Below are 72,089 nucleotides of genomic sequence, written 5' to 3' on the forward strand. Positions count from 1 at the left end.
TGAGTAAATTGCCTGTACTATTGTTAGAAAAAGTTTGACTTTATTGAATATTGGTTTAGAACTTTGGGGAGTCTCAATTTCCAAAAAAAATATGTTACATTTTTCTGCATTGTGAGTAATATATTTGAAAAACTTGTGGAAATCACATGGAGCATTTCTTAAAAGCTCTTTTATTTAAGTACCGTATATTCTGGCGTATAAGACGACTTTCCAATGCCCGAAAATCTTCTCCAAAGTCGGGGGTCGTCTTATATGGTGGTTACCGCCCCGCTGGTCTGTGAACTGAGCTGCCCGCTTGGCAAGTCCACCGCGCGCTGCACTAAACCAGCGCTCGACGAGTCCCCAAAATCACAGAGGAAATGGAGATCGAGAAACAGCGAGGTTTGACAGCGAGCCGGGGAGGAGGAAGAGGAGCAGCTTTGCCAGTGCTGCTGCTGGGGGGTGGGGACCGCTTTGCCGGGAGGGAGACAGACGGAGGAGCCACTTTACAGCGAGCTGAGGAGGGAGGGAGAGGAGTAGCTTGGTCGGTGCTGTTGTTCACGAGCTGCTGGCTTGCCAGATAGTCAGCCAGGGCTTGTCCACGGCTGCAAGTACATAAAATATAGAGTATGTCCCAAACCCTATATTTTAACTTGAAAAGTGGGGGGCCGTCTTATACACCCAGTTGCCTTATATGCTGGAATTTACAGTAATTCATTTAAGCTTGCAAAAGTTTCAAAGTGCATACTGAGTGAACTGTGTACAGTACACAGTGGGTGGTGCTGCGGTCTAAACCACGAGTCTCTTGGGCTTGCCGATCGGAAAGTCGCCGGTTCGAATCCACGTGATGGGGTGAGCTCCTATTGCTCTGTCCCAGTTCCTGCCAACCTAGGAGAGTGACAGTGTGCAAAAGTGTTTTCAAACTCCTCTAAGTTTCCAAAGTGGTACCTCTCATGTTGGGTGTCCCTCTGCTGCTCAAGCAAAAAAATCCACAGTGGCCTTGACTGTATGGAAGTGATCATACAATTCTTTGAACTCTAGCAATTATTTTTAGAGACCATAAGCTCGACATCTCTAAACATTTAAACCAGCCCTAACAAGTTTTGATCAACAAGTTTTAATCAGCCCTAACAAGTTTTGATCAACCAAATAAGCAGCACAGCCTGTTAATGGATATATTATGTCCTAACATTTTCTTAGGTACTGGAACTCAACTTGCCACTGAAACATATTGCAATCAGAATTTCTGAATGTCTGTTCTATATATATATATATATGGCATCATATCATATATATCACAGAACTTATAATGCCTGTTTCTGCTAACTGTTCTCTAGAAGTGATAAAATTAACTTGAAACTCAATTACTTTCCTTGTTGAAAGATAGAAGGATGGAACATGAATATTTGCATATAGATTAACTAAATGCCATTGGAAGTCTCCTGAAAAAGGCAGAGGTGACTGATTTGCCTCTTAGCATTTGGATACTTCAACAACATGATGGTCGGCAGCTTCACAGCTCAGACTCCTGACAACTGTAGATAGTATGATGAATATAATCTTTGTTGTGAAAGAGCCATTTTTTGGCTTTTAAAGCCTCAGGCAACTTAGTGTGGAAGAGCCTCATAGATGTAAAAAGGACTTGTACAGAGAAAATCGATTGGAAAATAAATAATTCCACATATCCAACCCAGAAAATATATTGAAATAGTGGGGAGATGGGTTTAACAGTATTCAGAAGTCACGTGGAGTTAAGCAGCCATCCTATATGCACTTCCTCAGGAGTAAAACACTCCACTAAAGGCACTTTCTTCTGAGTAAGCATGCACAAGATTGTCCTGCACATCTCTTGTCATTGTAGTGCCAGAACAGGAAAACTGAAGCTCTGTTAGAAAATTTGAGAAAGACATGGTGAGCAAATCCCCTTTAGGAAAGAGATTGTCTAATTTATACATCTAATCTGTGTGTCTAATTAAGTAATTAAAGTTGATGGTAACTTTTAACAATCAGAACTGTTACAGCATAAGTCTTCCCCTGGGATCCAAATTATTCCTCTCTCGTTGTACATCTCTTTCCCATCTCTTTGATAATCAAACCTTTTCTCTTGTGTATCAATGGTTTTGTACGGGACTTTTCACTCACACTTTCTCAGGTATTTCCCCACAGATTTGTTATATCACAGGAGCTTTCAGGAGACCTGTACACAAAAATATGATTACATGGCAAAACGCTCTCCAAAGTTCAGGAATGTATGGTTCATTTGTAATAAACGTTGTTTCCAAACAAGACGGCAGAGTGGAAAATAATTATTTGTTTTTTCTCCACTTTGAAGTCACATCGTGAATTCACCTACTTGTCAAGCGATGAAAGAAATGATCTAGTTCTAGTCTCATGGTGACTAGAAATTCGGGGCAGGATTTCCCAGGTGTTGCAACTCAGGTCAAGAGACTGTTTCACTCAACAAGTGGGCAATTCCACCAGGCCAGATTGATCAAAATGCTGTTTTACAGGATTCCTAACCAGGTGTTATATCTCCATAGAGCAACAAGGGAGCTGGAGGGCGTCAAGGAGCCTCGCCTTGGCAATAGCATAGATAGCTTAAAGATTCACAGTAACTGAGTTTTGGCATGTACAGTATAGCAGGAAGCACAATGTCTTCCACGCAACCTGTATTCCTGATCACACTGCATTCTCAAACACATTGAAGCCTCTGGGTATTTTAGGTGAAATTCTTTACACGAATCTGAACGTTGGGAGAAATATGTGCAGAAACGAATACAAAAAAAATACATAGGGTGTTTTTTTTTAATGGCACAATGTTGCAAACCGGGAAAACAAGAAACCGAGAAACCGAAACTGACCGATTATCCTGTTCCTTTGGAGATTTCATGGGAGGATTTTCTTCCAGCACCAGCTAAATGTCTTGGGTAGTTTCTGCTTTTGTTTTCATGTTCACATTTAAAGTCCCGTCCCACCCCTCTCTCCCTCTCTGTCTGTGTAGTATAGGTTTTAAAGTTTCCCTCAGGGATTGAGCCAAACTTATTTTAGGACACACTCCAGCAACATAAATACATTAGTGAAATAAATATGACTTTGGTTCCATGAGGTTCTCTTGCCGCCCGTCTGGGCTTTGATGTATACCTCCAAGGCAAGGGAGAGAACTCTCTAAATATTGTTTTGTTCCATGGACTTTATCTCCAAACATATACAGTCCAAACTTCCTTCTCACATCCATTCCTTAGTGTTCCACTGGTGTTTGATATTTGCAGTATCTGCACTTATTTGATAACCTGTGGCTTTAATACGCTTCCTATCTGGCATTGGTTTTGTTGATTTCTGCCATATGTTGGCTTATATCACATGCTCAGCTCCTGCCAGCATTTTGTTTGGAGCAGCAGAATGTTAACCTTGAAGCTGATAGACTGAGGGCTTTCATAAATGTGCTTTCTTTTACTTTTAGCGACTTTGGTCTCTGCTTTCCTTTCCTTCACGGCTTCCAGCAACGCTAAACCGGCATCTAGAAATCCCCCGTATTCAGGACAATATTTCAACATCCTTAATGCAAAATGGGCTTGAATTGATGCACAGTATAACTTGCCCAAAGCTAAAACATTTGCATACCGACTCCAAAACAATGGTAGGAAAGCAGATGCGCTGGAATTATGTCATTGAGAAGTTTTGGAGGTTTAAAGTTACATTTTGACGCTTCCCCGGGATGGGATGCCCTCGACATACGGTTGGACTTGGACGCTCATTAGCTCTGCCCAGAGAGGGCCTAGGGGAGCCACACCTGTCGGCCACCTAAGATTCCCCACCCCTGATATAAAGGTAAAGGGACTTCTGACCATTAGGTCCAGTCATGACCATTAGGCTCACCCCATCACAGGGATTCAAACCGCCGACCTTCTGATCAGCAAGCCCTAGGCTCAGTGGTTTAACCCACAGCGCCACCTGGGTCACCTGATATAGGGGTCCGCATATGACACCTGACATAATTAGATAATTCTTTATACACCTTTCAGCCCCAGGCAAAAACGTTCCTTTTTAACCAGGCCTTTGGTTGACCTGATTGACATCCTATACCACGGGTGTCAAACACAAGGCCCGGGGGCCAAATCCGGCCCGCCAGACCTCGTCATGTGGCCCGCCGAGCGACCCAGCCAGCGGGACCCAGCAGCGGGACCTTGCTGCTGAAGCGCCGCACCGACAAAACACTGACAAACAGCTGGGGCCTGGGGAGGGGGTAGAAAGGCGGCTGGAGCAGCGCTGCGTGGAGCGCCCCGAGCCACAGCAGGAGAAGGAGGAGGCAGCTTGCCGGGTCAGCGCCCAGCAGCGCCGCACAGAGAGTCCCGAGCCTCTGCAACGCAGCAGTGCTCTGTAGCACTTTGAATCCTCCTCCTCCTGCCACGGCTCGGCGCCTGGAAACGGCTGCTGCTGCTGCTGCTGAAGCACAGACAAATCACCCAGCAGCGCCGCGTGGAGGAGGAGGAGGATTCAAAGTGCTACAGAGCACTGCTGTGTCCCAGAGGCTCGGGACTCTCCGCATGGCGCTGCCAGGCACCGACCCGGCAAGCCTCCGCCTCCTCTTGCCTCTCCTCCTCCTCCTCCTCCTCCTGCTCATGAACGTGAGCTCAGCAGCGGCTCAGCCTCACGAATGTGCAACTTTGAGGCTTTACGCACTTCTCCTAAAACGGACACCCGCTGCCTCACGCTGCACGGGAAATGCTTTTTGCCCCTGGGTCCCTTCGTGTTCTTTTCTGGCGCTGAATCAAGGCAGCGACCCCCCCCTTCCCTTTCTTCCTCTCTCTCGTTCTTATTCTTTCTTTCCCTCTCCTTCCTTCCTTCTTTATCTCTGTCTTCTCTCCATCTTTCTTTTTCTTTCCTTCTTTATTCCTTCTTTCCTACTCTTCTTTCTCTCACCTCTTTCCTTCCTCTCTCCCTCCCTCCCACTCCCTCTTTTCTTCCTTCCTTCCTTCCTTCCTTCCTTCCTTCCTTCCTTCCTTCCTTCCTTCCGTCCTTCCCATCATTCTTCCTCTCCCTCATTCTTATTCTTTCTTTCCCTCTACTTCCTTCCTTCTTTCTCCCTTTCCGTCTTCTCTCCCTCTTTCTTTTTCTTTCCTTCTTTATTCCCTTCCTTATTTCCTACTCTTCTTTCTCTCCCCTCTTTCCTTCCTTCCTTCCTCCCTCCCTCCCACTCCCTCTTTTCTTCCTTCCTTCCTTCCTTCCTTCCTTCCTTCCTTCCTTCCTCCCCTCCCCTCCCCTCCCCTCCCTCTCCCTCTCCTTGCAAACATAGGATGCTGCTTTATACTTCTGGCCCTTAAACCCTGGAACCAGGAGAGCAGCTCCAGTGAGTCAACCTCAGCCAGTCCCTTTGGTGAAGGGTGGTGGCTCACTGGCAGAACATCTGTCCTGCATGCAGAAGGACCCCAGCATCTCCAGGTACTAGTAGCTCTGCAAAGGTCCTGCATGAAACCCTAGCGAGCCTCCACCACCCAGTGCAGTTACCAAAAATCATTTTTCAATAAATTGTACAATAATTGTACATTTGAATATCTACTTGCCATTATTCTGACCATGTTTCTGCTTTCAGAGCTAGTTATTACTTACAAAAACAGTAATAATTGAATGCAGTGACAATAATTTATGATAATAAAGAGTGGACACATAGTCCTACAGATACAACTGGCCCTTTGAGGGTGACCAAACTGCTGATGCGGCCCCCGATGAATTTGAGTTTGACACCCCTGTCCTATACCCTTTTAAAACGTGGCTCTTTTGTGGGGGAGTGTTATTGGGTTATTGCTTTTATTTAGATTTTATATATTGTGATCTTTTCTGTGAACCGCCCTGAGACCTCCAGGTATAGGGCGGTATATAAATTCAATAAATAATAATAATAGAAAATGAATTCCTTTCAGATAAAGTGAGTAGTGCAGGGCAACATGGTTGGAAAAAGCCATTTCGATCTGGCTTTTCCATTCAAAATTCCATTTTGTCACCTTGTTGATATTGCTGGCTACTCTATTTCCTCAAATTTACACGCTTCTGTTGCCATATCCTTTACCTTTTGGCATCATGACATGAGACATAAGTCTAACATTTCTAATTTCATCATTTATTAAAGGAACAGGTTGAGTCAGCACTAAATCTTTCCTCATGATGAGAGGTTCTAGGAGAAGCATCATACTGATTTATGCTATGTATGCCAGCAGAAGGTGGTGGTTATTTTTTAAAGGGATATTTTAAAATTAAATAGTTAGAATAGCATATTTGATAGATTAATCTCTAGGCTGCCTAAGCAGTTGACTTCAAAGTATCTGGTACAGGTCACACAAATATTAAAAAATTATAGGTCACCTTTACTCTTTTCAAGCGGCATAATATTTATACAGTTTGAAATATAGATTTCCCACAAATCTTGAATGAAAAAGGTAGCCATTTATTTGTGTAAGGTTTATTTATAATCACCGCTTTTTAAAGTTGCCACTTCACATTATTCAAATATTGATTTCTCCTTCCCATTGAATATTATATCAGTTTATTCAGACACCTAATAACATATGTCACTGCATAAGGTAGCCATTCTTTTCAGGCTCTAATGTAATATTAAAAAAATTCACATGGGCCCCAAACCACAGACCCTTATGCCCATGCTTAACATTTAACTAATGCTTGATATAGACTGTGGCTCAGTTCATGGCACGAGTCCACTCAATAGATCACATGATTGTAAGGGAAAGCATGTATACAGACTACATATATGAGCTTAAGAATCTGCTTTATACTATGTCAGACTATTGGCCCATCCAGCTCAGTGTTGTCTGGCAGGGGCTCTCTACGTTTTCGGGTGGGAGAATTTCAGCTTATTAATAATAATATTAATAAAAATAATTTATTTATACCCCACCCATTTGACTGGGTTTCCCCAGCCACTCTGGGCAGCTCCTAACAGAATATTAAAAATATGATAGAACATCAGGCATTAAAAAACTTCCCTAAACAGGGTTGCCTTCAGATGTCTTCTAAAAGTCAGATAGTTGTTTATTTCCTTGACATCTGATGGGAGGGCATTCCACAGAGCAGGCGCCACTACCGAGAAGGCCCTCTGCCTGGTTCCCTGTAAAACACTTCTCACAGGGAGGGAACCGCCAGAAGGCCCTCGGAGCTGGACCTCAGTGTCCGGGCTGAATGATGGGGGTGGAGTATCCTTCAGGTATACTGGGCCAAGGCTGTTTAGGACTTTAAAGGTCAGCACCAACACTTTTCACTGTGCGCAGAAATGTACTGGGAGCCAATGTAGGTCTTTCAGGAAAGGTGTTATATGGTCTCTGTGGCCACTCCCAGTCACTGATCTAGCTGCCACATTCTGGATTAGGGATTGAGGAAGGGACCTCCTGCATGCAAAGCAGATGCTCTTTCCATTGAGCTATGTCCTTCTCCATCATTTGTGAACAAGTGTCCACATCACTGTGGGATGATCTCATGGGAATCTATGAACAGTGGCACCTTCCATGTCCACAAATATATAAATGAGTCTTCAAGAAAGATATCATGCATTTTTATATACACTTTTTTTTCCTTCTCAGAGATGTTACCCAACTAGAAAAATAATCTAGAGTTTTAAAAAAAGCCATTTCCAACACATGTTGATCAATTCCAACAAAACCTGTACAGGTGTCAGGAATGTGGCCCCCCAGAGCACAGCGGAAGAGTCAGCCTCAGAAATTGAGCCAAGCGAGCAAGGGGCCGACTCTGCAGATGAGAGCTAGTTGTCAGAGTCTAGAAAGGGCAGCCCGTCCCCACTCCTTCCCAGGGAAGGTGCTGTTAGCTCCCAAGGACAGGAAGAGTTGGAAGGCAGCCAGAGCGTTGCCAGGCAGCCAGCAGATAAGACAGAGTCTGAGGCTATGTCTTCTGGGAGTGGAGAGGAGATAGGCCAGCCATTCATTCTCCGTACTAGGAGACTGGAGAAGCTCCGAGAACAATGGAAGGGAAGGAGAAGATGTTGAGATTTTGACGTTCTTCCTGTTGGGGGAAGGACGATGATTCAGACTGATCAACTGCTGTTAATGCAAGCAAGCGGGAAGCCTTTCTCTGGATGTGTTTTTCTTGTAAATAAACATACGCAAAACTGACGGAGAGTCATTGCTGCTTATCAGGCTGCTTGCCTGCCAGAGATCATTTTAGCACCATTACATGCTTAGAACTAGGAACAAAGAAAACAGTCCTTAACTAAATCATTCAATTCACCTATATGGTTTTGTCTTGTAGGCTTGCTGCACAAGAGTACTTTTAATTTACATTTTAAAACATATATCACCAGAATATGGTAACTGAGTTGTTGCACATGGTAACAAATTCAGAAGTCTATGTTATGCAGGTAAATCTCTATTTGTGTACTTCGGCATGGGGGGGCATTGAGTTTCTAAGAAATCTATTCACGTGCTTAAATGTCTTTAAATATACCTTACATTTTCCTGGCTTGTTTCAGGACTAACTCCATTCATTAAATCAGCAACTTCTCAGTTTCATTCACAAAACTCCACATTGCAGAACCTACATTAGGAAGCCAAATGTTTGCCTATTTCGTGAAGCTGGGAGCAGCTTTGGGTTTGTCAGCTCTTGCAACCAAACAAAGGCCTCCTTTGAGCCAAGGCTCTCTTTTTCTAGATCGGCTATACTGTGTCTGTGTGCTGTTTGCTGGGAACTATTCAGATAAATTGCTGAGTGGCCTGTTTGAAAGCACTTGTGTTATTTTCTGGTTTCACCACCAATTTTGTGTGGCTTTGATTGAGTTTAGTTCTGGTCTACCTAACCTCATGAGTTAGCAGCTCAAACATACATCAGAAACGGACCCCGTAAGTCACTCAGCCATGATATAATTTAGCCTTGCTAAGAACCACTGCCATACGAAAATCAAATCCCTCTGATGGTCAAGCTATCCGTCTAGAAGGTAGAAAGAGTACTTATCCAGTTCAGTGATAAAAGGTCAGAGATAATCATCTGCTTCTATATTCTTAATGGAAAAATGTTCCTCAAACGGTATAGGGTTGCAATCCAGAAGGTTTTATCATACTGGGCATGTTACTCATACCACATCGCTTATGGAATTCTTTATACCAGACACAGGCATCTGCTGTGCTTTGTAAAATAATCTCACACCCTGCCTTCTGTATACTGTGCTGGTTTTTATGATTATTAAATTGTGTGGAACACATTGCCACCCCCAAGGAATGCCTTTATTATGCTGCTTAAAAACATCTTAATAAACTAGATGAGAACTCTTCCTAAAGAGAAAGAGGTGGATTTATTTTTTAAGTAAATATGGAACAAATTGAGTATTAGTATACAGGGAGAAAGTAAGATTGATGATCTGACAAAACATTAATTAAAAAAAGAATGTTGCCAAGACTTACTTGTATAATTCAACTGCACATAATTCAAAGGCAAAATTAATTTACTTTTCCATAGTTGACAACAGAGCAACTTTCTATTGATTGGGCTTTTCTTTTGCTTTTTCACCAGTACAAATAAGATATATTTAAACTGTCCAGTAATAAACAGTGTTGTTGAAGTTCTGTGCTTGGAATTTAAATTCCAAGAGCTCTGCAGAGATGGCTGAAAAATTGACTCTTGGTTGAAACCATTTTGTAGTGGATTGGTGTACCGGTTTGCAAACACTGTGTCTGAATCGCCTTAATTAAAGGAAATAAAATAATTGGCATAGCTTTGTTCTGAGCAATTTGCAATGTCCCTATGCCCAATACACACTGCATATTTTATTTTAAATGATTTATTGCAATACGTACTTCTGTCAGAGAATATTTTGTGTTACATTTACTTGTTAATTGTAAGCAATTTTGAAGATGAAATATTATTACATCTTCAAATGCCAAGTGTATACACACAATTCCTGCAAACTCTTTGATAATTACATTATATACTGCCTGTAGAGTGCACAGTATGTTTACGCAGAAATCTTTTGCTTGTACTTGTTTGTGAATGGTCTAGTAATCTTTAAATCTGCCTTGAAGATAACACATTTTCCTCTCTAGGCAATAAGAAACTGTAAATACAGCTCTGGGTAATTTCTGCAAGATAAATTAGTACTATGCAAACAATAGCAATGCTTGCAAGCTCACGGCCCAAGAAGAGTACAGTAAGGTTTTGATCTGCATGTTTTGACATGTGAGATCCTTGTGTACACCACCAAAGTTTCCCAGCTTTTTTCCTTTTCAGAAGGCTGAACTGCCAAATTATGCTTTTGTTCTTCTGATCCAAAAACCTTTAGAGTGAGGTTTGCATTGAGGAAGTGGTTGTAGCAGCAGCAGCAGCTATGCTAAACTACAGTCCAATGGTATATCTATAATAGAGTTTAGACCAGGGGTCAGCAAACTTCTTTTGGACGGGGCCGGTTCACCCTCCCCCAGACCTAGTGGTGGGCCAGACTGCGTGCGTGGGAGCTTGCGCATACGTACGTGCATGCTCCGGAGGGGGCTTCTCTCTCCCCCCTCCCCCTCCCCCTCCCCCTGCCTACTTCCTCTGCTGTTCTGCCTGTGGTTGGGAGCCAGCGGCGGCAGTGGCACCTCTCCTTTTCAAGCCAGCTTTCCAGGGCGCCAGGTGCAGGGCCAGCAGGTGCACCAAGCTCCAGGCCACAGCGCGGCCATGGGGGGAGGGTGGCGGCCAGCCGGCAAGGCTTCCTATCAAAGCCCAACCCCCTTCCTCTGCAGGGTGGGGAGGGAGGGAAGAGGGAGGAGGCGCCGCCGCAATGAGGGAGGGGGGAAATGGCAAGAAATGGTGCCTGAAAATGTTTTGGAGAAAAATGGCGATCACGCCAATCCAAGTGGCGATTGCAGAGCCGGATCCAGAGGGCAATTGGGCCGGATCCGGCCTGCAGACCATAGTTTGCCAACCCCTGGTTTAGACAGCCATTAGACTCACAAAGGGGCAGGGATCATATGGGGGGCTGCTGATTGTATTAAATTGAGTGTGTACATGAAGTTAAATGTATATAGTAGCCATGGAAAGAGCTGGTGCAATCACACAGATTATGGCTTTACTGGGAGACCCCAAGTGAAGGCTCCAGTTCATACAACCAGTAGTTCTATTTTATTCCCACTAGGGGGCCAGGTCTCTATCATCCCTAAATCTGAGAGTAAAAAAATATGAGGCTTCGTGATGTCACTAAGGCTGCCGACCCTTGAAAGGATAACATCTGATATCTGGGTTTGGTTTGGGACTATGGCTCAGTGGTACATTGGTGGAGCTAGAAATGGGAAGGCCAAGAAAAATATAAGATGGGGGAAAAATATTTTCCCTTGTGCCCTCCTCCCTTTTTTGAAAAACAAACAAACAAAACCAATAGCTTTTCTCCAGCAATGTGAGCAATAAAAGAGGGCAATCTTCTGTTCCTGTGCCCTGCTTATTTATATAACTGTGCTGCATGGGAAAGTTCTGCAATAGTTTTACAGGCTCCCCTGACAAAACTCTGCTCTCCAGTGGGCTGGACGAGTGGGTGACCCTGAGATTTAGCTTGCTACCCTAAAACCCTTCTAATCTAACCTCCTAATCTAAGCTTTAGCACAAAAGCTTCAGATTTGGCTACCCTAAATACTCACTGGATTGTAATCCTACCATCACCAACACACATTTAAGGAATTGGGGTTAGGGGGCTGCTAACAATATGAATTCTGCTCAGGTCCCCTATCCAGACTCTAACTCTGGTTTAAATAGGCACCTCTATTCAGTTTGACGACAGCTTTTTCATAGAATCATAGAACTGGACACTCACATAACCAACATTTTCCTGATGAAAATAGAGGTGTCCTATTTCTTCTTCTTCTTCTTCTTCTTCTTCTTCTTCTTCTTCTTCTTCTTCTTCTTCTTCTTCTTCTTCTTCTTCTTCTTCATACCCCACCCATCTGATTGGGTTGCCCCAGCCACTCTGGGTGGCTTCCAACAGATATAAAAATGTAATAAAGCATTAAACATTTAAAAACTGCCCTATACAGAGCTGCCTTCAGATGTCTTCTGAAGGCTGTTTAGTTAGTTATCTCCTTGGCATACGAGTTGCAGAACTCCATACCCTCCGATGGAAATAGGGAGATGGTACCATACACTCCAACATTTCTCCAATGAAAATAGGGACGTCTTAGGGGAAAGCGGGACATTCCGGGATCAAATCAGAAATTGGCATGGATTCTGCAAATCTGGGACTTTCATTGGCGGGTCTGCACTCCCACTGTCAGGTAGGAATTGGAATTGTAGGCCAGGTACTGTGGGAGAAGCTGGTCAGCTTGCTTTTAACTTCTGACTTTTATTGATAATATTAACGTGTATTTTATATTTTATGTAAACTGCTAAGAGGTTTTTTGTTTACTTTTTAAATGCTTTATTGTTCGTTTTTTCATATATGTACAACATATAATCACAGTCATTTCTATTAATCCAATAAAGATATTGATGATCACAAAAGATGCATACAGTTTCAACTATGTATTTTCTTCACGAACCTATGACTTCCCATCCTCTCCATATTTTTTCCATTTTAATAAGCATATTGCACAATTTTATTCTTTGCTAAAAGGTTTTTATGATACGGTAAGGGGCAGGGAATACAGAGAGCCCCCTCCCATCATAAAGAGCAGTTCTTCCACCAGCAGCAATGCCAGCGGGGACGGGGAAGAGTCAAGTGAGGAAGGAGGAAGGAGGATGCAGGGCTCTGGCAACACAGGAGAGCCCCTGCTACACATGTGGGAGGAAGTAAGAGAGGGGGAAAAGGGGGAGAAGGAAAACATGGAGAGGAGGCCCTTTTCCCCTCCGGTTCTGGAACTACGCAGGAGAAGGCGGGGAAGACGGTTTGGTGTTCCTAGACTCTTATGCTGGAAGAGGACGAGGAGCGCGCCATTCCTGGATTCTGCCTCGGAGTGAGAAGACATGTTCTGTACAGCCACTTCACTGTAAATAGACTGCATCTAATAAAACTGTCTAAAGACAAGCATGTGGAGAGCCGTTACTCTAGAGTAGTCGCAACAACAGCCTGTGACAGATACAAACTCCGTTAAATAAATACATAAATAAATAAAAAGGTAAAGGGACCCCTGACCATTAGGTCCAGTTGTGACCGACTCTGGGGTTGCGCGCTCATCTCGCATTATTGGCTGAGGGAGCCGACGTATAGCTTCCAGGTCATGTGGCCAGCATGACAAAGACGCTTCTGGCAAACCAGAGCAGCACATGGAAACGCCGTTTACCTTCCCGCTGTAGTGGTTCCTATTTATCTACTCACATTTTGACATGATTTCGAACTGCTACCCTGTTTCTCATATTTTAAGACATACCCATAAAATAAGCCATAGCAGGATTTTTAAGCATTCAAGGAATATAAGCCATACCCCGAAAATAAGACATAGTGATAGGCACAGCAGCAATGCCGGCCGCGGCAGGAGGAGGAGGAAAAAAATAAGACATCCCTTGAAAATAGGCCATAGTGTGTTTTTTTGAGGAAAAAATAAATATAAGACATGTCTTATAATATGAGAAACACGGTAGGTTGGCAGGAGCTGGGACCAAGCAATGGGAGCTCACCCCGTCACAGGGATTCAAACCGCCAACCTTCTGATCAGCAAGCCCTAGGCTCAGTGGTTTAACCACAGCGCCACCTGGGTCCCATACATAAATAAATAGTTCAGGCCATTTATTACATTTTCTGAGCTAAGCCCAAGATCCATGTTAGGAAATGAAGAGACTATATATGTTTAGATAGTTATTTGACACAATCGGATAACTGGAATATCTTTTCTCTGTATTTACTGCTGACACACCCAAAAACTTGGAAGTCGTATGCGTCTAAACCATTAACACAAAGACACTCACTGTTGTTAAGTGATGCCATACAAACGCTGTCGCTACCTCCTCGAACCTGAGAATTGGCACTAAGATTTTTGGCCATTAAAGTGTCGAGATAAAGTGCTTGATGAAGGAACATCAGGGAAGATAAAAGCATATGGAATATACCAAGAACATGACAGACTCAGCTGAAATGTGACTTTCGCTCTTTTCGTTGAGGTGTTGGCCACATGATTTCTCTTCCTTTCTTACTCTACAACTATTACTCAGAGGTCTTTGGAGTGTGTGTGTTTGTGTGTGAATTCTTAGGTTTCATTTTTAAAAATGGAACCAGGGCCTGTTTAATGCTTCCAGTGGACCATCTCTGACCAAAATCCCGAGTAAAAAAGAAGAAGCAGGCCAAGCAACCACATGTTTTCAAGCAACCTGCCGATCGTGCTGACTGTTCAAAGAGATAATGCATTTAGAGACTTGGCCTGGCTGCAGCCACATTTTCTATGGCCTTTCTACTGCCAGACATTTTCCAGCTTTAACTCTATCAACTAAGTCCTGTAAAACGCATGTCTTTGATTTATCTCCTCTCCCCCCCACCTCCTGGCCGCCGCTTATAGGTGCATATTTTCATGTACTGGTTAACAGGGAGGTCATCGGGCAGAGGGGGGGGGGAGTTATATAGAAGCATGAGATAGTTAAGAGGCATTAAAGCAAGATGAAACATATGGACCTAAAAGCAGATCAGGCTGTGAGAAGATCATTAAATTAGACCTTGGGTGATCTAGGAAAGACCTCACATTCAAGAAGATATCTACATTCAGTTCTGGACAGGCAGGTGACAATATCATAGCTCTGACATGTACCAAAAAGGAATATGTGTTAAGATTTAAATATATGACAGGATGTTATTATGCTCTTAAGATTAAAATTATATTATGAGGTTTTGGAAATTTTTGAATGAAAAGGGATTGAGAGTAATATTTAGATTAGATAATTAAGAAATAGAATGGTATTAAGATTTAGAAAGTGCTAAGTAAGTAATATATAGAAACGTAAAAGGGAGGGAAAGGAGGAAGTCAATAAAGATATGGAATATAAGATTGAGTGATGTATTTTTATGTTTTTATTTTTGTTGTTTTTTATCTATGTTTTGTTATTATAAAAAATTAATAAATATATTTAAAAACAAACAAACAAAAAGGAATAAAAGACGCCAGTAAAATACTGGAATGTATTAGAAAAGCAGCTGAGGTGCAGGGACTAAGGTGTTGGTGTGGCTCTCCAAGGTGTTGCTGAACTACAATTCCTATCATCCACAGCTAGCCTGGCCAATGGTTAGAGATGGTGGGGATTGTACTTCATGAACATCTGGAGTGACACAGGTTAACTACCCCATGTCTAGATCTGGGATAGGGAACCTGGGGCTCTCCAGATGTTGTACTGCAGCTTTCATCATCCTTGGCCATTGGTTGATGCTGATGTTCATTACTCTGAGTTATGGAGACCCATTACAAAATTCTGGCCAGGTTTCAAGAGAAGAGAGGACTGTTCTTGTGGCCTTGTCAGCTTGCCTTTGATTACTCTGTTTACATGTTAGCTGTAAGGGGATCCATTTACTGAGGTACCATGCATACCTGCCAAGTTCCTGCCTGAAAAATAAGGGATCGGACCGGAAGTAGCAGACCGGAAGTAGTGCTGCCGCCATTTTGGAACTGGGTGGAGTATGCTCAGAAGTGACTTTTGATGCTGCTGTGCCCAGTTCCAAAATGGCCGCCACACCAGAAGTCGCGCTGCAGCCATTTTGGAACTGGGCAGAGCAGCATCAAAAGTCGCTTCGGAGTATGCTCCGCCCAGTTCGAAAATGGCCTCCGCGCCAGAATAAACCGGGGGAAAACAAAAAAAATCCATTTTTTCGGCTGGGGACAGCTGGAAAAATGGGGGTTTCCTGGGGAATACAGGAGACTTGGCAGCTATGGTACCATGCCACTGCCATATGTGTTCTCATCCATGACTCAATTAAGTGAGGGCAATTTATGGCACTTTTCTATTCACCGGTGCATGCCCTCCCAATTGATCAACGCTGGGTAGAAAGAAGTGGTGTGTTTGTTCCTAGCCACTGGTTCCATGTACTCCAGGTGTGGGGGACCTTTAGCCCTCCTGATGTTGCTCAACTACAACTCTCATCAGCCAATGTCTAGGGCAGAGGTTGTCGACTTGGTCCCTACCGCCCACTAGTGGGCATTTCAGGATTCTAGGTGGGTGGTAGGGGGTTCTACGGCATAAGCTGAATCCTCCTTCCATCGAGCACTGGTGGGAAGTAAGGAAATTTTACCATCAAGCATTAGTGGGTGGTAGGTATAAAAAGGTTGACTACCCCTGGTCTAAGGGATGATGGGGCTATAGCTAGGGTTGCCATATTCCAGGGATCAAAAATCTGGACCCCCCCACCATTGGGGCACCCCACCACCACCCCACCTCCCTTGCTCTCCCCCTCCCTGCCGCTAACCCCTTCCTCGCCCACCTGCTCTCCCCTTCTTCCCTCCCTTCTCTTACCTTTGCTGCCTTTGGCCTCCTGCTCATGGTGGGAGGCTGAGCGGCCCCGGGAAAGCCATGCAAGGCTTGGCAGCCACAGCAGCCAAGAACAACACCAGGCCTACCGAGACTCCTGGCAGGCTGCTGCAGGCCACCCGATGCCTGCTTCCCGTTCCAGGGCACAGCGCCTTCTGAGCATGTGCATGCCCCACAAAAAAACCAAAACCAAACAAACGAACATAAAAATAAAAAATAAAAGCATTTGATCCAAAATGCAAAATTCTGCCCAGATGGTGGTGCTGGTCCCCAAAAACCAGATGTGTCCGGGAAATCCCTGACATATGGCAACCCTAGTCATAGCTCAGCAACCTCTTTTGGACCAATGATTCCTCATGCCTGCTGCATTCAGATGTGCATTCTTTCCCACAGAAAGCAGCTTCAATGGTGCTAGCAGTATATGGGAATGAGCCATGTGTCTTCTTATTTGAGCAATTCCTCACACCCTTTTGTGCTGTCATTTTTGTATTTTTAGTTATGAACCACACTGTGGACTTTTGGACAGTATACAAACTAAACAAACGAATAAACCCTTCTCCCTAATTAGTCCTCTTCATGCGTTACTCATGTGTGGAGGGCAAGCATGGTAAAAATGTGGGGTGGGGTGTTTAACTCACCTCCACTGATTCGTTGAGCTTAATGTCTGCAACAGGGAACTATATTCATGCATAATCTAGATCTAATCCATTCTGCTCTTCCTGCCTCTCGTCACCATGCTAAACAAAATGTCTGCACTGGGGGAGGTGTCTCTATACATTGAGGTTCCTCATATGTTTAGAACCCTGATTGCCCAGGGTTCTAGATCAGGCATCCCCAAACTTCGGCCCTCCAGATGTTTTGGACTACAATTCCCATCTTCCCTGACCACTGGTCCTGTTAGCTAGGGATCATGGGAGTTGTAGGCCAAAACATCTGGAGGGCCCAAGTTTGGGGATGCCTGATCTAGAACCCTGGGCAATCAGGGTTCTAAACATATGAGGAACCTCAATGTATAGAGACACCTCCCCCAGTGCAGACATTTTGTTTAGCATGGTGACGAGAGGCAGGAAGAGCAGAATGGCTTTCTCTCTTTCGCAGCACTTGCCCTCTGCGAGCAAGTAACACGTGAATAAGCCTGTATCTTTTGTAGATGGGGCCTGTTAGCTCTATAGTCTTAGCATGCCACCAAAATAAATATTTCCTGGCAACGCTTCTGGATAAATACCCACCAAGGACTATCACTAGTGGTGGAACTTACTACTTCATGTCAGCTTTATCTTTTGTATTAGAGTTCAGTCACTGGTCAGAAGCCAGACAGTATGTAGTTAATATGTCAATATAAAGTAGCACAGGTCTCACCTCAATAAATATCAACCAGGACTAAGTGAGCCAGATAAGTAACTGTTGCAAATTTGTAGGGAAATGTCTCCCTAAGGCCTTATTTAGTAGTGCTTTTCTGGGTGAAGCAATTTGAGGATTTGGTTTCCTGTCTGTTGCTCGAACAGTCAGCTGATTTACACACACATTCTGCGGGATTCAGGCATGCATATTTGTGAACACAATTGGCATTTTCATTCATTAAAATAAATAAAAAGACACATCTAGCACAACAATGGAGAGTACTGCACTGATTCTACCTTGTGGCTTGTAATTCAATTGTATAAGTTCAGTGAGACTATTCATTTGGGTCCTCCGTGATGTGCTAAAAGCAGTTCAACTTTGGACTGATTTGTTACAGTGGTAAACCGGCGCCTGTGATGTTTGAGGGCAGATGTGATTTCATACCTCCAACATTTCACAGATGAAAACCAGCACAATATCCTTATTCTATCACCATGAATCAATGGGAAAAGCTCCACTACGACAACCACACATTACTTCATACTTTATTCAATATCCTCCAATATTCGTTGATGAAAACAGGGATGCCCTATTCCATCATCATAATCGTCATCACTATACGCCACCCATCTGACTGGGTTACCCCAGCCACTCTGGACAGCTTGCAACATATATTAAAAATTAATAATAAAACATTAAATGTTAAAAACCTTCCCTATACAGGACTGCCTTGAGATGCTTTCTACAGGCTGCATAGTTGCTTATCTCCTTTGCTCAGGGATCACATAGCTCCATACCCCCCAACATTTCTCTGATGAAAATAGTGACAGCCTAAGAAAAAGCGGGACATTCTAAGATCAAATCAGAAACCAGGACAGATTCTGTAAATCCAACAATGACCCTGGAAAATAGGGGGCACTTGGAAGGATTGTTCTTAATTTACTTTGGGGGGAAATAGCGTGGATTTAAAAAGTCGAGATTGTGTTTGTTCTTTTGACTAAGGATATATATGTATTTAGAAACCTAGCTGTGTTCCATAGGAACATAGGACGGTTCCTTATAATGACAACTGGTCTATCTAGTTCACTCTTGTTCTGTACTGACCAGCAGCTGCTTTCAAAGGTTCAGGCCTATTTGGAGATGGCTGGGATTGGACCTGTCCATATGAACAGTTCCAAATATATCACAGAACCTCAAAACCCTAAAATGTATTTTATATAATTGACTTTTTATTTCTATTCTTTGTATATCCTATTGTTGTTTTATTGCTATGGCTGATGCAAATAAAGATTCATTCACTCACTCATTTCACAGAACCTTCAATGTACAAAATACCAAGAACTGCATGGTGCTTTCATGTGCCCACATTTTCATTCATGCGCTGCAGGCAAGATAATTGACCCTCTCCCCGCTACATACAGAGAGATTTAATTGCTTGACTCAAGGGAATGGGGTTGAATCCTGAAGAATAACAGATCCAGAAATTCATATGGACAATATTTTAATTAGAAACAACCAAAAAAAGACCAAATTTGAGATGCTGGAGGAATTTGACCTTTGCAAATTGTGATACAAACCAACCTGATCCACAATGCCTGGTCTGATCTATGAATTGGAACGTTATCTACCTGATTTCATGCTTCCATAATGTTTTGGCAGATTGCAGCTCAAAATAGCATATCAAAACTATTTGGGGGCAGGCAGGGAGAAAACTGCATCTAGTAATGTCTTTCTAAATAGAAGCCATGTTTAAAATTATTTAAATACATATTTTGAGGCAAAAGGGGGAAAACCCCAGGCCACGCCATGGTTTAAAACACCTGCGGCCATGCCCCCTGGCACTGATTGGCCAGCAGTGAGTGTGACCCAGCCAGGGCTTGGGGCAATGAGTGCCTCACCCCCACCCCCTAGCCGGATCACTGTGAGGTCCCAAATGCCCGGTTGCTGCACCGCCCACTGGGAAAGGTGAGAGATCTTAATGTGCCTTAAAAAAAAATCACACAAATGTAGAAACAGGACCAAATGGACATATGGATGAATGCATGTATAAGTGATGTGTATGTTTTCATGACTAAGGAAAACAGAGGAAATAATCCACAAGGATCACAGGTTAGAAAACAGGGACAGTCCCACGAATACGATAGCAATGGATCTTAAAACTAATGGACTATGTGGAAACGGTCAAATTGACAGGAAGAGTAGGAGATCAAAACAATGATTTTTTTCATTGAAGAGCGGAGACCCATTTTGCACTATTTGAGGAAGCATTATAGCCAAATGAAGTGGCGAGCAGGATTCAAAATTTAAGCAGAGGAAGGGAAATGACAGCAATTGTAATAGAGGAAACAAGTGTGGATATAAATATGCTATATAATGCAGCAGAAAAAGGGTGGGCATAAAAACACCATGGAGGTAAGTGTGAGAAGTCAAACCGTTAAAGGAAATATATATTGAAGTTAATTTGTTAAAATGCCTGAAATTTAATTTAAGAATATATATAAACAAGGAATAGTATACAGGTACAATTAGAGCATGTGCGAGTGATGTTCCCCCATATGAAACAAAAATCCCTTCATACGGAAAGGTAGATCTCAAGGAGGGAGATTGCAGTAGCCTGCCTTTCTTTTTGTCATAAGAAGAGTCCTGCTGGATCAGACCCAAGGCCCACCTAGGACAGAATTCTTTTCTCACATATGTCCATGGAAAGCAAGAGCATTCTCCCCAACTGTGATTCCCAGCAATTAGCATTCAAAGGCATGCTATTTGTGGGAGTGGGAATGGAACAGAGTCAATGGGCTAGTACCAATTGACAACCTTATATTCTTCCAGACCGCCCAAGTGCCCCTATTTTACAGGGACGGTCCTGGACTTACAGAATCTGTCCTTATATTCTTCCAGTCCTTATATTCTTCTGATTTGATCCTGGAATGTCCCACTTTTCCTCAGGACATCCCTATTTTCATTGGAGAAACACTGGAGGGTATGCGACCCCTGAGACAAGGAGATAAGAAACTATACAACCTTTAGAAGACATCTGAAGGCAGCCGTGTATGGGGAAGTTGCTTAATGTTTTATTCTGTTTTATATATGCCGAAAGCCGTCCAGCAGGGCCGTCTTAAGCATATCTGGCGCCGTGGTGCGTAGATCACTCCGACACCCTCCCCCCGCCCCGTTTCCCAGCACAGCTCCCTGGTGGGCACAGCGCAGCTCCGCAAGCTTAGCAGTGTGGCGCCCCCTGGTGGCCTGCGCCACCCAGCCTTGCCGTAGGGCCGGCCCTGCCCTCCAGAGCTGCCGAGAGGCAACTCAGTCAGATGGGCGGGGTATAAATAGTGAAATTATTATTATGGAATGAAGGCGCCCCTGACCATCAGGTCCAATCATGTCTGACTCTGGGGTTGTGGCGCTCATCTCGCTCTATAGGCCGAGGGAGCCGGCATTTGTCCGCAGACAGCTTCCAGGTCATGTGGCCAGCATGACAAAGCTGCTTCTGGAGAAACCAGAGCAGCGCACGGAAATGCCGTTTACCTTCCCGCCGGAGCGGTCCCTATTTATCTACTTGCACTTTGATATGCTTTCGAACTGCTAGGTTGGCAGGAGCTGGGACCGAGCAACAGGAGCTCACCCCATTGCAGGGATTCGAACCACCGACCTTCTGATGAGCAAGCCCTAGACTCTGTGGTTTAACCCACAGCGCCACCTGGGTCCACAATTATGGAATAGGATGCCCCTATTTTCATTGGAGAAATGTTGGCGGGTATGTTATACCCTTCTCCTGTGTTGGGTGCTTTATCAAAATTATTTCACTTCTTCTGTGTATGAAGGAGATTTTGGTCATGCCAGCCCCTGGTTAAAATCCGAAGTGGTGCTCCTTAGACATAACCTTAATGAGATCTGGGCCTTAATCTCTCTTTGTCTTGCACAACACGTAGGCACAGGGATAAAGCAGTAATGATCACACAGAAGGCACGGTTTAGGCTGTCTCGCCCTTTAACAATTACAAAGAAGGAAATAATACAGTGGTGAGATCATTACCAATGAAATTGCAATCTTTACTTTTCACCCAGACTCAAACAGCACAAAATTAAGCTTCGCAAAGAGGCCCAATGGCTATTTAAAGGTAATTTGTCTTCATTATTGTTTCTCTCATCTCCTCAAATCATTTAAAGCAGCATTCGAAATGGAGCCGCTTTGGAAGTATAAAACAAGAGATGCTTCCTCTTGGAATGTATGAAAATGGCTATTTTTCAATGTGATAAAGAAATAGAGCCATGGCCTATTGGCAGTAAGGAGATGAGCTGGATTTAGCTCCATTTGTACCTCCGTTGTTGAGAAAGCGCTTTATCTAATAAAAGATAATGCGGGTTGCGGAAGGGTTGGAAAGAAGTCCTATTGGGTTTGGGAGAGGGCAGGGCTGAGTCAGACCTGAGTCTTGTGGGCGTGGTAGCAAATGCATGTTCATTCTGTGATTGGCAGGAGGGCCCCTATATAACCTCAGCGTCTTTCACTTTTGGTCACTCTTGCAAGCGTTTTTGAATCTTCCTCCCACCCACCGCGTGTTTTGAAGGTTTTAGCCTGACATTGCTTTGCCCGTCATGGGGCCGCCTGTTGAAGGGGCCCAGTAGGAATTTTGCCATCTGGCTGATTGGCTGTTGCCATTTGGTTTTTGCCTACTGCTTAGCAAATTGTCACAACTTGTTAGGTTGGCGGTTAGGCTTTTGGTTAATGAATTTGGTTGGAGGAGGGGTGTGGCATCCACATGCCTACCCCCCTTCTTAATGTTGCTCCATATAGAAGTATTCCGTTAAAGGAATCCTGGGGTTCTTCGCTCTAGTCCTTACATCCCCGCCATAGGCGGGGCTGAGGGGCCATTACAGAGCACGAGCCTTGGGGAACATTCATGGTCGAAAGGGGGGAATGCCTGGGCACAGCTACCTCCTCTCCCATGGTTGTTTACTTGACTTCCCTATACACATGGGGAAGTCGGAGCTGGTCCTGTCCCAAGTGGACAGATGGACATGGTCCTGTCCCAAGCGGGGCAGATGGAAATTGGTCCTGTCCCTAAGAGGGGGACAGATGGTTTAACCAAAAGCCTAAGCCAACACTCAAATATAAATTGTATTTAAATAAAGTTGTGGCCAAAATAATGCCAAAAACCCAAACCTAAAATATTGTGTCTGTAGTGAGTTATTTTTTTTGGGGGGGGGGATTTCTGTCAGCCTCGTCACGCAATCAGGAGGAAAAGGAAGCAGAAGCAGATTGCCACTGTATGGATTCGATAGCAGTCTTAGTCCACGGCTTCACTTTTTGAGAAAGGGTTGAGAAAGACCTTTGGGTTTTGAGAGCAACCTTATTATATTCCACTAACATTCTTGATAAATAAAATACATTGATTAGATACTATGCCATTGGATATTTCTGCTAGGGCTGAAATCTTATATATGGCCTCAGTGGGGCTTACTTCAAAGTAAACTGGCATCACATGGTGCTGTTTAAGTACCTGAAATTCTGAAGTCGTTCAAACTATAGAAACCAACAACACAGAATGCTGCATATTCACTTCTGTTGCTACATTTTGTGTTGTTCTTTTTTGGGGGGGATATTATTTTACTATGCTTTGTGCTGTGTCAGTTTTGTGTAAGATGCCTTGTGCACTTTTGCAGAAAGGTGGAATAATTTTATTAGTATTAGTAATAGTATCAACAGTGCTTTTTTCCTGGGGGGACGCATACCCCTAAACATTTTGTGAATCTACGTTTGGCCTCATTGAGGGGAATTATTTCAATATGAGTAGGAAAAGGAGAGTACCCCTAAACATTTTTTAAAAGAAAAAAAGCACTGAGTATGATTCGTATCCGTAGTATTAGTATTTTGAGGGCAGATATACCAGCTCCTGCTATCCCTTCCCTTCCATGCAGTGTTAATTGTCTGAAAGAGGAACTCCCAATCAGGGCTATACTTTTACGCATATCCTATACATCCTGAATCCTGAAATTGCAACCCAACTAATCCATGAAAGGAGCATAAACCTATATGAAATGAATGTTTATTATTGCAGATAGTTAAGCGAAGCAGTGTGCTTTTCTGCCTCCTCTGCTAGTTCAAATTTGGAGCCTGTTTTGTTTTTTTCCTAGGTGATATAGAGCTCTGTCTCCTTATTGATGCTTTTGCACAAATCCCTCTGAACTAAATTGGGTTGTGCTGGAGCAGTGTTCGGGGCACTGACCCCAGGTTTTGTATCATTGCTACACAAATTCTTCTTTAAGACCAAGGTGGGATTTGTATCTTCCCAATCTGCAATTAACTAAGTCTCTCAAAACGAGACACAAGATTTCTCATATCTACAGTACAACCATTGGGCATTGGTTCTTAATTACAAAGTTTCCCATAATCTCATTTTTCATTAGTTTTGAAATGAACCTTGTGAAATCATTATTAGACTCTTTGACAGTCTGTAATCAACCCCGAGGCTTATGCTTTTTATATACATATAATTTCCTAAACATGTTGTCCTTTCTGGCATGCTGCAATGGAACATACTAAAGCAATTTGTACTTCTGCTCCTTTTTATGAGCTACTGTAGCTGAAGTTCAGTTAATTAAAGATTTTATGACACACTAAAAGATACAAAGCAGAGTAAACAATGTGCCACACAAAATGAAAGGCTGTGCGAATGCACACACCACACACACACAAAACTAAACACAACACTGGTGTGACTGCTGGAAAAAAATGCATCTAATAATTATTCAATTCTGCTTGCACAGTGACTGCAGAATGACCTTGGTCAGCAGTGTTAAGAGTAATCCATCAATATATGATGAAATTTATGAATTGATGTTTGTGGCTTGAATCATCTTTTGGTTACAAACAACCATTTATTCATCTCTGCTATGGTATCCATTCATTAAGATGCATTTGTACATAGTAAAGTCAAGGTGGAAAATGGATACATTAATTCTGCCAGTTTTTATCTACTTAGCATTTTCATCGCTATATATAAAAAAATGGGATATGATGTATATATATCACATATAAAGCATTTACTAATCAAGTGAAATTAAGAGAATTTATCAAGTGTATTATTGATCCTAGTGTAACTGACATTGGTGGCAACATGTTACAGCTTGAGGATTTCCCCCAATGCACTAGGAGTTTTCATTTTCAAATTCTTTTAATCAGATTCATTTAAGTGTAGGATCTGCACTGGAAGCAGCTTCCAGGTCAACCTCAAGGGAAATAATCCAGTCTGGAACTTTCCAGTGGATGGACAATAGAGTTCAAGCTGACTGGGGTAAAAGTCACTCAGTTAAAGTCATTTCTCCTGTCAAATCAGGAAGATTACAAAAATGACGGATTTAGGATTACATGTAAGCATGAATATCAAGCATACTTAATTATATATATGACATTGAAATATGGATTATGCACACGTGCAATGTCACTTACTTGAAAATTTCTTTTGATCATCCACTGAAAACAAAAACAATTTTGTTGTAGCAACTCAGAATCTTTGGTAGACTTCCTAGAGTACTTTTACTTCTCTGCATGATTCTATTTTGTACAAAAGTCAGTCCATAATTTTTTTTTTCTCAGAGTGGGTCAGATGGAAAGGTCAGATGTTCAGAAGTTATAAATCAATATGACTCCTGGCATCCATTATGTTGATTCACCTCATCGGAAGATGTGCTCCACCAGCTCTGAAGATCTGCCTATTAGTCCTGGTGTAAAGACCTGAAAGACTAATGGCCTTATCCTGTGGACTGCACTGAGTTGCTAACAGGGTTATACCTTCCACCCATCTATCTGGTGGTACAAATACGCTGAATATAAATAACAATGATGCCCATGCTAATTCCTCATTCCTATGAAAGTCCTGGAAGGGGGTTGCATCCCAGAGACCTTAGGAAGTATTATAACTTCCTCTTCACAGAGAGGGGGGTCTAATTTTGGATATGCCAGAAACTTATGCAGCTCTTGCCCTGCTGTTGCCAGATCTCCAACGTGGGCAGAGTTAAAAAGGGGGTATAGTGAGGGCAGATATGGAACATGGTGGGAGAGGACCAGAGGAAGCCAGGGAGGAAACTGCTGGCCCTGTAGCTTGGATATTTTTTTTTTTTTTAAAAAGGTAAAGGTAAAGGACCCCCGGATGGTTAAGTCCAGTCGCAGACGACTCTGGGGTTGCGGCACTCATCTTGCTTTACAGGCTGAGGGAGCCGGCATTTGTCTGCCGACAGTTTTTCTGAGTCATGTGGCCAGCTTGACTAAGCCGCTTCTGGTGCAACAGAACACTGAAACCAGAGCAGCGCACAGAAATTCTGTTTACCTTCCCACCAAAGCAGTATCTCTTTATCTACTTGCAATTTTGGCATGCTTTCAAACTACTAGGTTGGCAAGAGCTGGGACCGAGTAACGGAAGCTCACCCCTTTGCGGGGATTCGAACTGCCAACCTTCTGATCGGCAAGCCCAAGAGGCTCAGTGGTTTAGACCACAGCGCCACCCGCGTCCCTGTGGATAATATTAAGAATGGGAGGGAAATTGTTTAAAATGGCCCTGCAACTGGATAAGAAAATCAACAGCCTTTAGTTCCCTACCCCTCACTCCATCATTTCTAGATTGAATCCTCAGAGATTATTATTGATCAAGACAAGCAGATGGGCTTTATTATGTTTATACATAGCCAACACTGTCTAAATATACTTACATTTACAAATGTGCAGTGTAGTAAGGACACACATGGCATTCACAGTGTATGTTGACAGAGTGCATTTTGCGAGCGAATGGATTCTATGTCCATACTATAAAATATATCCATCAGATGAATTTCTGAGCCCACCACTACAAGCAAATTAATTTCATAAACATACATTAATCTTCCCCCGCAGATGAACATTTCTGAAGATTTAAAAATGACCCTTTACCAAATGAATTACCAGAAAAGCATAATATTTCATAAACTGAACATCGCTCCCCCCTAAAATTGTAGCATTGATTTATTGCTGTGATCTACTTTTTAAATCATGTGCAAGAACTATTAAACACCCATTCCTTAGGGTACATTTTTATTATAAACAGATGGATTCCTACTGGGGACTCTTATCCTTTCATGAAATATAGTCCTCGTTTCACCTTTCCTTATTCATTAGGTATCTGTTGGGACTCATGGTGGGTCATTTGAAGGTCTAGTCCCTTATTCTTGGTTCCCATTGTCATCAGTTCCCTCTTTCATTGCTGCATTCTTTATCTCCCCTGATTACGATTATTATTCCTGTGTAAACACTAGTTGCTCTTTTTCCATGAGCGCTCATGGTCTCCTTCACTTCCTTTCTATTTTGCACTAATAAAAATAACATTTTTTTTCCAAAATAGGAAGACACTAGATTCCACCCCCACCACCTTATCCCGCGCCTCATTTTTCAAGCACAGTTTCATGGCATTTCAAATTTTTAAGTAAACAAAAAGTCCTATTTTTCATAGTGACAGCAAAGAGCAGTGATGTATGAACCTGCAACATGTAATGGCTTATCCCTGATGATATTTGAAGAAGCCTCCATATATTTTTACGGCAAGTTGAAATCATTAGTTTTGGCACAATACTACAGTCTTCTTCTTTTTCTTTTTGGTCCACACCCCACAGCTTCACTATACTCCCCCCCCCTTTTAACTAAAAAAAAAATCCACAATGTGTGCTTTCCCTTACAAGTAGAATATAAGTAACCATTATTAATTAGTCTCAGAAAATACTGGTCCGTATTATGATAGCAATAATTATTTCCTTAATTATCATGACATGAAATTATTCATCTAGTGCATGATACCTATTCATATACACTGTTCTTTTCCCTCACATGTACTTTTTTAAAAAATAAAAAGTGCAAATTATCTAGGTTGTCAAAAAAGAAAGTATACTACACTGTTGCTGAGTTGTAGAAATCTGCCTTAAGTGAGCAGCAGTGACAACAATTGGTTTTTGTGTCCCTCCTGTCAGTAAACACCTCCTCCCCAATGCTGGATCCCAGGATAGGTTACAGCAATGCAAGATTGAAATCATGGGACACAATTTACAATCAGAAGAATAAGGTGGATCCTAAATATACACCCCAGGTGTCAAAAGCCAAAAGTTTGCCTTCAGCATGTTACAAAAGCACTGCAATGAAGTAACAGATGCACCTCTGTCGGGAGGGAAATCCACATCCCCTTGGACTTCTGAAGACATTGGATCTACCAAGAAGCCCACTTCAAGAAGTTGAAGTTTCTGAGTTGTCTTCAAGGGCAGCCCCATCAATAATCTAATCAGGAAGTTACCAGAGCATGTAGTACAGCGGCCAAGTCATCTCTGTACAAAAGGGGTCCTAGATGGTGAACAGGGATAGGTGGGGCATTTGATTCAGTATTCATTTAAAGAAGAACCCTCCTAATTCACACTTTACAAAACAATGCACAAACTGAAGCACAATTACCTTTCAAAATTTGACCACTGAGAATTTTGCAGTGCAGTTTTCCAGTAAAGGAATGTGTAGGAAAATGCATATACTGGGGTAGAGTATGAATAAAATGCATGCATAACACACAAAACAACATACAAACATGCTTTATATTGAGCAAAAATGTTTTCCTTTAAATGTGCCTATTAGGCGAAAATTGCACTAAAGTGCTGATGAATTTTCACAAGAACTGTTTAAAAATTGTGTAATGATTAGGAAGCATGGAAAAAGTGTGAAAAACTGAACTTACTATTGGAAAAATGAGCAATGGGGGGAAATGTCTTATAAAGCCAATACAATATTGGGATAACTAACCTGTCTATCAAATGCCATCCTAAATATAAAAGTATTGCTAGGGTGACTGATTTCTTTAAAAGAATATCCCAATGGAAAGGTAGCGCTTGGTCTAGGACAGGGGTCAGCAACCTTTTTCAGCCGTGGGTTGGTTCACTGTCCCTCAGACCATGTGGCAGGCCGGACTATATTTTTTTGGGTGGGGGAATGAATGAATTCCTATGCCCCACAAATAACCCAGAGATGCATTTTAAATTTGTTGTTGTTTAGTCGTTTAGTCGTGTCCGACTCTTCGTGACCCCATGGACCATAGCACGCCAGGCACTCCTGTCTTGCACTGCCTCCCACAGTTTGGTCAAACTCATGTTCGTAGCTTCGAGAACACTGTCCAACCATCTTGTCCTCTGACGCATTTTAAATAAAAGCACACATTCTACTCATGTAAAAACATGCTAATTCCCGCACTGTCCATGGGCTGGATTTAGAAGGCAATTGGGCCGCATCTGACCCCCGGGCCTTAGGTTGCCTACTCCTGGTCTAGTAGAAGGAAGTGAAACTACAATACAGTGTTTATGTATGAATGCAGTATTCTTGGTGCAATAAGAATATTCTGTTCTGAAGCTAGAAGCTATGATGAGCTGTGAGAAATGACTTCTTTTGTAGAGAGAAGACAAATGACTTTTTGTATGTGTGTAGAAAGCTACGGAAAACCTGTCAAAACTTGGCACAGTGGTGTCATGTGCTCCTGATGCGCACCAGAAACAGGAAGCAAGCCACCATGTATCGAACTGCAGATCTCACAGCAGTTAAAGTTGATTTCTCTCTTGGCTAGGTTCTGCTAAAGTTATGCCTTCTTCCCTGGCAAGCTCTGCGCGAACATAAAGACTTTATATGGGGCCATGTATCCTTCTTCTTGTACATAGAATAAAACCTGGAAGTCGGTAAACTGCTTGGCTTCCTGAGAAACTAGTTTTAGTACTTAAATATGCATTTAGGTTCAGCTGAAACAGGGTGATATAAAACAGATGAGCAGAAACTCAGGTGCTGGGGGGGGAGCATCAAGTGGTTGACTGCTTAACCATCCACATGAGGTTATATTTTATAAATGCAAAACTAGCATGTTATAGAAAAGTTAGCTTAGATCGCCCTATCTGACATGCTTCTTGTGTAGGAATACGGAACATATTGCATGCAATAAGACCGAACTATTCAAAACCACTCTGGCAGTCTCCAGTGGAGCAGTGTGAAAAGAGGTTCACCATGAACAGCTCCCTCTTAGAATGGCAATGGTGCCCGCCTGAGAGGTGTTGAGACTGAGTTGAAATAAAACCATGAATGTAGCAACAAATACATCATATCAGGCTTCTGTTGGTCTACTTTGGTTCTTAGAATGGGACAGAGCCTTTGCTTTCTTTCCCACTTTCACGATAGATGAATTGATGAGCATGGGTAAGTTTACTGTTTCTCAGCCCCTCATCTATAAAATTAAAGTGTAAGCCCATAAAGCCAGGGCTTTTTTTTCAACCAGAACTCACCAGAACTCAGTTCTGCCACCTCTCAGATGGGTGCCATTTCCATTACAAAGGGAGGTGTTCGTGGTGAGTTCCAGCACCTCTTTTGCTAGAGAAATAAAGCTATTTTGAGGGTGTGTGTGATTCCTAGTGATGTATGGAAGTGAGAGCTTGACCATAAAGGCTGATCGCTGAAGAATTGATACTTTTGAATTAAGGTGCTGGCGGAGACTCTTGAGAGTCCCATGGACTGCAGAAAGATCAAACCTATCCATTCTGAAGGAAATCAGCCCTGAGTGCTCACTGGAAAGACGGACCCTGAAGCTGAAGCTCCAATACTTTGGCCACCTCATGAGAAGAGAAGACTCCCTGGAAAAGACCCTGACGTTGGGAAAGATTGAGGGCACAAGGAGAAGGGGACGACAGAGGACAAGATGGTTGGACAGTATTCTCAAAGCTACCAGCATGAGTCTGACCAAACTGTGGGAGGCAGTGGAAGACAGGAGTGCCTGGCGTGCACTGGTCCATGGGGTCATGAAGAGTCGGACATGACTTAAATGACTAAACAACAATGATTCCTAAATTAAAAATTCAAAGTAAATCAGGTGATAAGCAGCTCTGGCCCTCCATATGTTGCTGAACATCGTCCCTGACCATTGCCCATGCTATCTGGGATTGATTGGAATCCAACAACATCTAGAGAGTTGCAGGTTCCCCATATCTGTCATGAATCAAATTATGTGAGGAGTTGTTTGTGCTAAGGCTCATTTGGCAAATTGTTTCACATTTCCTTGAAACAGAGGACTAAAATGTTTAAACTTTTAAAGTTGCCAAGAGGTTGCTAGCATATGATTCACCTTTAGAATGGCTCACTATTTCAGTATGTGCCTGAAGAATGCCAGAGATTGAAAGAATTGCACTTCCTCTTCAGAGGGCTACAGAAAAGAAAAGAAATGCCAAAGCAAATGCCATTTTGTTTATATGTGATATGTACTCACACTGAGTGCACAAGCTCTTACCTCAAAGTGGTTTCTAATGGAAAAAAAGTACAAGCAGGCATCCAGTTTATGCGACACACACTTGACACAGTACAAATGAAAGCCTACAATGAGTGTCCATCACAAAAGAAGGAGTTATAAATAACAAGAATTCAGGTAACCAATTTATACCTGCTGCCATTCAGATTTTTCAAGCTAAAGTGTCGTCCCAGCTACTTTTTGGGGTCCCAATATGGATACAAGCATATAATAGTGATTTAGATAAGGTACACTAACTGCTAGCTTATTGTAGAGATGGGCTGGTAGTGGAGATCTGTGTACTTGGACTTTCAAAAAGTCATAGGATCCAACTTTATGTCTTCTTCCACTTGGGTGAGGGGGGAGTGGATCAAGACCAAACTGCGGGAGGCAGTGGAAGTCAGGATTGGCTGGTTTGCTCTGGTCCATGGGGTCACGAAGAGTCGGACACGACTAAACAACTAAACAACAACAACAACAACAACAACATATTTATATGCCACCCATCTGACTGGGTTACCCCAGCCACTCTGGGTGAACTCCAACAAATTAAAACACAGTAAGACATCAAACATAAAAAACTTCCCTATACAGGGCTGCGTTCAGTTGTCTTCTAAACGTTAGACAGTTGTTTATTTCCTTGACGACTACTGAAAAGGCCTTCAGAGTTGGATCTCAGTGTCCGGGCTGAATGAGGAGGTGGAGACGCCTCTTCAGGTATGCAAGACCAAAGCTCTTCAGGACTTCAAAGGTCAACACCAAAACTTTGCATTGTGCTTGGAAATGTACTGGGAGCTAATGTAGATCCTTTAGGACCAATGTTATATGGTCCCAGCAGCCGTTCCCAGTCACCAGTCTGGCAGCTGCATTCTGGATTACATAGGAGCCAACTCCTAGGGGCTGTTCTGCATGGCAAATTTCCAATTATCTCAAAAAACTTGGTTTTCCAACAGAAGCTTGCCCAGTCAAAATGTCTCTTTACTTTATTTCTAAATATATATTTTAATACTCTCTTTTCCCTCTTGTATTCCCAGTTCCGCTCTCTTTTGTAGTTGCTTCCGAGCAAAAGCTCTGAGCCACAATATCAGACCATTTTAATGGGGAGAGATCCACAAAAGCAGACGGCTGGATCATGCCTTGTGTTGTACACTGTTTGATCATAACAAAACTGATGCAGCATTTTTTTTTAAAAAAAAGGCCTCAATTTACTCTACTTACGGAAGCTGAAACCTGCAAAATAATTGCTAAATGATTAAAAGCAAGATTTCACTGTACACACAAAATACCTAATGATGCTATCACTAACCATTAAAACGAAGCATCATCACCACCAAACGAGTAGCAAATACTATACATTAGGGTGGAAACACGGCACATAGCTTGTTAGCATGCACACATTGAAATGATTATTTACCATTATGGAGAAGCTATGATCATGCAACATTTTGAAGCAGAGATACATTTAGGTAACATCTGCCAGATAATATTAGCACCATTTTTATACATATAAAAGTGCTTCTTCTTCTTCTTTTCTTCCTTTCTTTTTTTCTTTTCCAAGGTAACAGCTGAAAATTTGTGCCATTAAACCATACTGACTAATCCGAATGATGTAGAATCTGCCCGCTGGGATTTGCCTTCTAAGAGCATCCAAAATAGCCTACCTTTCAGTGCACTTACTAGCATCAAACAATATAGGGCAATTGGATGAAAATGAGAATCCCCACCACGAAGGAAATCCGCTTTCTGTGTGAAGGGTGATAATGCCTAGACACCTGTAGGAGTACTTAGTGCTTTGTCTATCACACTTAGGGTCCGTCCCCCCCTCCTTCTCTCCTATTTTCTTTCATTTGTTCTCTGTCACAAAACTTCCCATATGGGAGTCAGCAGTGAGTCACTGACAACAGGGTTTGATACCTAGTGGTATAAAAGGGCCATTGGGCAGGTGACTTTTATTCTGAGACAAAATACTATACATGTTGTTTTACCAGTTTGTAGGGGTGGGGAGTAACAGAGGATTTAGGCTCATGTTTTGGTTTGTTTGCATGTCGTACTGAGCACAGATACACACCGTCTCTACAAGTGTACAAGTGTTTGGGGTGTTCACACGCTACACTCAGTGTGTGTAGCAGCTGTGTACCTCTATGGGTTGTACACCCATAGGCATGCGACTTTCAACGAGGGCACGGTCTGTGTAAAATGTGTACATAACTCCATAAGTGGACATTATTTCAACTTGTACAAGTGCAGAGACAGCTTGCGTCATGAATTAGTTTTGTATGAAAGAGTGTACATTTATTAATTTGTCTAGTGCAACTATTGTGGTCACAGGTACACAAACTGTGTGGGATAACCAGCTTCATATAACCAACATGCTTAGTGCATGAAGGGGTTAATACCAAAGAGTAAGCTGTCCTGCCAGCCTTAGCTATGTCCACTTCCCCTCAACTTGGGAGAGGAATAGGAAACCAAGCCTTTGTTCACTTTCAGTCTAACTGTGAAACTGAATGCATAAAGAAATTTGAGCTGGTTGTTCCAGCTCAAACTGCATGGCCCTTAATAGCCATTCTTGAGTTCCTATACCTTTCTGGATGGTGTATTGAATCTGGCCCATGAAGAGTTTATAAGCAAGCAATTTTATTTATTTCTTACTTCCTGGGGAGAGCATCCCACAAGCAGGGAGCCACCACAGAAAAGGCCTGTTCTCATGTTACCACTCTCCGGCCCTCTCATGGAGGAGACACATGAAGAAGGGAAGGTGGCAAGGATGGTAAGGGATAGAGCTGTGTGCTTGGCCCTACACTTGTGTGGGGAATTAGAACACCCCAAAAGGGCTATTGCCATTTCCACATGTGTTTTCTTTTTTTATGCAGCACTGTCGCATTCAAGCTAGTCTGGGGTTTCATCAGTAATGAGTGAACTGGACACTTCTAATGCAAGTCAATGTATATGAGACCAGATTGTTGGTTTCTCTTGCCTAGTGTTGTCTACTGTAACTAACAGAAGCAGCTCTCAAAGTTACGAGCCACTAGGATTCTCCTCAGCCTTAGTAACTTAACTGGATATTGCAATTATTGAATGTAGGACCGTCTACCTCCAACACATGCACTGTACTACTGAGACATGACTCTTCCCCTACCTTCAAACTTGGGGGAGGGAATAACAAATGTTCTCTTATGCTCTGTAGATCACAGAGAGGCAAACACAAAGTCTTTGACTGAACATTTTTCTGGAACCTTCCAGATGTTATTGCCACTACAACTTCCATAATCCCTGAGCATTGGTCATACTTCCCGGGCCTGATGGGAGGAGGAGTCCAATACATCTCGAGAGTACCATGCTAGGGAAGGCTGTTCTATACTGCGAGTAACAGAAAATGTTGTTTAGTAAAAAGAAAAGACTGCTTGGATTTATCAGAAAACTGGATTACTACACTCAGGGTGCAATTTGTTCCGATGAAGTGGCTTTTGAAGAACAGCAACTCTTTGTTTTTGTTTTGCTTGGAGTCCAGTTCAAACACGTTAGAGAAAACAGAGCATATTCTTCTACTCGTTCCATTATTTGCAGTTCCAACATTATCTAGAAACAGGTCTCTCTACGCTCTCAGTATGAAAAATGGTTTGAATTCCTCTTAAATTAGAAAGGAAAGCATGAGAATAACAAGCCACAAATTATTATTATTTTTTTAACGAATTTGCATTCACATCCACCTTTGGGGGTTGAAACCATTTTTCCTTGAATGGACCACTGATTGAATGGTGGTTTTTTTTCTCCATCCTAGGAAGAATGAAAGTTTTATATCCCTTCCGTGCAGTTCGGTTTTTTCCCCAACAATGATGAAATTCTGCCATTCAGAACATTTTAGATCATTCATTGTAACATTAGTACAGCATTCAAACTCATAAAGACAATCACAGCTCAGTCATATTGAACATTCACCATTTGTCTCCTTAGAAATTATGAGGCATTTTCACTAGTGGTTATTCTGCAGAGGTTATTTCTACTATGGAAAAAAAAATCATGCAGCTGAGGGACTTTATAAAAGGAAAAAGGAGTCTGCTTATTGCATAAAAGACTCTCCACTCCATCCCCCAAAGCCAGTATGAAGCTGAGAACGAAAATGAAAACCACAAAGCAATAATAAAAATAAATAATGTAAGAATCCAAAGGAGAAAAATAACAACCATGGCCTTGATATGAGTTGACCTTTCTCAAATGTTACAGCATAAAATGTTTAAATGCATTAAAATATATCAAGGCATTCATCTGAACAGTTGGGGACTACACATTTGGAAGTAAAGTTAAAAAGGGTAATGACTAGGAAAGTTACAGGGAATGTTTTGGAGCAAGAAGTGTGTTAATGCATACAGTTCTGTGCGAAATAACCATACGGCATGGTTTTAGGATCCCCTTGAGACGTTTAAAGCACTTTGTTTGACCTCATGCAAATCTAATGGGGTAGAATGCTGAGTACAAGTCTGCAGATTTTCCCCCCACAGAGCAGTGGGGGTGTGTGTATATGTATATTCATTCAAATTCTAAAGAGAATGTCAAAATGGCTTTGTTCATCTCAGAAGAATCTCTACACCAAGGAAGGAAAGTTTTTACAATGACAACAACATTCTGAGGTCATAAAAATGGCCAGGGTCGCAAAGGTTGTGTGTCTGGATGTGCCCTGGGGCTTTTTAACCCCCCCTTCCCACTGTGGCTTTTTGTACGACCACATAGCCCCCAGAGTGGTACTGGAAAGTTGGAGGAGTGGGTGCAGATGGGAGGTGAAATCACACGTCTCATAGTCCAAGCCTAGTCCAAGGTGAGTGGCTTGCAATTTTCATAAAGGCTTACTGTTTGGCATGCCAGTCAGAATATGTTTATCGGGAGGGTTGGACATATTTTTTTCAGCCTGATTTTGGGTGGGGTGGAGAAAGGTCAGCTCAATGCAATGCATTTCAATTGTTTTGTTCATCAGAGAGAGGTTAAAGTGCCTCGTGTTAAAGCACCCAAGTCAAACAAGAATTCCCTCCAACACAAATTATTTCCTATCAGAAGCAGTTCAGCCATCAGAAGCCGATGAGGAAGAGTCACTATGGTAGCTTCCTGGCAGGTGAGTCATTGTTGCTTACCAGGAGGGAGAGGCGCAAGGTGACAGGCAAGTTGTCGTGGTACAAACAGACGGACAGAGCCAATTGGGTTCCTTTGCCTCCCCATCTCCCTCCTCTTAAACAACAATGACCCACTTGTTGGAAAGTTGGCATAGTGTTCGCCCCAAGCTGAGCAGCTTCTGTTTCCTACTACAGTGGTACCTCACAAGACGAATGCCCTGCAAGACGAATTTTTCGCATGACAAATGCGTCTTGCAATCTGATGGTGACTCGCAAGACAAATTCGTTTCGTGAAAAAATTGTCTTGCGAATTATGGTTTCCCATAGGAATGCATTGAAATTTAATAAATGCGTTCCTATGGGCAAAAAAAGAATTGTCAATGCATTCCTATGGGAAACAGCGATTCGCAAGACACATTTTTCGCAAAACGAATTAAATTCGTCTTGCAAGGAACCACTGTACAGAGATGAGTTTCAATGGCCAGAATGATCATGTTTCAAATATCTGTCAAACAGTTCTTAAGAGCCCAGCTCAATAGATGGGCTGAGAGTGTAGTCCTGTTTAGCTAACTTTCATCTGCAACTTTCTTCTGTAAAGTGCTGTCCCATAGGGAGAAAAAGGTGTCATAATCCAGGCCTAAAATATGATTGCATCTGATCTGGTTCCTTTAGCATTCTTAACACATACAGCCACAACAAAACATGGTTTAGACATGGTTTAAAATAGAGAAACTGTAGAAAAGTACTAAGATTGGGAAAATTTAACAAATTTCTGTTTCTCTTACTTTATCATTTTTCCAATTTTAAGTTCCGCTCACATTTCCACATCAGTTTGCAAATTTTCTTTTTTAAAAAAAAGTCATCATGAAAATTCACCAGCATTCTGGTGTGTATTTCTCCTAATATTCACATTAGTTTCTATGCAGCTTTATCCCCATACACAATTGTGCAAGAAACTTTCCTTAGTTTAATTAATTTTTGAATCTTATTATTTCAACAATATATGTACTGCTCAAGACTGTCTTTTCTAAAAGGTCCAGAGCAAGCTTATAAAGACAACACCAAAGAGAAAATCAGTTATCATTAACCATAAAATCAGAAAAAGTGACTTAAAATGCTTCCTCAATTAAGGAAAAGTTTCTGCAATGAGCCTGAAATTCAACAGGGCAGGAGTTTGTCTTATCTTTGCATTTTGATGCACTTTCTTGCATTAATATATTCACGGTTGGAAAATTGCACTGAAAAAATCTGGAGAAATGTGAATTTTGAAGGTTGGCTTAGTTCCTGTTTGTGTACTATTTCAGGAAGAGGAAATTAGGCAGGGACTGAACCAATTTTCTCTCCTATCTCTATTCCCTACCAATACAGCCTTTGTGAGTCTCCCGATAAAATAATAGCAACACTTGAAAAGGCCTTTTCCCCTTTAACTTGGGACCTTCAACTCTGTGTCAGATGCTGGACATCCTTCCTTGGTTGACTTGGTTGAATCCAGAAAGCAATTCTGAATTGAATTAGAGTTTGCTGTGACAGACAAAACATACTTTACAGTAGGCAAATTGAATTTCTCTGACTGAGTGACTTTGCTGTGGTGCAACTCCTCGCAAGAAGATTTTCACATTATTGAGAGCTGGTAGGGTTTCCTTGCAAATAGCCACAAGCAGTGCACCCAGGGACACAACAACAGGTTCCTTGTCTGCTGCCGAGCCCTGCCTTTGCACACAAACACTCTGCTGCCCCTCACATAAAATAAAATGAAAGAAGTACAAACCTCTATATGAACCGTTCTTTGAGGAAAAGGGCTCCCTTGGCCTCCTCCACCCAAACCTCAGTCTCAACTGGGTCTCGCTCAGCTAGTTTAGTATCTAGTATTACAGAATGCAATGTGTTTTTAATGGAGTGCAAAGACAGGAATGTTTTCTTATCTTAAAACCAGTTATGAATGGAGGCATGGCACCGGTTACCTTGATTCAATTATGGTTAGAAGCTCCATGCCAACTGCAGCAATTTTGTCCCTAACACGGAAAGGCACACAAGAAGCTCTCCGGTTTACATTTCCGACAGATTGGCAAAGCAACTTCACTGTTATCGTGGATACTGCCCTGCAGCTGGCATAAAGCAAAGTCTCGAAATGCTTTCATTATTGTGCTGGACGAGTGCAGCACATCTGTGTCATAAACCTAACATCTGTATCATATAGAGCAAAAAAAATGCATTCGCTTGGGCAGTGCTTAAGGAACTGGCAGCAGATACAAGAAATAACTTCACACTTATCAAGTCTCAAACTTTACCCAAGAGAATGGAGATTTTCTGATTTGATATTTAAAAAGAGAAAACGAAAACAGAACTGTTTTGCTTTCTTGGCTGTAGTCTCCTTTGGACACAAAGGCAACGAAGCAAAACATTTGCCCATTTGCCTGGACACCTATTTTATACAGTCTTAAGACATCCTTAGAAAGCTTTATTTGGCTACCAAGCAAAGCAGTGATCCTTGTGAAATGTTTGAAACAACATGGGCATCCCTGGACACAGTTATGGCCTAATTACACATGACAATAAACACTGTACTGGCAATATAAGGGTTTTATTTGATTTAATAGTAGAGAGCTGGAACCCAAATTTAAACTATGCAGGGCATAGAGAAAGTGGGTGGGAAAATTTTATTCTCCCATTCTCATCATGCTAGAACACATGGACATCCAGTGCATAATTAAACTATGGAATTCACTCCCACAGGTGATGACGGTGATGGCCACCAATCTGGATGGAAAGCACCACAAGGGTCATCTAGTTCAATGCCCTGCGATGCAGGAATCGCTTGCCCCATGTGGGGCTTGAACCCATGACCCATGATTAAGAGTTTCTGAGCTATGCCAGTATAAGGCTATAAATAATTATTAGCCATGATGGATTTGCTGTACCTCGAGGCAACAATGCTTCTGAATACCAGTTGCTGGAAACCACAGAAGGGGAGAGTGCTCTTGTGCTTGGTCCTGCTTGTGGGTGCCCCATGGGCCACTGGGAAAACAGGACATTGGTTGAAATGGGCCATTGGCCTGATCTAGCAGTCTCTTCTTATGTTCTTAATAAGGACCACAGTGCTCTTGGAATTGTGGTTGAAGCTTTCCTGCCTCAATAGCGAGCTCAAAGAAAATCATCTGTTGTTGGCATCCGTCTGTCTCGGGAGACAATGGAAGACAATGGTAATATGTCCTTAATGCTGGCATCAAACCAATCAGGGATCTGTTGCTCTCTTTTTCCAAAACAGGACATAGCTCAAAACTACAATTTGCTGCAAATGGTTATAGGAGAAAATATCAAATTAGTACTAGCGATTTGCACCCATACCAGCAGGAGAGAGGTAAAGCTTCTGGTGTACCAACATCAAGGACATGTCTGGGAATAGAACAGCCCACTCAGCTCCTGCTTTTTCATTCAGCTCCACAGCCCCACCATCATGGGGGAGAAATTCACATCAGTTCACATTTACAAAATTCACAATTTTCGAAAGAATGCATCAACGAAAGAACCACACCACACTCCTCTCTGAATTTTCCAGTACAGTACTCCAGCCAAGGAGTACACACAAAATGTATATATTAGGATAAAGTGTGAATATACATTGATATAATAGTGAAAATTGCTTTGCAAAAATGTGTACATTGGGAGAAATTTACAGTAAAATGCTGATGAATTTCATTTTTTAAATAAAAAATTGCAAATGGATGCAGAAATGTAGAGAACTGAAATTAAAACCGCAACAATGAGAAACAGAGTGAAACTGAAATTGACAGATTCACCCATCCCTTCTGCTGCTTCTAATGTACAGTAGAGGTTCAGCTGGCTGTTTCAAGGATGGGTAGGTATTTTTTTTAATCCAAAAATCTGATTGCATGTGCTGGGATGTGATATTTTGCCTACTCTATACTGCTCATCATAGGGGTGCAGGTAATTGGATTGGATCACATGTTGGAATATTGTTGAGCATCCCAAGGCAACATTATGATGAAAGGGCTGAGACTTTATTTATTTATTTATTTATTTATTTATTTATTTATTTATACCCCGCCCATCTGGCTGGGTTTCCCCCACCACTCTGGGCGGCTTCCAGCAAATACCAAAATACATTAAAATATCACAGATTAAAAACTTCCCTGCCTTTAGGTGTTTTCTAAATGTCAGGTAGTTGTTTATCCCCTTGACCTCCGATGGGAGGGCGTTCCACAGGGCGGGCGCCACTACCGAAAAGGCCCTCTTGATGATGAAAGGGCTGAGACTTTCCCTAAAGGGCTATGGGACCTTGGATTGGGGAAATGATCTCCTTTAAGGTCCACCCATATCTAAAAGCCTCGGGGGAGTGGGAGGTGGGCAGGCCCCACACAACTAAGGGGTTGCTGACTGAGCAATATTAGAAATAGCTGCTACATATGCTCAGGGTAAGTTAGGAGAAGGTCGTTACCCCTTGCCCACATCTCAGCTTTAATTCTACATGTCTTCCAGTCTTTCTGCAGAATTTTTTGTTTTATATTGCCCTCCCATCAGTTTTCAAGGAAATAAGTAACTATACAACCTTTAGAGGACATCTGAAGGCAGCCCTGTATAGGGAGGTTTTTAATATATAATATTTTATGATGTTTTTTATATATTTCGGAAGCCACCCAGGGTGGCTGTGGCAACCCAGTCAGATAGACAGGGTACAAATCATCATCATCATCATCATCATCATCTTTACTTTGACTGTCCTGGCAAAAAAAGCTTTTGTCTATCCTTGAATGGAGGGCAACGCTTGACCTTCTTCCCCTTATCTCTCTTCATTTCACCTCCAGCTTTATTTATTGAGAGATCCATTTACAAATAATTGCTTGAGTTCCTTTCTTGACTTCGCTTCTCATCTTCATCACCTCCTCCTTGGAGCCCTACTGACATCACCTGGGACTGAAGTGCACCTGGCCCCCTCCGAATTAGACCTACTGTCTCCCCCCTGCCCCCGATGCATGCTTATTTCTCAATGAGTCTGCCCTGTCAGTTTCATTCTATTCTCGCACTCCTTGATTTCCTTGATTGCAATTTTCTCCTTGAAATTAACATGCACACCCAGTTCACTGTTCCCCAGGTCCTTGCTGCATGTATAAACAGTTATCAGGGGAAGCAAATTCATGTGCCCGAAAAGGAACAATGATGGTGACTGTCAGTTTTGTCGGTTCCTTTGTGTTTGTTTTGCTGTCAACAGTGCAATTTGGCAGTGCAGATGAGAAGCGAGAAACAGAGTGGGGAAATAAAACAAGCAGACTAGCATTGACATATAGTTGAATGTGAATAATAATAATAATAATAATAATAATAATAATAATAAACTGACTCTTAGTCGGTAGAGCATGAGACTCTTAATTTCGGAGTCATGGGTTCGAAACAAGCCAGGGAGCTCTCATTTGGCCCGTGGGCCTGTTTTCCATCATCGACATGAAGGGAAAGTAGTTAGAATGCTACAGGCTTTTTACTCCTTCCTTCCTTCCTTCCTTCCTTCCTTCCCTCCTTCCTTCCTTCCTTCCTTCCTTCCTTCCTTCCTTCCTTCCTTCCTTCCCTCCTTCTTTATTTCTTTTCCCCTCACTTTTTGCATAGCTGCCAAGTTATCCCTTTTTTTAAAGGGATTTTCCCTTATGCTGAATAGGCTTCCTCGCGAGAAAAGGGAAAACTTGGCAGCTATGTTTCCCCCCCCCCAATGAACTAAAGATAGTATACATGGTTCTCCTCCTCATGTAATCCCCATTACAACCTGTGATTAGGCTGAGAGGCACTAACTGGCCCATGGTCACCCAGTGATCTTAATGGCCCAGTGGGGATTTGAACCCTGGACACCCAACTCCTAGTTTGCCACTCCAAGCACTACGCCTCCTTAACCAGGAATGTTAGCAAGGCAGCCAGTTCCCACACAGCTTATAATTGTGTTGCAGATCTCCTCTTGTTAATATTAAGAAAACAGTGCCCCACCTTCTTATTCTGGATATGAGTATTAAAAATAAATAGCATTATTTTACCCAGGTTAGCAAGAAAAAATGCAGAAGTTTAGGTAGATGAGAAACTGGTTTGGTTTGGATCAGTAGCCCTGCTTCTTGCTTATCTGAGCTGAACATCTGAACTCTGAGGGTCACGCAATAATAATTTAAATCGACAGTCCTTTTGGTCAGGCTAAGAGCTGTATTGAATGACTGAATTCTGATCCTTAGAGGAAAGGAAACAAAGTATAACAAAAAAAATCCATGGCTTTTCATATGTACTTGACTTGATATGTATGTGACTTCGGCACAGGCATAAATTAAGAGAATAATAACAAGCAGCTGCAATAACATGAGAGGAGTTATGTGTCAATGTGTGCTGTTAACCCATACTGTGTTTCAGCTTTTAATATATGAGCAGCCGTAATGGATCAGACCATGGTTCACCTAGTCCGGGATCCTTTCCCAAACACTGGATTATGCGAGATACTTCAGAGGAGGTGTATATACCCTTATTTAGTGAGCTGTGGTTGGCACAAGGGCTTTGGGGAGAGGCCGTACAACAGATGCTCTGCCTGCAGAAGGTTCAAGGCTCAGCCCCTTCTGTCTTGAAGCAGGCCTGGGAGACTCTGAAAATGCTGGAGAGCCACTGCCAGTCCATATAGACCATGCTGTGTTAGATGGGCCAGTGCTTAACTTGTCAAAGGCAGCTTAATATGTCCGGCTTCTGCAGATTGGTCCCCAACATGTCAAGCTTCTTTTTGTCAATTCAGTAGAGGCATATCCATGATAGTGTCAGGGACTGGGCAGAGGAGGAATGGTGGAGAACACCTCCCCAGCCTGATCCTTCCAGAGAAGAAGGTGACAGTTCAGAATTACAACAAGGGTTTGAGGGAGGTCACAGCTCAGGGGCAGATGAGAAGAAAAGCTGGGAAATAATGGAGGAGGAGGAGGAGGAGGCGGCAGCAGGGGAGAACCCAGCAAGCCTTGAAAGTAGGAGAACAAAGAGCTCAAAGGCAGAGGGCAGTTTTCAGCACCCTTAGCAATGACTCAAGAGGGAGAGATGGAGGGGGTGGAGATTCACTTGGGACAATGCCATTATTCCAAGAAGCTGCATTCCCAAGCCTCTATCTGTGAATATTGAATAAAAAGCAGATGGTAAGGACTTTCCCTGGTCTTATCCATTCCTGGCAACCTGCCGTGGGGGTTGGTTCCTCTGCCACCTGACAGATAGACATAACTAACTGCCCTCCACCCTTCAGAGTGGTGAACCTGCAGATTTCTGTGTGTTGGGAGTAGGGGAGGACAGATTTCAGAAAGAGATGAGCTTTCGTGGGCTTTGGAGACAGGGCATGTATGCTGGAGAGGCGCAGGAACCTTTTAAGGACCCTGCAAGTGTGTCCCCTCTCATACCCTCCAACATTTCTCCAACGAAAACAGGCACGTCCTAAGGACAAGCGGGACATTCCGGGATCAAATCAGAAACTGGGATGGCTTCTGTAAATCTGGGGCTGTCCCTGGAAAATAGGGGCGCTTGAAGGGTCTGCCCTCTTGTCCTATTACACAATCTCTACTCTATATCCCACACCTCTACCCTTCATGAACATACACGTCTGCTCTTACAATACAAACAAATCCTCAGCAAACATTCAGAGTCTGCGCATCTCTCTTTCGGCTGTAAAAGATATTAGTTTTCAGACTGCGGCTTTCCAGATGCCACACAAGCTGAACGGAGGGGAGGGCTTGGATGCTGGGAACAATATGCATATCCGCCTGCAGCGCTGTCTGCTCTTCCGCTACTCTCCTAATATTCTTATTTGTCTTGATTGTCTTTGTTGTTGAAGGGTAGAACTCTAGATTTACAGTTTCAGGCAATTGTTTCCCTTTGATGGTTTAACGCTTCCCCTTAAATTTGCCTCCCCCCACCCACTGCTCATATTTTCTGAACGCAGATTTTAGTCGCATCATGTAGTAATCAATTTCCTTCATGCCAGCTTAACTTTCAGTGGCCGATGAACACTTTATCATATTAAGTGGAGCTCCTGTCTTACACATGACAATGTTTCCTTCATTCATCTCTTCCATTTTCTTTCTCCCTTGTTAGTGGCTTTGCTATCTCTATATCAATGTTCTGGCTGGCTGCAATTACAAGTTTTCCCAGCTGGGAACTTGCAGGGTTTCCTCCCCTCCCTCCCCCTTGGGCTCTGTGACATGCTGATCTGTTTTGAAATGAAGCCCCAATTGTTTCACCTCTGTATTTTGCATCTTGTTATGACACCGTATTAGCAATGGTGGGAAGGGGATTTCTCCCCTTGTTCTTTTAAATGGATATAATCACTGCAAGCTGAGATGAAAAATCTGGTGCAGCTAAAATTGTAGCAGGTAGAAGGATCACCTGCAAAGAGATGCTACCCACAGTTCAGGAGACTTGGTTCAATTGTCTAGCAACAGCATCATTGTACTGTGCATTCAAGATGGGATGTGGGCCATACTGTTATATTCAGATTAAGGTAATAGCTCCTTTTCAGCCCTGACTTTCAAATCAGCTACTTTTCTTTCTTTTCAGAGGCAGCTCTTCTGAAAGAGCACGACCAGCCTTATGAATACATCCACCGAAGTTACTAATCCATAAAATTTATTTAGTTAAAATAAACGATGACCCTCTTTCTCACCACATCTGGGTCTCAAAGCTATTTACTAAATTTTAAACACACCAAATTTGAAACACGAATGGTTAAATCATTAAATTGGCAGGCATATTAGCACTCATATATTCCTGCCCAGCAACTATGATCCTCAGATGGGGCACTGTCCAGAGTACTACAGGTCACTGAGATGTGATTTAAAAGGTACTCTTGACTGGTAGGTCCAGTCGCGGACGACTCTGGGGTTGCACTCTCATCTTGCTTCATTGGCCGAGGGAGCTGGCGTACAGCTTCCGGGTCATGTGGCCAGCATGAATAAGCCACTTCTGGTGAACCAGAGCAGCGCACGGGAACACTGTTTACCTTCCCGCTGGAGCGATACCTATTTATCTACTTGCACTTTGAGGTGCTTTCGAACTGCTAGGTTGGCAGGAGCTGGGACCGAGCAATGGGAGCTCGCCCCGTCATGGGGATTCGAACTACTGACCTTCTGATCGGCAAGCCCTAGGCTCTGTGGTTTAGACCACAATGCCAAGCAGGTTTTTTAGCATTGCAGCTTCTGCCTCTGGAATCAGTTACCAGCTGAAATTAAAGAAGCTTCGTGCATCATAATATCCAGGTCGAAGAAGGCTTTCCCTGAAATGTGACCCCATCAATTTATGGAATATTAATTGGATAACAGTGGCTATGTTTTCCAGTCTTCCCTGCCACTTTATGTAAACAGAGGTCGACATATTATGTCCCATGTTACTATGAAGACTATCACATGGTGCTTCAGTGACTCAACCTATAGGCCAGAACGGACATGGTATCTATCTTTCACAGTATGCAATATTTTTCATTAAGAAATGACTAGTGCAGTTCAGCTAACCAGATATGAAATGTGGTATGAAGGGAGTCCCCTTCATGGATCACTGCCTTGTTGTAGCAAAGGGGCTTGAATAACTCCAAGAAGCTATGAACTATGCCGTTCAGGGCCACCCAAGACGGACAGGCCATAGCCAAGAGTTTAGACTAAATGTGATCCACCTGGAGAAGGAACTGGCAAAGCACTCCAGTATTTTGCCAAGAAAACTCCATGGACATAAAAAAGGAGAAGCTTTGAGAAGAAAGTGAGAGTTTCCAAGGGATGCTCTGGTCCATGGGGGTCACGGATAGTCGAACACAACTACAGCACACACCCCAGCTATTTCTTACGGAAAACTCTTGCATGGCAGGACAATCTCACGACAAACATCATGTCTAGTTTGACACTAAAACTAGAAGAAGTGTTGTTCAGTAGGAGTCAGTTGTATAAGATAAAGTATACTGTTTTTAGTTTCCTTTCTACAAGGGCATGGTCTCAGAAGGCCTATTCTATGATTCAGGCCTACAATGATCCAAGTCTCTGCAAACAGGAAAGACAAACTGCATGCCATTTGTTGTATAAATGCATTGTTATTGCCCGCCCCCCAGGTCTCTGGGCTGTGAAGATTGCCAAGGGCAGAGTGCTTACCCAGGTTTGGTCTTTGGAAAGATGTCTCTGAAGGCTGTCAAGAGTGTTTTCCAATACCTGAGTTAGCTTTAAATACAGAGCTTGACCATAGGGATGGACAGATATTTGCTCAGTTCCCTGTTTTTCCACTCTTAAGTTTAGTTTGTCTTATTTTTGAATCAGTTTGCAACTTTTAGAAAAATCTGCACAAAAATGTATAATACTTTTTGTGCGCATTTCTCCTAATATCTTCATATTTGTATGCTGTTTTGCCTAATATACACAATTTTGGAAGCAACATGATGCAGTTTTGTATGTAATTTTTCACACGTATGCACATATTTGTGTGCACTTTCCCTTAATATTATAATTTATATTTATTCATCACCTTTATCAGGAAAAGGTGAACTCAGAGTGATTTACAAAAACAAACATTAAAAACATCTTGAAATGTTTTGTTGCGTCATATATGCCTTGTTGTATGGTATTTCTTTTTTTCGCATACATTGCAAAATTCAATAAGAATAATAATTTCAAATGCAAATTTTGATTGACAGCTGGGTTTCAGCTCGCATACTGATTGAGAAGCATCAATTCAAAAGCATTAATTGATGCTTTTGAATTATGGTGCTGGAGGAGACTTTTGAGAGTCCCATGGACTGCAAGAAGATCAAACCTATCCATTCTGAAGGAAATCAGCCCTGAGTGCTCACTGGAAGGACAGATTGTGAAGCTGAGGCTCTAATACTTTGGCCACCTCATGAGAAGAGAAGAATCCTTGGAAAAGACCCTGATGTTGGGAAAGATTGAGGGCACTAGGAGAAGGGGACGACAGAGGACAAGATGGTTGGACAGTGTTCTCGAAGCTACGAACATGAGTTTGACCAAACTGCGGGAGGCAGTGGAAGACAGGAGTGCCTGGCGTGCTATGGTCCATGGGGTCATGAAGAGTCGGACACGACTAAACGACTAAACAACAACACTGATTGAGAAAATGCAAATTGTTACTTATTTTATTCATTAGATTTCTATTCCGCCCTTCCTCACAAAGCAGCCTAGGGCAGCAAAAACCAAAACCAAAATTAGATCACATTTAAGCAGCTGTACTAAAATGCAAACTATGCAAATTCCTCACCCCTCCATAGCTCATCATAGATAGAGGCACAGCTCGCCACCCCAACAAACAGTTAAACATCACTGCTCCCACATCAGAACCTCAGAAAGACCTAGACAGAATCCAAAATGCTGGTAGTTTTCAGAGCTACCAAACAGTTCTATATCCTTTCTTCTAGAAACTGGTTGAGCATTCACCCTGATTTGTTTGCGGGGAGTTCAGGTGGCACATGCTATATATTGAGCATTAATTCTGATTAATGGATCAAACAAATGTCATACTTTTCCAGTGCATTTTCCCATCCCTTACTGATTTCACAAACGGTCTGATTTTGGTGGGAAGCAGGAGCTCCAAATAATCATTCATTGTGTAACCTGGATTTGCTGACGTGCGTTTGAATCACACTCCCAAATAGTTGACAGTCTAGAAGAATTCAAGGTCCCAGTAAAAAAGCAAGCAAGCAAACAAACAAAACCATTGCAGTTAATACTGCCTTTTTCCATTGCAGTTACTTTGCAGTGGAAGTGTGAGCCATCTTTTCCAATCAACCCCTGCCAACTCTTCATGGGCCATTACTTGCCCATACAAAGTATGTGCTTAGAGCAAAGGGCATTTATGGTTATTCTGACCCCATCTTCTCTACAACTCTTCCAGACCTTACCATAGCGTATTATGGCCTATTTGGCCGAAATCCAATGCAAATTTACTGGCAAATATGGCCCATTAAATTAAGTGTGATTTTAAATTATGAATACATCTACATAGATTGAGTTCCATGCTTTTAATGAATTAAAAATAAACCTCAGATTTCCCAACCACAACAAACCATGTAAGAAAAATTATATGTATTCATAGTCTGTTTTTTAAAATATAAATGGAACTTGGAGCGTAGACTGGTGCATAGACTGGAGTAATAGGGAACATAAGTGAAAATGATCATGGAATCATGTTGGAGTTATTGAATTTATAAATGAATGGCTGTTCTGCACGGGATCTCATTATTGTTCTCTGTATTGGCTCTGCTCCCACATTTTGCCCCCTTCAGTCTTAGCCTCTAAGTTGTAAAAATTCCATAGATCATTCTAGAGCTGGCACATGCCCAGATCATCCATGGAAGACTACTTTGCTGCAGTTTTCCATTCATTTTCTCTTTCTTTCTCTGACAGATTCCTGCGGAACACAAGTACATTCTGTCACCATTGCTGAAAAATGCAGAAAAGAATGGGAATGCACTTGTGAAGTTGTGGCACTTTGTGTTGAGTTCTGCATGTACAGGGACTGCAGTCATGTCAAGTTTTGCACGCAGGCAGACTGAACAGGCTAAACAAGCTGTGTATTTTACATCTGCATGTGTAAAAAGGGTATTTGGCTTTGTCTAAGGCAGGCATCCCCAAACTTCGGCCCTCCACATGTTTTGGACTACAATTCCCATCTTCCCCGACCACTGGTCCTGTTAGCTAGGGATCATGGGAGTTGTAGGCCAAAACATCTGGAGGGCCGCAGTTTGGGGATGCCTGGTCTAAGGCTTCCATTAAGGGACGCAGGTGGCGCTGTGAGTTAAACCACAGAGCCTAGGGCTTGCCGATCAGAAGGTCGGCAGTTTGAATCCCTGTGACGGGGTGAGCTCCCGTTGCTTGGTCCCTGCTCCTGCCAACCTAGCAGTTCGAAAGCACACCAAAAAGCAAGTAGGTAAATAGGTACCGCTCCAGTGGGAAGGTAAACAACGTTTCCGTGCACTGCTCTGGTTCGCCAGAAGTGGCTTAGTCATGCTGGCCACATGACCCAGAAGCTGTACGCCGGCTCCCTCGTCCACCAAAGCGAGATGAGCACCACAACCTAACGGTGACTGGACCTAACGGTCAGGGGTCCCTTTACCTTTAAGGCTTCCATGGTATGAACATCTCTCATAAGGATAATAGTGTAGTTATTCTGCTTTCAGAATAGATCTTGAGTGCCAGCTACTATGTGTAACTAGTAATGTTTCTTGCACAATATCATTGAGCACTTTGACCTATTCATCTCTCCTCAAACTTCCTGCTTGGTCTCTTTTACCCCTTCCTACTCTGAGTGTTTTCTGAATCCCAGCCACTAGAATGATAACACTTACCTTGACATTGAAAAGAAGAGTAATATATGATGCCATATATTTTCAGCCTGTCATTATTCCATATGTTGATAGCATAATTCCTATAAGGACATGCATGTTGGGGTAGGACAAGCTCATGTCAAGAGCTCTTGCAAATGTGGAGCTGGCACTGCTAAGAAGATGTTGCCATTGTTTAAGCATCTATTCCAAACCTGACAGACTCTGACAAGTGAATATCTAACTAGTGCCTCTCCTGCTAGCCACTTCAATGGCAAATTGTATGATTAGATCTCATGCCCCTGGCTGAGTATTGCAATTAAAATGTTTGTGGCTTATGTGAAAGTGCTTCACAGTGCTTTCAGACACCCACTCAACACTTATGGTCAAGGTGACCTGATGAAGATGACAACTACCGGTATTTTGTAACTGTGCTTCTGAGCCAATTTCGTGGAACTTTCTAGTGCTATATTCTGTGTGTGTGATAATGATTGAGAAAACGGAACTACTGGAGAGTATCATGTAAATGTGAATTTGTCCCTGTACTCTATCCCTTCATAACCAAAGTACTGTGATCTAGGTCATTTTGACCAAAGCTGTTGTAGGCTTTTAATGGAGAACCGAAAGACCTTCAGCATGTGTACCTCAAAAACAGGTATTGGAGAAGTGGCATTTGGTAGGACCACTCTCAACAGTTGAACAAGCTTACTGTGCTTGATATAGATTATTAGAAGTAGAATGTGCCTTTTTTAATGTCCTCTGAATCTTTTCTTCCCCCCTTCTCCCCCCCAAAATTAGTGATTTCAGATTTCATCTCATATAAGTATGACTCACCTTAATTTAATCTGGGTTAACAGGTGGGATACAACACAAAGCATCTCAATGAAAAAAAACATAGTAGAGAAATTATATTAGATTCAGCTCCTATAAAGGCCATTTACAGTAAACACAGCAGTGGGCTCAGAGTTAAATTAAAATTGATTACATGTGCACTGGTTCCTCAAAGCTTCAGGGACTGTAAAATTAAAAATTCAAAGGTTGCTATTTTGGTTTACTTGTGAGATTGGTACTTGATTTAGGCACCCAGCATGCCGGTGATGGGAAAACACAATGGGGGATGGAAATGGAGATATTAGATTTCCAAGGCATACCTGTTATGAGAATAAATAGCCATAAAGCAGCAAATGATTTCTTTTATTTAGGCTATGAATATATAATCATAACTCTAGACGTCTAAAATCTGTTTCCTCTAACTCAATATTATATACAATGTGTTTACAAGCAATTTAAATTTTTAGCATGGATAAATTAACTATAGATGAATCCTACCAAAGCTTCTGTTTGTGTCTCTTCAAGGCATTTGGAAATACCAGAAGAAAATAAATGTCCCCACAAGCAACTCTATACAGAGTTGACACCTTTGTTCCTACTCTACCTAGATAGTAGGTCCCATTTGTGTTTATAAATATGATGCAGATGTTCAGACTTTGAACACTTGTATTTTGGACACATCATTGATACATTGTGACAAAGGAAAATGATAGGCGGGAGGCCAAAAGACCAGCTTCTCCATATTAAGGACTGAAAGCTGAAAAATCTGTGGCCAGTATTACAATGTAATGAATTGGTAGATCCAAGATAAAGAGAAACAGAGGAAACTGATCTTCCATCCCCTCAATTTATTGGTCCTCAAGAGATGAAGACAGGAACAGATACAGACATGTAAAAGCTTATTATATCTGTCATTTCATGCCTGCAGTTTTTGTTTCCTGTTTTCTCAATTACATTATCCCTCTAACATTTCACAACATATCACAGACAGAATAATATCCTGTTCTCTTTAGAGAACAACCATAGTTTATTCCTTTATTTTCCTAATGCCTATAATATCACTTTTGGTCATCATAGATACATATATTGTGCATCAGTTTTGTTTGGATTTCTCTCTTCTTTCCCGCACCATCTTTCCTATGGCATACTGACAAGACTGGATAAATTTGTGTTACCCCCCCCCCCTTTAAATCTCCTCATATTAACTGTCCATTGAAAGGTTACTCTGTGGGACTTAGTGAAGTGTTTATCAAATGGCAATAGTGTAATGGATCGAAACAGGAGAGCTGTACAATTGGCAGCCTAATTGGTGACACAGTTGTAGTTAGTTATGTGGCCTTCCTGTCTATTTTCCTAGTCTTGCTCAGACTGTGTTAACAAGCAGAAAATGTAGTAGCACATTTTAATACTGCAGAAGTAGCAGTTAAATCAGAAATTTATCATCCACCTGAAAAAAGTGCTCCTGTTCAGAGTTCCAGCTAGTCTTTCCCTCAAAGCAGGCAGGACATTCATACATCGTGCATACTTGTAAACCCGAAGTACACACTGTATTCCAAATGTGGTTGCACCATACTTTTGTATAAAGGAATTACAACACTGGCAGTTAGGGTTGCCAGACTCAATAGAGGACAGGACTTCTGTGCTTGGAAATTAAACAAAGGGTCTGCTGGTTTCTCTTTAAGGTTTCCAGACTCAAAAGAGAGCAGGGCAATTAAAGGCACAGAAGTCCTGTCCTCTATTGAGTCTGGCAACCCTACTGGCAGTTTGAATTCCTTACATGATGATCTTCTAACATAGAATCCACCTCCTTCACAGCTGCCATACAACGAGTCAATGTTTTCATTGTGTTGTCTATCACAGTCCCTTTCCTAGTTCCTCACTGCCAGCTCAGCCTCCACCAGAGTATATAAGTTAAGTTAGGGGTGTTTTGGTTTGGTTTCGCCCTGGTGTAGTTCACTCACTTTACCCTTATTTACATTGAAGTGGACTTGCAATTTCAATGTCTGTTTAACCAGTTTGGAGAGATTGGATTTCTTTGTAATAAATTTTCATTTTTTGTTCCACCCCTAACAATTTGGTATCATCCACAACCTTGGCCAGCTACTGTTCACCCTCAACCCCAGATCACTGATGAACACGCTGAAAAGAAATGCAGATCTTTAGGGGAACCCCATTTTTCACATCCCTCCATTGCGAGAGTTGTTCATTTACTCCTGCTCTCTGATTCCTGTTCTTTAACAAGTTAACAGATCCATAAGACGAGCTATTAGGCGTGACAGAATGATAGCCATTATGCTCCTGAAGCCACCTATAACCTTTCTGGAAAAAGGATGTAGGGTAATTATGTAAGTCTCCAATTACCTCAGTGCTTGCTCGAGAGTGGATGTGCTTGCAATTAATGATGGCCTTCAGAAGAAAGAAAACATGCTTACCCACTGCTTTGAGCAGAAAGGCAGCATCTGCTTGTTTTGTCAGGTTGCTGAGGCACAGCAGGCAATGTCCAACAAGGTTTATTGCATAAAGATTTACATGAATAGCCACAGTGCTGATCTAATAACTGTTAGGCTCTGCTGGTCTTCCTTTCTACCTGGCTTCTAAATTCCAACTCTAAAGAATGTTTCACTGTGGGACTGTAATTTGCAGAAACAATACTCTTAACACCAGAATAATACCACATCTCAGGCCTGTGCAGAGGTTGTCTGAGGCCCAGGGTGGGAGTCTTGTTAGGAAAAAAAGTCAAATAAAAAAGCAGCCAGTCCCTTCGAGACCCAGGGCAAGTTTCCCTGGCTGCAATGACCTGCTACCACAACCATCAAGTTCATTTATGTGCCACTCTCCCATATTATGCTCATATATATTCCATATATTTATCATCAATAGATGGATGTGGGTGGAGCTGTGGTCGAATCCTCACGATGGGGTGAGCTCCCATTGCTTTGTCCCAGCTCCTGCCAACCGAGCAGTTCGAAAGCATACCAGCACAAGTAGAGAAATAGGTACTGCTGTGGCAGAAGGTAAATGGCATTTCCATGTGATCTGGTTTCTGTCATGGTGCCCATTGCCACAGAAGCAGTTTATAGTCATGCTAGCCACATGATATAGAAGAGCTGTCTGCAGACAAATGTCAGCTCCCTTGACCTGAAAGTAGAGATGAATGTCACATCTCATAGTAGAAATCAACTGGACTTAACCATCCCATCTTCTTTCACACACACATCCCGTTTCCTGCTTGGCAGGGGGTTGGATTGGATGGCCCTTGTGGTCTCTTCCAACTCTATGATTCTATGTTTACCTTTCCCCCTTAACATATATGTAAAAAGGGTGCAACAGACACAATCTTAGAAGGGAAGGGTCAGCCATATTAAACACAACACTGCATTTAACACTTGGATTTCTCTGTTTGGTTATCCCTTTTGAAATGTTATATATATATACACACACACACACACACACACACACACACACACACACACTCCTCTATCTTGGGGCCTGTGGTCCTCATCCTGCACCCCACCTCCAAATAAAAAATACACCTCTTTTACTGTTTATGGAATCTCAGAATCTCAGAAACAGAGATTGGGCCACCAATATGATTACTTTAGGTGCACTGCTCTCCCTTTAAGTCATTATGCACACCTTCAGGCACATAACTAAATGTGATTGGATGTGTGGCTTTGCCACTCCATCCAATTCTACAATGTGATTCCCAATTGGCTGGGATTGCCTACATGACTAATAAAGAAGGCATCATAGGAATAAGGGGGAAATGGCAACAGAAGCAGAGAGCATTCTTTCGGTTATTTCCTGGTGTATTTATTTATATTTCATTAATTTAAATACACATAAGTTGCCTTTCTAGAAAAAGTCTTCTCAATATAAGCAACCAGTCAATGTAGTGAAAAACAGAATCACTTCTGCATAATTTTTCCAACAAGATCAACATAGCTATCTTAGATTGCCCTAAAGTAGCAGGATGATTCCAATAGCTAGTTTAGTTATTAATTTCTGTGTTTTGGGTGGATGCAAATTTTACTGAATTATTCACCCATCCCAAGTGTTGAAGGATACACCAGAAGGAGAAATGATAATGTACGCAGTATTAGAGATGCCTGTCCTAACAGAAATAAAGTAGATTTACAGGGATAGTGTCCAGTCCTGCTCAAAAGCAAAACTACCATGAATTTTAGCAGTGCAGGGTTTCACCCATTGTAAATAACGCTGATTACTTGAGGCCGGGCCAGTCTCTTTCCTCATATAGATGGAAAGATTATGTTTGCAAATGCTCTGTTTGGATCTCCTGAAGCTTTTATTTATCCACTGCAGGCAAAGATAAGGCATTTCCCAAACGGCACAGCCCCTTTTCACACTTATGAATAGTCTGCCCTAGAGTGTGTTGCTTTTCCTTAAAGCCTTTGAAATTACGGTTAGCATTTTCCTGTTTTGGATTTCTTGATCATGCCTTGTTACAAGGTAGACAATACAATGCAATTCAGTTAAGACTGCAAAGAAGGGAAATATGCTAGCTCAGATTTCTGATATGAGCTGTATATTACACCTCACTATCAATAATGTATAATCTAATAAAGCCAAGATAATTCTCTGATATTTTTGTTCTTCTTTCCCACATACACCCCCTTTTTCCCCTCTAACACTTTTTTTTTTAAAAAAATGTATAGGTTGGTCATTTAGCTTTATTTGCCTGCAGACTATAAATCTGTGGCAAGAGCAAAAAATAGTACATGGGCTACTCAGTGCTATTTTTCTAGAAAAAGAGGCACTAAGACTCATCAAACTCACCATGAACATCTCCCGTGTTCTCTAAAAATTGCAATGGCACCCACCTAAGAGGTGCCAGGACTGAGTTCCAGTGAGTTCCAATTGGGGGAAAAAGCCCTGGATATCATGCTCATAAAAATAGAGAGAGCAGAAAAATAGAGTAACAGACTGACATGGAACTCTATGGGTTTCCTAAAGCAATATGTGACATTTCATTTATACTGTGGTTCAACTCAAGGAGCAATAAGATCATCCCAAGTGACCCAAGTTCACTTCATAATTTGCTTCCAGGACGGAGGTGTTGCTCAACTCTATCAGTGCCTTGTTGAGATATTGGTTCAGAAAAGCTACTCTCTACTGTTAAAAGGGATGATGGGTATAGCTGTGTCCAAACCATGGATAGAATTTCAAAATTTCATTTGGTTTCCAAAAATGGCACAAATTCCGTTTCAGGTCAATGCATACTAACTGGTGTTTTGTTTTGTTTTTTTGTTTTTTGGTCTGATTAATTTCTTCACCGCTGACTGTGTAAGGCAGGAGTTCTAAAAGCCAAAGTATATCAGTTTCCTGGGCTTCTATGTGTGTTTCGTAACTGGGAGTGTCAGAAAAAGCAGGTATCTTTCCTTCTGTGGCATGAAAAATAGTGTGTGTGTTTTTTAAAGAAAATTAACAGCAGTCCTCCATGTCAAATCATAAGAAAACTTTTAAACTTCCCCCAGCATCCTATGCAGTCTGCTATTTGGCATGGGGCAGAGTGCTTTTTTAAAAAAAACAAAACAAAACACATTGCTTTCTACCATTCCCAGGGAGGCAAAGGAAATGTTGCAGGGTTTTTTGGCATTTGGTCAAAGTTATTGCTATGGCTGAGGAACAAAAGTCTAGCATTACTTGTACGAGTTCAGCAGAGGTGGTGACAACTCTCCTGAACTACACAGACTTCAAAGGTTCTAACACTAGAATTCAGGGAACAGATATGAAAGAAAATAAAAATCAAGAGTAACCTACATCCAGAACTTAAATGAAAGCCAAACCAAAACCCATTCAATTTAAAATTAAATTACCTCAAACTTCCTAATAGTTTCCAAAAGTTAGATATGAGCATGTTAACAGTATGCAAGATAAGCTGTTCTCACGGTTTATTTTTAACATGGGTGGAAACCAGAAGGTATTCAAAGTCTCACTAGGAAGCCTACATTTTTTTGAGAGATGGCCAATCTGATTTCTCAATCAAACAGGTTCAGCAAGATAAATTTATGTAAGCTTAAGATAAGCATCCAAACTTAAGGACGCCTATCCAAAATGAATGGAAGCATGAAGGCTTTTTTAGGTTCACACATCAGTAGTTAGGAGACTATCTTGTTTCGGTTGATTTTATAGTAAATTGCTTTTCCTGTGCATCAGATATTTCTAACTTGGCCAGAGCAACTGAAATAGTTGAAAATCAAAGATGGGGTTTTAACCACGTTCTGCTAATGTAAGAATCTTGCAAGTCATGATGATTGCAAAGCTTTAGCATGAATGCAGATATGTCTGAAATAATATGTTCATTAAAATTTTAACTATAAAATGTCGACATTTCAGTGGCAGCTTTGGATTATTATCATGCTCTGAAGTACAATAAACCATCCATTTGTAGAGCAAACCAAAGCAGAACGGGGCACAATTAAATGCAGAGGAGCCCCAAAATCCAAGCTCTGCTTCTCCCTCCCCCGCTTCCATCAGTTGATGGTATTCTATTGATTTCACTTCCCATTGTGACCAGTTGGAGGAAAAAAATAAATTCCCAGGTCTGGTGTGTTTTTCTCTCAGTACTGGAGGCATGTCAGGGAAATAAGGAGAATTTGACCCACCACCATTACTACTAATAATTACAATTCCACATTAAATATATCAAAAAGTGTACTTAAGAAAAATAAATATGCATAAGTAAAATAAAAATAATTAATGTTGCATCTGCAGTACCGAGGCTTCAAATATATTTTTATTTGACGAAAACTGCCAATTTGCTGTTGATTTGGATAGTCAATGGTACAAATTACATATATATATATATATATATATATATATATATATATATATATATATTAAAAAAACCTAGCTGCTTCTAAAAAGCTTTTTGAAATAAAGAAGTCTTATTTATGGAAGGACATTATCCAAAAATACAAGTTACAAAAATTCCTGCATTTAAATAAAATTGTGCTTATGCTAGTATTTTTGTCCAGACCTTTGTTAGCTGCATTGACCAACAACCCTCTCCATTCATTTACATTTTAATTATCTTTTCTAAAGTCACTAAGTGCATCCCCTGTGAGAATTACATGGTGTCCTTGCTGCACTGTTTGACACATGATTAACAAGAGTGATCTTTAATTTGCTTTTTCAAACTGCTTCCTTCAAATACAATTTTACCCGAAATATCAACATGGGTGAAAAGATTAAAAGAAAACTATGAATAAAGCAATTAACTCTGACATGAAATTAAAGAAATGCCACTCTATGAAGTCCATTGCTATACTGGACAGAAAAAAATAAACTGGAAAGAAAACGTACAGGGGACCTACCTCATAATATACTAATAAAATTCCTGTGACATTTTTGCTTTATTGAAAGTGAATAGAAAGTATTTTATTGGGGAAACACAATGTTTTAGTTGTGCTGAAAATATTATTTGGGTAAATAGAGAAAAGCTAGAAAGATTATACATAGCATTATCTCTTCATTAAGCCTGATATAGTCTGGAAACACACCAGTATTATATTCCCAGAAGCAATAATCTTTCTTTTTGAAGACAGTAAAAACAGATAATGTCCATACAACCTTTCTCAGAAATATTGCATGCACAATCATTTGCATTGTGGGCCAGATTAGAATTAGACATTTTAAGTAGTAGAAAGTCATAAAGTCCACTGTTGATCTTTGAGCAACACTGTTCTTTTTCTTTAAGCCCAGATCTAATAAACCTACTTTACTTGGTCCTGTATGCCGTTGGATCCAATAGGATCTTTCTGCCCTCTTTCTGCCTTACTTGTGTGAAGGACATTCATGTGTTCAAAAGGGAGTGGGACCATGTTGCTGGCCCTGCCCTGCCCCCTAAAAAAGAAAGAAAGGTAAAGGATGCTTGACAGTTAAGTCCAGTTGCAGACGACTCTGGGGTTGCGGCGCTCATCTCGCTTTGCAGGCCAAGAGAGCCGATGTTTGTCTGCAGGTCATGTGGCCAGCATGACTAAGCTGCTTCTGGCGAAAACAGAGCAGCGCACGGGAATCCTGTTTACCTTCCTGCTGGAGCGGTACCTATTTATCTACTTGCACTTTAACGTGCTTTCGAACTGCTAGGTTGGCAGGAGCTGGGATCGAACAACGGGAGCTTACCCTGTCATGGGGATTTGAACCGCCAACCTTCCGATTGTCAAGCCCTAGGCTCAGTGGTTTAGACCACAGCGCCACCCACATCCCTCGCCCTGAACACTTAGCTCCACCCTAATACCTTCACGTTGAGCATTGCTCTCAAAAGAGGACAGTCTATACAAGAACAGCACCAGTCCCCATTGGGCAGAGTGCATGTCCATTGGCAGTGTCTCATATAGGCTTCCATCTTCAGATGTCCCACCTCTACACATCAGGGCTGGAGTAGCCAGTGCCCGTGACGTTGAGGTTAACCGTACTCAGAATTATGGCATTGAGGGTTGAGTTACCCACATGGCTGGGCTCAATGTTGTATTTGGCTAACATGCCAAGTGAACTCCAGTGGATAGTCTAAGTATAGTAGCCTTAAACAGGATGCAAGTACTGCTGATATATGATGAGATAAAGAAGATGTTTAAAATGAACACACACCCCCAGGGAAAAAACCTGGAGTGCTTCTGTTAGGGATTATAGGTGCAGAAATTCCCAAAAATGTTAAAGTTTTTTTATGTATAACAACAGCAGCTAGGATTCTTTATGTGCAAGAAGTGTAAATCACTTCAGTATGTCTCATGCAAAGTGATTCATAAATGTAATTATGATTAATAGTAATAATTAAATATCTTTGCTGCAGTGAAATATCTGTCCCATATTCATGCTCAGGTATTTCAGTGAGAGTCCGCTATTCACGTTTTACACCAGCATTTAGGTTTTACAACAGGTAGACGGATGCACACCTCATTTGTCAAGCTTTACTTTCTGTTTCCTATAATATGTGAATCCTTCCAGTGTTCTCAGGTAAACGAGGTTTATTATTCTAGTCAATCTATTGTTCTGTGACTCAGGGAAACTGATCAATACCATTTTCAGAGCAATTACAATACCTACATAATCCATACAGTAACAATGGAATTTGCTATAATGAAGTGCCTATAATCCTGAATTAAATTGCAGATAGAAAAGGAACAATAAAGGGGGATTGCCAGAATAATTATGAAGATTAAAGGAGTGAAATCCTCCATTCTGTTATCAGTTGTGAACAACTGACAATTAAATGATCATTTTAAACTGTTTTAACTGAAGTTCGCCTGGAACTGCATTGTTAAAACTTCAAATGTTGCTACATGCAAGACATCTGATGAAGCAGAGCAAATGCTGTTTTGAAATGTCTGCAATTTAGAATATATACCGTATTTTTCCATCTATAAGATGCCTCCTATTTTTTGGGACTCCAATTTAAGAAAATGTGGGGATAGATGTATATAAGCCGCCCCCAAATTTTTGACATTATTTTTAGGGGGGAAACCTAGTCTTATACACGGAAAAATACGGTATATTTTTGGATAACAGTGGATTTGACAACTATGCTTTTAAAGAAAAAAAACCCTATTAATTATTGATACTCCGCCCATCCGGCTGGGTTTCCCCAGCCACTCTGGGCGGCTTCCAACCAAATATTAAAAACAATACAGCATCAAACATCAAAAATTTCCCCAAACAGGGCCGCTTTCAGTTGTCTTCTAAAAGTAAAATAGTTGCTTATTGCATTGACATCTGCTGGGAGGGCGTTCCACAGGGCGGGTGCCACTACCGAGAAGGCCCTCTGTCTGGTTCCCTGTTACCTCACTTCTCGCAATGAGGGAACTTCAAGAAGGCCCTTGGCGCTGGATCTCAGTGTCTGGGCTGAATGATGCTCCTTCAGGTATAGAGGACTGAGGCCATTTAGGGCTTTAAAGGTCAGTACCAACTCTTTGAATTGTGCTCGGAAATGTACTGGGAGCCAGTGTAGATCTCTCAGGACCGGTGTTATGTGGTCCCGGCGGCCACTCCCAGTCACTAGTCTAGCTGCCACATTCTGGATTAATTGCAGTTTCTGGGTCACCTTCAAAGGTAGCCCCATGTAGAGCGCCTTGCAGTAATCCAAGCAGGAGATAACCGGAGCATGCACCACTCTGGCAAGACAGTCTGCGGGCAGGTATGGTCTCAGCCTGCATACCAGATGGAGCTCGTAGACAGTCGCCCTGGACACAGAATTAACCTGTGCCTCCATGGACAGCTGTGAGTCCAAAATGACTCCCAGGCTGCACACCTGGTCCTTCAGGGGCACAGTTACCCCATTCAGGACCAGGGAGTCCTCCACACCCGCCCGTTTCCTGTCCCCCAAAAACAGTACTTCTGTCTTGTCAGGATTAATCCTCAATCTGTTAGCCGCCATCAATCCTCCAACCGCCTCCAGGCACTCACACAGGACCTTCACAGCCTTTACTGGTTCTGATGTAAACGAGAGGTAGAGCTGGGTGTCATCCGCATACTCATGAACACCCAGCCCAAACCCCCTGATGATCTCTCCCAGCGGCTTCATATATAATTATATACTGTATATTAAAAAGCATGGGGGAGAGGACAGAACCCTGAGGTACCCCACAAGTGAGTGCCCAGGGGTCTGAACACTCATCCCCCAACACCACTTTCTGGACATGGCCCCGGAAAAAAGGAGTGGAACCACTGTATGACAGTGCCCCCAGCTCCCAGCTCCTCTAAACGGTCCAGAAGGATGTTATGCTCAATGGTGTCAAAGGCCGCTGAAAGATCCAGCAAAACTAGGAAACAGATCTCACCTTTGTCCCTAGCTCGCCGGAGACCATTGACCAGCGTGACCAAGGCAGTTTCAGTCCCATGGTGAGGCCTGAATGGAAGCGATCCAAATGGTCCGCTTCTTCCAGACGTGCTTGTGGGTGTTACACCTCACCCGGGGCCATGCACCACTTCCCAGTGCAGGTGGGGGATTGCATGTATGAATGTTGTCCCATGTAAGTCTCTGCACATAAAACTAAGAATAATAATAATACATAGAAATACATGTGGCACATAAGTTTCTCTGTGCATAGAAAACCTATATAGAAATGTATTCCTCTATGTTTTTTTAAATATTTTATTTATGTGTCATCTTGGCCTCTCTTTTTTTGGAAAACCATCTCAGAACCTCCTCTGAAGGGCAGCATATAAATATTTGAAAGAAAATAAATAAATAAATAAAACCAACTTAGGCTTGAAACTTTCCCTCTGACATGTAACGTTTCCACAGGTAGTGCACTTTTGATGTGAGTATTCAGTCATGACTGAGGTGTTTTTTTTCAGGAAAAGTTATAAACTTCAGAAGGCAAATACAGTCTCCAGCCAAATAACCCATTCTTTATCCGAGAATGGTCCAAGATCTGAAGAATTTGACGCCATCTGCACAATACATATCATACCACTTTAAACATGCATTTATTTATTATTGATTTCATAAACATTATGCACCACTTGATTGTAAAACAACAATTGTAAACCCTTAAAGTGCTTTACAAAATGCCTCCCTTTGCAAAGAATCCTGTCATTTGCTAAGGGTGCTGTGCATTTTTTGGATATGCCTATTCTTGTCATATACCGTAGCTACAGCTCCTGAGTAGTTTAAGAAAGACCAGAGTTGTGTTGGACAGATAGGAACTAGAAGCCAGAAGCAGGCTGCAGGCTAATAGTCAGAGCCATGCCTGATTTCTTCTGAAATCCAAGGTAGCAGCTATGGGAGAAGCAAGACCTTCTGGGGTGTTATTGCTGAGAGCCCTTCCATCGTAGGCTCAGGTTGTATATATATGTAAATAAACCATATATCATAAAGATTCAACAGTCTCTGCTGTCCCTCATGCCGATGAAACCGTATCATGTGTAAGCGCATGGAACTCACAGCACTGTTTGAAGATTGGGGTGTCAGGCAATCCATCCTTCCTTATTGGCTTTTGCATACTGAGCCAAAACAGCCCTCTTCTGAGTGCCATTGAGCTTGCTCTCTGAAGTTTCATTGAAAGTCACTTGCTAATATGTTCCACTCACACCACAGATTTCCCTACCTCTACTTCTTTGTGCAGCTGCCTCCACCACTGAAAAATGTGCTCTGGAGGGTCATGCTATCCTCCAGAACAGTGTGAGATGGGATATGAAACTGCAGATGGAGAGGAAAAATGGCAGATCGTTTGGGCAGGGGAAAAGCACCTTGAATGTGTGGTGGTGCCTTTTAGGAGGAGAGATGGGATCTTTCCATCAACTCTGCTGAAAGGCCAATTTCAACAGGCCTCTATCTCAACTGCTCTCTCTCAGTTGCAATTTGATCAGGAGAGAAGGACCACGAAAGTCTGAGCTGTTGGGCTTCTCCATTGGTTTTCTTAAGAGACCAGCAGCCATGTTTGGATCCTCTTCTCTAAATCTTTTCATTACAGCTGATCACTACAATATCCCTGTAACTAGTACTCGAGATTGCCTTTTTTCTCCTCCATCTCAGTCCTTTTCTTTTGGTGCCATGACTGTAATATTGCGAGTGTGTGGACTGTCTTATCACTGACATTTGTAGAACAACAGGATATAACAACAACATTTCCCCTTGTGAGATGCCTTTGGACCTCTTCATTTCCATTTTTTGTTAGGTTCCTTGGAGACTTTTAGTCAAAGGTGATGTTGTTGTTGTTGTTGTTGTTGTTGTTGTTGTTGTTGTTGTTGTTGTTGTTATTTCTTCGTGACCCCATGGACCAGAGCATGCCAGGCACTCATAGATATCCAATTCAGTAAAGGTTGATACAATATTCAGCTGTCATTTCAAAAAAAAATCAATGCTGAGGAAATGATGCTATTGTTTCCTTTCATCTAAAACAACTAAAGTGTGTCATTGACATTCTATTAATAGATAGCAAGAGGGGTGTCACATGGGGATATGGAATATGCAAAAGTAATTTATCATAAAATCGTGTATTAATGCAAATACACAAGCCACACAGAGCTACAAAAAACTTGATTACAATTAGCATATAATAATTGCAACATGGTCTAGGTTTCATAGCTATCTAGTATCTAAACCAGAAAAAGCAAAGTGAATGAAAGAAACAGCCTTTTGTGGGTCTAAGTTGAATGTGTTTAATCAGAGTGAGCTTTAAATAGAACCCAAAGCCTAGCCATTTCATACAGTATAATGGATTTCTTAATATCTTTACAGTGAAACAATATAGCTTAGTTACAATTATGAGTTTCAGCAGCCTCACTTGGACCACAATTCAGGGAAGCATCAAACACACAATTAGCTTTAAGTGTTTATTAAATTCTTTGGACTATTCACAGGTTTAAATATAGGACATCATTCATTCAATTTGCTTTTACAGAACATGGAAAATGACCACATCATCAAATGTTTTAATTTAAGTTGGTTTGGAGGACAGACATGTTTTGGATCTATTTTGATATTTTTATTCAGATAATGATATTGTCAGCTAACTACTCACACTATGTTAAGATCCTAATATTTTGGGTGAGAGGGAAGGAAAGGAGAACATATATGGGGCTCACCCCATTGAACTCATTCTACATCTGAGTAAAGGTAAAAGGTAAAGGACCCCTGGACAGTTAAGTCCAGTCAAAGGTGACTATGGGGTTGTGGTGCTCATCTCGCTTTCAGGCCAAGGGAGCTGGCATTTGTCCACAGACAGCTTATCGGGTTATGTGGCCAACCGCAATGAAACACCGTGACGGACACCAAAACACACGGAAACACCGTTTACCTTCCCACCACAGCAGTACCTATTTATATACTTGCACTGGTGTGCTTTCAAACTGCTAGGTTGGCAGGAGCTGGAACAAAGCAATGGGAGCTCACACCAAAACACACGGAAACGCCGTTTACCTTCCCACCACAGCAGTACCTATTTATATACTTGCACTGGTGTGCTTTCAAACTGCTAGGTTGGCAGGAGCTGGAACAGAGCAATGGGAGCTCACCCCATTATGGGGATTCAAACTGCCGACCTTCTGATTGGCAAGCCCAAGAGGTTCAGTGGTTTAGACCACAGCGCCACCAGCAACCCTGGTTACACTATAATTTTGTGTAATAATAATTGCAGCCTAGTTATTAGCAGTGTAAAAAAAATCAGTATATTTTGATAGAAAGTGAGCATTATGTACATTTAAATTTGTATAAAGTGTGTATTTTGAAAAGGGGTTTTATCTTTGCAAATTTTAAAAATGCATCGTTCAATGTGGGAATAAAATATATAGACTATGAAAGAGACATAGATAGGAAATAGACAAATTCAGCCATCCCTTCGTTTACTCACTGAATGAAAGTATCCCATAATATCAAAATCCTGACGATGAATGTACAAACGCAGAGGTGGATGTTTGAAATGAAACTACACCATAATGACCATCACTTTCAGCTACATGATAAGAAATACAGACATAACATACATCAGAAGGAGAAAGAAAATAATTCAGAAGAGTCATAGCTGAGGAAAGAGCAAAGCAATGCAGAAGTTGAGGATTGATGTATCTGTTTTATCTTGCTGCAGCTGAAGTGGGTGTGTTGTGTATTGAGTCAAAGGATTTTATATCTGTATTATTATTGTCTGTATTTGCATTAGGATAAAGTAACTGCCTTTTGGTTCCAGAGGGTACAGCTACTATTGGTTCATTTAAGCTGCTGTATTTGGATCCTCTGTCTTATTGGTTTCCTCCAAAAGGCAGCACTGTGATTGCTTGATATTGTTCCCTCCAAAATGTATCCCTTCCTAGCTAGTCCCCTGTCCCTATAAATGTAGCTTTCCTCTCCTCAGTCTTCAGTCTTGTTCACTTTAATAAAGAGCTGTTACTAGAGAACTGTCTCCAGCATGTTTTGTCAAGAGAGCTGAAATCACAAACCCCACGTCACAACAACTGGCGACGAAGATGGGATCCGGAATGCTGAGGAGCAGTTAAACACAACCCTGCCTCAGAGTCCGGATTGCAGCTGAGAACAAGACTCACTGGCCAGCTGAGAAGACGACCCTGCCCGCTAGGACAATGGAGAGTCCAAGGGTATTGGAGCCCTTCCAGCCATCAGAGCCCCACACCTGGGAAGACTACGTCGAACGCTTCGAGTTCTTTGCAGTGGCTCAAGGGATCACCGATGCCAGCAAAAGAAGGGCCACATTCCTGAGCTACTGTGGGCCCGAGACCTTCAAGCTGGCCAAGGCATTACTTGCTCCAGCGAAGCTGAGTGAGACATCTCTCAAAGATATTCTTGCCTGCCTAACAAGCCACTTGGCGCCTACTGAGACCAAGATGGCCCGGCGGATGGAGTTCCATAAGAGGCAGCAGCATGCTGGGGAGTCTGTATCCACATTTCTGGCTGAACTCCGGAAGCTCGCTCAGCACTGCGGCTTCCAAAATCTGGAAGAGACTCTCCTGGATCGGTTTATTGGTGGTCTGAGCAGCAAGAAAGCCAGAAGACGCATCGTGGCTAAAGAAGAGGTTACCCTTGCTTCAGCCTTGAAAGAGGCCACCGCCACGGAGAATTATGAAAGAGAGGAGCTTGATGCCAGTCGCAAGGCCACTAAGCCACAGATAGAAGTTGCGCATGCCATGGACGAGCTAGAGGCTACTCCGAGCCAGAGCCCAGTCCGTGGGGTCGAGTCGGTGCGTCAGGCCTGCACAGTGCACAGAGATCGCCGAGGCAGTTGCCCAGGTTGTGGCGGAAACCATGAAAGGAAGAGTTGTCGTTTCAGGGATGCTATCTGCCGGACGTGCGGAAAGACGGGTCACATCGCCAGGGTCTGTAGATCGGCGGCGTCGGGAGCGACAGGAGCACCTAGACTGGAGCATCGCAGACCGCCCACAGCAACTCGTTTTCTAAAGGACTGCCACTACGTAACGGAGATCAACGGGAGGGCCGTGCAGTTTCCAGCGCAAGGCAAGGCACACGTCAAGGTGAAGATTGAGGGTCAGCAGTGCGACATGGAGGTGGACTCCGGATCCGCATTCACCATCGTGTCGGACCAGACCGCGAAGACATTCTTCCCCAGGGGTAAGTTGCCCCCTCTGGAGCCCTTTCCGGCAACCTTGCAGTCGTACTCAGCAGGCCGCATCCATGTTATGGGAATGTGTGCCGTGAGAGTACAGTTCCGGGACAAACAGGCTGTACTCAAACTGGTGATTGCGAAGGGCAGTCGCCCCAGTCTCCTGGGCACTGACTGGTTCCCTGCCCTGGGACTGAGTATCTCAGGGCTTAATTCAATCCAAACCTGCCCTGAGATGAGCGAGGTATTATGCAAGGAATTTGCTGGTCTCTTTAATGGAAAACTGGGTTGTTATAAAGGGCCCCCAGTTGACTTCGAGTTGGACCCCGGGGTGGCTCCAATCCGACTCAAACCAAGGCGAGTGCCATTTGCACTGCAACCCAAGATCGAGGCAGAGCTGGATAAATTGGTCAAGCAGGGAGTTCTCTCACCCGTGGACTCTGCTAAGTGGGAGACTCCAATCGTCACACCCCTTAAAGCAAATGGGGAAGTCAGGATATGTGCAGATTACAAATGTACTATCAATAAGGCACTCAGGGGAAACTCATACCCCATTCCAGTCGTATCACATCTGTTGGCTAAACTGGCTGGGGGCAAGGTGTTCGCCAAAATTGACCTGGCACAAGCTTACCAACAGCTGCCAGTAACCCCACAATCAGCGGAAGCACAGACTATTGTCACACATAAAGGGGCGTTCAGAGTTAACAGATTACAGTTCGGAGTTTGTGTGGCCCCAGGGATTTTTCAAGGGCTCATGGAACGCCTGTTAAGAGGTCTGCCGGGGGTCTTGCCATTTTTTGATGATGTTTTGATTGCTGGAAAAGACCCACAGGAACTGGTTGCGCGTGTCCGTGCAGTGTTGCTCAAGTTCAAGGAGGTGGGGTTGCAACTGAAAAAAGAAAAATGCAGTTTTGGGGTGCCAACTGTGGATTTCTTGGGGTTTAAAATTGATGCATCAGGCATCCACCCCACAGATGCTAAGATTAAGGCCATCATCGAGGCACCACGACCACAGAACAAGACGGAGTTGCAGTCATTCCTGGGACTTATTAACTTTTATCATTCGTTCTTACCCCAGAAAGCTTCGGTAGCTGAACCATTACATAGACTATTGCAGAAAAAGAATGTGTGGCGATGGGGGCGGGAGCAGCAGAAGGCTTTTGACTCCTTGCGAGGAATGCTGAGTAGCAGGAGCGTCCTTGCTCATTATGATGAGTCAAAGCCGCTGGTCCTGGCATGTGATGCCTCTCAATACGGTCTGGGGGCTGTGCTGAGTCATAGGGAACCGGATGGGTCGGAAAAGCCCATCTCTTTCTATTCCCGTACGTTGTCGCCCACAGAGCGCAACTATGCTCAAATTGATAAAGAGGCACTGGCTATTGTGTCCGGAATCAAAAGGTTCTATGATTATTTGTACGGTCGCCATTTCTCCATTGAAACGGACCACAAACCACTGTTAGGGTTGTTCAACCCAAACAAACAAACGCCACAAATTCTCTCCCCCAGAATGTTGCGTTGGTCAATATTCCTGAATGGGTTCCAGTACACCTTGACCCATGTGCCGGGGAAACAGTTGTGCCATGCTGATGCGCTGAGTCGATTGCCCCTTCCTGGCGGGAGCAATGAGGATCCTGCTCCGGCGGAGCACATTATGATGCTAGAAACACTTCCGGGGGCTCCTGTAACAGCTACGGATATAGCTGAGAAAACGAGGAAAGATGCTGTTCTCTCCCGTGTGCTCACTTGGGTGGGGAGGGGGTGGCCAGGTGGTCCGCATGAAGAAAAATTCAGGCCTTATGCGACAAGGCAGCACGAATTGTCCATGCATAAGGGTTGTCTCCTATGGGGAGATAGGGTGATCATCCCAGCACCACTGAGAAACAGGGTTCTTGAGACGCTTCACATGGGACACCCGGGAATGGTCAGGATGAAGTCGCTAGCCCGATGTTATGTGTGGTGGCCTGGAATGGACCAGAACATAGAACAATGGGTACGAACATGCAAGGCATGCCAAGAGGTGCGGCCAGAAGTGGCCAGAGCACCAGTCCACTGGTGGGAGCAGTCCAGGACTCCCTGGAGCCGGCTGCACATAGATTTTGCTGGGCCATTCCAAGGGAAGGTCTTTTTGGTTATCGTTGATGCATATTCCAAATGGTTAGAAGTGGTGATGGTCCCTAGCATGGCATCAGCTGCCGTAATCAAGGTGTTGAGGCAGCTGTTTGCTACCCACGGGTTACCTGAGACCATTGTATCAGATAATGGGACAGCTTTTGTATCCCAAGAATTCAGGGCATTCTTGGCTGATAACTTTATAAGAGGGGTCACATCCGCGCCCTTTCACCCATCCTCCAATGGGCAGACTGAGCGCATGGTAAGAACAGCCAAAGAATCCATTGCGCGCTTAATGGAGGGTAACTGGTCGGCTCGCATTGCGCGAATGTTATTTTTGCAGCATGCGACGCCGTGTACTGCGACGGGCAAGTCGCCAGCCGAGCTGCTCTTAGGTAGAAGACTGGTAACGGTGCTGGATTATGTCCACCCAGATAAAATGCCAAACCGTAATTCAAGAGCAACCCCCCAGGCTGAGACTGACACAACAAGGTATCTCGCCCCTGAAGATCTGGTCTGGGTGAGGAACTATTCACGAGGTCCGCGGTGGGTGGCCGGTGTGATCACCCGGGCTAGTGGACCTGTGTCCTATTATGTGACCTTGGAAAATGGGCAAGTTTGGAAGAGACATATAGATCAGCTGAGGCGCCGGGTGCTCAGCAGGGAGGAGTCAGATAATTCATCCCTGGCTAATGACCCACAGCTGCAAGACCAGAGTGAAAATGGTCCAGAGGTACAGTCACCAGGGGCTTCAGCAAATGAACCAGGGTCTGCTAGTCCTCATGATGACGAGGTACAGGTCGGGGACCCTGAGATGTCTGGGACTCCATCTGTTCCTGATGAAACCCCTATAGCAGCCCCTCCACCACAGGTAACACCCAATCCAGAACCTGCAACACCTGTTGTCAGGAGATCAGGTAGAAGTTGTAGGACCCCACAGTACCTGAGGGATTACGTCTGCTGTGCTCACTAGGGGGGGAGGGGTGTTGTGTATTGAGTCAAAGGATTTTATATCTGTATTATTATTGTCTGTATTTGCATTAGGATAAAGTAACTGCCTTTTGGTTCCAGAGGGTACAGCTACTATTGGTTCATTTAAGCTGCTGTATTTGGATCCTCTGTCTTATTGGTTTCCTCCAAAAGGCAGCACTGTGATTGCTTGATATTGTTCCCTCCAAAATGTATCCCTTCCTAGCTAGTCCCCTGTCCCTATAAATGTAGCTTTCCTCTCCTCAGTCTTCAGTCTTGTTCACTTTAATAAAGAGCTGTTACTAGAGAACTGTCTCCAGCATGTTTTGTCAAGAGAGCTGAAATCACAAACCCCACGTCACAACAGGGTGAACTAAGCGACTGTGGACTGTTGTATAATAGAATGACTAAATATGTTTATGGGCACATCAATTATGTGCAGAGAGTGTGCATGAAAGGCAGAAAACTTCAAAAAGGTGATTGCTGCAAAAGTATAAATTTGCTGACAGAGAGACTGGAATCTTAGGAGGAACAAACTTGGAAAGCAAATGGAGAAAAGAATATTATATCAAACAGATGAGCCTTCCTGAGAGTTTTCCCATGATAGAGCCAAGGATCCCCATATCTAAGGTCCCCGGAAAAGAGACAAAGTGCTTTCTTTAGCTTCATGGGGTGGTGGTGGGGAATAGGATTGACACAATCACTCTTGTATTCCTGATAAAATATGAAATTGAGCCAACACTGTTTCTTCAAGCCACCGCCGCCAAAAAATTAGCATGTGTTTAGCACACTTAGAGCGAAATTATTCTAAATCAAAAAGGCATTCCTTTTGAACTGTCATACTAATGTGGAAAAAATTTCTTCCCTGTCACTTTTCCTTGATAAGTAATTGAATCTTTTCTAGGTTTCATTTTACCCTGGTGTATTCACCTCCAAAAATTCACAGATTCTAGACTTGAGTTATAAAAAGCCATATAGAATTTAAGTGTATACTGTATACCTGTGTTTCATTAACAAGTAATCCCTGAGTTGTCTATAAATAACGCTGAGTCAATAAGCGGTTAACAGTGCCGAAATTGAAAAGACTATTGCATTGGATTGGCATGGCACTTATTTAAGGAGGGAAATATAAAGCTTGGTTGATGAGTACCAAGAGGCTTTTCTGCCCTAACAAGAGGTGTGATATCAGTTAAACTGTTTGCTCCTTGACAAGCTGGGGGAAGGGGGTGGTGTTTCAAACAGAGCTTGACACCATTTTAACCCAGCCTGGAAATTAGCTTGAGAATTTTTATTAGCTCCCATTTTTTAAAACACACACACACACACACACACCCCAGCCAGCACTTTCAAGCCTTAAAATGTCAGCCTTTACAAATGATCCAGCTCCCTGACTCCTGGCTGCATACATGCTACAGAGTGCATTTATACGTGATCTAGGTTTCTTTTGTGTGTGAGTCCAGTAGGCTGTCCTTTAAAAATCTCCTCATTCCCATGGGTCCTGTGCAGACAGCCTACTGGATTCACACTCAAAAGAAACCAAGATAACGTATAAATGTATTCAACTTTATCCTTATCTTGTGCTGGTCTGTTTCCTTACTCTGACCCTTACTGTATACCTGTTTGCTGATGAAGCTAATTTGGCGAAACAAGGACTGTAATCCGGATAACTTTATCCCTGGATTGTGTGCCTCTTTGTGAGAATTTCAACTGCATTTTTTGGATTGGCGGGATTACAGAACTTTCGCCGGACTCTACAATATGTGCTGTACACCTTTGATAATTACTTTCTTACTTCATGGACTAGCAATACTACAAACATTATCGTTGGAATGAACTCTTGCATACCTTTGAACTTCCTATGGGAGCAAGGGACTTGATTTGAATTTGGAAATATTGACGTCTTAGTTTTGGTTTAGTTTATATATAATAATTATGCAATTTTGAGACAATTTTCAGCTGGCCACGTCTGTTTTGTGGTTGAGCCTACTGGATTCTGCAGTGCTATCTCTCCAGCTTATTTCACTTTTGTAACTTGCCTAATCCTGATCTCTCTCGTGGGCCCAGCTCATTGGACAGATTACATGCATTTGACAGACTTCCCTGTGGCAGACATACGCCCCAAGCATAGGCAGTATGAGGGTGGGGCTGGCATGGGATTTGATCTGATGTTGGGAATGGGCCTACTCCATGTGTCCCATTCCATGCGAAGCTACTTGCATGGAAAATATACCAACTGAATTGGATGGAGTCGTGCCTTTCTCCATTCGTCAGATTCATGTGTGCAATCTGTATTTCTTCCAGTCCCTTTGAGTCTTCTTATTGTATTCCAGGCCTCTAAGAATCCATGAAGCAGTAATACACTACTTCTCACAAGGGGAGGAGGCTTATCTGGTTTTGTTTGGTGATCTCCAGCTATATCTATTATGTTTCAACTCTGGTAGAAGGGTCAGCGTAGATGTGGAATATGGTGAGAAGAGGTGCCCCAGAGCCTATCTCAGTGGACAAGGATGGATCCTGGAGCAGAAGAAGAATGAGAAGTGGAGATATGGTACAACCAACCACCAGCATTTTATGGGTCTTATATGGGCAACCAAACTCACAATCACCCTGCTCCTGCAGGGAAAATGGGTTACAATTTATCAGTCACAAGTCAAGTTCAGCTTATTGTGTTACTAGAGCTGAAGGTGTTACTATCACAGCAAGAAGACTATGCA

The sequence above is a fragment of the Zootoca vivipara genome, chromosome 10 (assembly GCF_965207765.1).
Source record: "Zootoca vivipara chromosome 10, rZooViv2.hap1.1, whole genome shotgun sequence".
Taxonomy (NCBI): domain Eukaryota; kingdom Metazoa; phylum Chordata; class Lepidosauria; order Squamata; family Lacertidae; genus Zootoca; species Zootoca vivipara.